This window comes from Camellia sinensis, chromosome 11 (genome assembly GCF_055761805.1).
Source record: "Camellia sinensis isolate YWXY chromosome 11, ASM5576180v1, whole genome shotgun sequence".
NCBI classification, from domain to species: Eukaryota; Viridiplantae; Streptophyta; class Magnoliopsida; order Ericales; family Theaceae; genus Camellia; species Camellia sinensis.
Window position 1 is genome coordinate 21,594,442 of NC_138971.1, and position 72,089 is coordinate 21,666,530.

Below are 72,089 nucleotides of genomic sequence, written 5' to 3' on the forward strand. Positions count from 1 at the left end.
TAAATGATAAGCTACCTCCCCAATTTGCTCTACGATCTCAAAAGGCCCAATAAATCTAGGAGATGATTTTCCACTCTTCCCAAACCTCATCGAACCCTGTCTAGGTGATAATTTAAAGAAGACATGTTCTCCTATCTCAAAAGATAGTGGTCTCCTCCTATGGTCAACATAGCTCTTATGACGACTCTTAGCCGTAACCAGCTTTTTACGGATAAGTGCATATAAATAGGATTTTGAAGAAAATAGAGATAAATGAAATAGGAAAGTGTTAAGAGAAGCTAGATAAGATATACATACATCACTTTGGGCTAACTGTCGATCGTACTCTTGGAATTCCTTATTAGTAAACTCATGCATTCCATCACTATCATCTTCCACATCTGAATCATCATCATAGTTATAGAATACGATTTTAAATCTAGGGTCTTCTTTTTCTTCTTCTACTGATGTACAAAGCGGTGATGGTTGAGGTGGTATGGAAGCGTAACCCTCGCACCTTTGTTTTTTCACCGGTGAATCTCTAATCTCCCATTTGGAATCGTTCCTTTGGATGAAGAGATCGGAAGCCATACCTTCTCGTAGAGAGAGACAATACAACAGAAAACCTAGACAACAGACAAAAGTAACTCAACCTAACCTAACTTAAGAGATAATTATAGCATATTTAGGCCTATTTTCGAAGTCGGTAAAGCGCCATTTTTTTTCCTCCAAAAAATATATTACTATTATAAAAGTGTGAAGAATTTGTCATATTTTCTATTTCTTTTAAATCTCAATTTTATACTCTCAAATCTATTATATTTTTTAAAAGTCATAAAGAGTCTATATAAACCATCTTTCTCTTTATTTTTAGAGTTAAACACTCAAAAACGATATATCTTATTCCTAGAGTCGTATGTAAATATAAACAAACTATCTCCCTTCTTATCAAAAAAAGAAAAAAAAAAAAAACTGTCTCCCTATTTTTTATATTGATAATGATAGAACAACAAACCGATGCCATGTTAAACTCTTCCTTCTTTTTTTTTTTTTTTTTTTTTTGTTGTGTCTTTTGAAATCGGGCTATGGGTTTGTTTCTTTCCAATTGAGCTATGTCAATTGGATCCTCTTTTTTCCAAGTACTAGGCTTGTTCTTGTGAATGATCTTTCCAGATCAATTCTCATGAGAAGTAGAATTATATACCTTTTCTTACTAAAAAATAATTACTCTTTTTATTTTTATTTTCTGTGTCTGCTATATTGATATACATAATATTTACAATTATCTATCATGGATCAAATCACTGTAAATAATTTTGGTTGAATCTTAAAGTTATATGTATTCATTCGAATTTAAACAGGGGAAGCACATAAGTTTTTAAAATAGAGATTTGTACTGCATTTCAAAAGTTCACATGTTATTTTTAGACACTTTCTTTTTGTGTTAAATTATATTTTATAAACTGTAATATTTTATATGGTATTTTAATAACCAAGGTATGATATTAAAATTCTAAATAAGAATTACTTTTCTTAGTTTTATTTTTTAAATATATTTTTCAGTTTATATTTTTTATATTTTCTTAATTTTAGTTATTAAAGATACTAAAATTTCTTCATATTTTATATTTAAATTATTCTCTTGCATAAAAATCTAATAATTTAAATAGAATTTAGAAGTAAAATATTAATAAAAAATTGTATAAATTCAAACATATATTAATTTTTTTATTAAAAAAAGTCTCATTATTATTATTATGATTTTTTTTTTTTTTTTTTTTTTTTTGATGGAGTTGAAGGGTGGGAATGAATGATGTCGTTTATTCAAGTAATACAATTGTGTTGGAACCTCCACATGCGGTCAATTTTGGAATAAAAAAAATATTCTAATTAATTTTCATCTTAATTAATTAGAATCCTTAATTGATCATTTTTTATATAAAATTTTCATTTTAATTAAATTTATATAATAAAATATATCATTAATGAATATTGAAAACAGTAGGAGCAAAAGTTTTTTTTAAATTTATTTATTTTTAGAGTCTCATGGAGGTAATATTTAAAAAATAATAATTTTTATTTGATTTTTCACATACTAAAATCAATTCACGTGTCACGTCCATTGAACGCCCAACCACTAGTATGTAAAAAATTAGAGATGTAATGTGATCTAAAAAAATCAAACAGTAATAAGTTGACTTTTAACTTAGTTGCCAAAAAAGGCCTTAGATTTATTTTGGAAAGTAAGTTATAAGCCAACTTATTGACTTTTTATTTTTTTTTTTGAGTCAAATCACTTCTCTATTTTTTACATTTTTTTAAAAAAAATCAAAAAAAAAAAAATCAAAAAACTAACTTTTAACCTGCTTTTCTCAAATAATCCTTAATTTAAATAAGCTGTTTTAAATTAATTATTTAAAAATTAGGGTCTAAATTTTGATTATTAGATATTAGACTAAAAAAAAAGTTCAACCAAACGTGCCCACAATCACTTTGGTTTCAAATTTTTTTTTTTCCTGTAATTTTTATTTAGTCAAAATGTTTAATATTTTAATAAAAAAATTATTTTTTTTGATACACTTAACATAAATACAATTAAAAGTATAATATTTATAAAAAAAAATTGAAAAAATTCATCAAATACAAAAATAAAAAAATGTAATACATTTTTTTATTCTTATGTATTTATTAAAATTTTTAAATATTTTTTTTATAAATATTTTAATTTTTAATTTTTAGTTACATCTAAGTTATGTGTATTTAGAAAGTAAAAAAAAAAATATTACTTAAAATATTAAAAAAATTTACTAAAAAAAAATGCTCACAATTCTACACAAAGCTTACGTGGCATTGAAATCTCACAGCACTCTCCTTCGCACATCTCTCGCCTGAAAAGCAATTCCGGCCAAAACACAATCTTTTACCCTTCTCTCTCTCTCAATTGATGATTAACATTGACATTCCGGTGAAATTGAATGAAATCTGACAAATAGTAAAGGAAGGAAGGAGAACCAAAAAGATAGGCAAGTTAACAATTTAAGCTATTTTTTTGTTTTTTTTTTTTTTGTTTGATTGGAAAATTTTAGGATTTGAAATTTCCAAATTTTAATTTGGGACTTCACAAATTTAGGTCTCAATATTATTGAAAATCGCCAGACTTAAAAAATTTCTCATTTCAAATCCAACTAAAATTTCATTTGATTTGAGATTTAGCTAAGATTCGTCAAATATTTGATTCGAGATTTGACTAAAATTTCATTTGATAAAATTTCTCATTTGGCTAAGATTTTAATTTTTTTTTGAAATTCATATTTCAACCAACTAAAATTTCTAATTCATTTTGATATTGTCTGATTTCATTATATTCTAAATTTTTAATTTTTAATTATCAACCATCTACTCAAAAAATAAACAATTAAGACATACGAGATAATGGCGGCCCTGTTGTGTGACTGATTTATCTCAAAGTTGTAAAAATACATAATTTATTTATTTTTTTAATTAGCAATTAACTATTTAAAATAAAAAAATAAAAAAAACTTCAAGATAAAATGTGGGTTCGCATTGTGTAACTCACTTTTGAAAAGTTTTAGGTTACATTTGGTTAGGATGAAAACAGTATAAAGTGAATGGAAATGGAAATTGCCTTTTGATTTAGTGTGGATACAGTTGCATGGAAGGCCATGAATGAATGCTCACTTGTCCTTCCTTCATCTTTCTCCTTGTCCGACTCACTTTCATCATTCCAAGTGACTGAGCACTTTTTTCCTATTTGTCTTAGAAGGACACTCGAGAGCAATATAACCAAAACCATGATATTCATAGCACTTAACCTCTTGGGACCTAGTGTTCTTTTTGTCAGATTTTGCAAGATTTGACGTTTTCTTTTTCAAATTTTTTTGAACTATTTAATAAACAATGCCATCATCTCAAATTTAAGATCGTCGTCAACATCATATTTATTTACATCCTCATGAGTACTTTTGAAAGCTAAAGCATCTTTTTTTTTTCTTTGAAAGAATATTTGACTTATAAATTTGTAAATTTCCAACCAACTAATCCAACTTTCCAGTGTCAATGTTTTGAGCTTCTTTTATAGCTTAACTTTTGGTTGAAAGTGATCAGGTAATGATCTCAAAACTTTTGCAACAATCTTAAATTCAGGAATTTTCTTGCCCAAGGTAAAACTAGAATTGACAATATCACTTAGTTTGGCATAAAATTCATCAAAAGACTCATTATCTCTCATAATAAGTGTTTCAAAACTAGAAATGAGTCTTTGAAGTTTAGAACGTTTAACAAAATTTGTGCTTCATCCTATGCTTCTTTAGCAACCTCGCATGTGCAAATCCGACAGAGTTCCTTGGGTGTGACAAAGCTAAAGAGAGCATTGATAGCCTTGATATTCCAGTTTGCACTTGAGTAGTCATTTGTATCCCATTTATCAATTGGTTTAGGAATAGTAACTTCTTCAATAGTGATCATGGGTTCGTTCCAAACATTCATGACAGATTGTCAAACTTTCTCATCGACAGATTTTAAATAAGCTCTCATTCGCGCTTTCCAATAAGAATAGTTTGTTCCATCAAATAAGGGAGGACAATAAGTAAGGTTTTCCCCTTGGTTTAAATCCATAATCAATAATCACGAAGAAAAGATCACACTACTATAGCTTTGTTAAAAACAAAGGACAAGCGTCATACTATGATACCAATTAAAAAAATGTAAGTCCCATGATCTTGTGATTATTGATTTAAGAATTCCAAAACAATCATGATCAACTATTAAAGAGAAGTTAAAGAGCAAACAAAACACAAAGATATTTTACGTAGAAAAACCACAGTTAGAATCCACCAACATGTGATAAAAAACCACGGGCCCTTAGCCACAAGAATAATCCACTATGAAGAAGAGTAGTGTAAAAAATTTCTTACAAAGACCAATCTAGGGACACTAGTTTGCTTGAGACTTACAAGTAGCTCAACCTCTATCCTTTTTCTTGTGGGTATCCACCTTTGCCATTGAATCCACGACAACGGTGTCCAGTCTACGACAAGCATGCTCTAGACTCCTACAGAGCTTACACCTCAAGAATACTCATTAAACTGTTTAGTTGTTTGTTACCGACTTGATGATTTCATGAAAGATATAAAGATATAAATGGATCATCAAGTAAACATAAGACAAGTATACAAATTAAACTCACTACAGCACTCTCTCAGAAAAGTCTCTCAATTTTTAGAATAGAGGAAATAAGTGACAAAACAGAAGAAGCTTGATATATGTAGAAAATCCACCATCGTGGGCATGACCTTCTTATTCACAAGCGTGACTGTGTCTTTCGTGGGCCCGAACCACTCTACTCAAGATGCAGAGAAAAAGTTCTATGACCTCATTTTGCTCGTGACCTACTCGCGACCTGTTTGTGGCTGCCATTCCTAATCGTTGTTAGGGAAAATATGTGATTCCCCACAAGTAAATCAATCAATGGGAATAAAAACTAATGCGAAAAAATTAAATCAAAAGCAACACAAGAATTTTACGTGGTTCCCTCAATGTGAGGTACGTCTACGGGATTGAAATCCGATTCCACTATCAGCCAAAGAGTTTCCAAACGGTTACAAACGAGACACGAATGGTCTCACAAAATCACCTTTAGGTGAATTTCAAATAATCACAAATAAATAAGAGGAAAAGACCTCACCAAATAGATGAACAAAAATCTTCGAAACCAGAGTTGTAGAAGATCCAAAATAACGAATCAAATCAACTTTAAACTCCAAACCAGCCGCTTCAAAGCGGAGTAACAAACCAAGGTACCAATTCTTGTTTGACCAAGTCAAATCCAGAGCCACAAACAACACCAATTGAAACATAGAGTTATACACCAAGCACTGTTGCCGTTTTTCTTCACACCCTCGGGGCAAACACATAATCAATATATATATATTGTGAATCTAGTGTTTCTTATCAAAACCTTAGTCGTATCTAAATTGAATTGGGTCTCCACAAATTAGATATAATATATAAAAATATATTATAACTAATACCAAACCAAATTAAACTCTTTTAATAAATCAATTGGGTCCCACACTCCAACAAGGAGGTATACCCAACAATTCTTCTCCTACCGACTTAGGTGGAGATATCAACCATATCCGCCAAAGTTCGACACTTTAAATGTTTGTCCCTCGACAAAGTCTTTGTCAACATATCCGAAATATTATCATTTGTGTGAACCTTTTCGAGTTGCAACAATTTCGAATCTAACACATCACGAATCCAGTGGTATCTCACATCAATGTGTTTCGATCTCGAATTAAAAGTGAAATTTTTACTCAAATGAATAGCGCTTTGGCTATCACAATAAAGCACATACTTTTCTTGCTTCAAACCCAACTCTTGCAAAAATTTCTTCAACCATAACTCTTCTTTACAAGCTTCCGTAATGGCAATAAATTCAGCTTCGGTAGTCGAGAGAGTAACACATTTTTGTAATTTAGATTGCCATGCCACAGCTCCCCCTGCAAAAGTCATCAAATACCCCGAAGTAGATTTTCTAGAATCAACATCACCAGCCATGTTAGAATCTGTGAACCCATCAAGCATCGGCTTACTATTCCCAAAACATAAACACACCTTCGAATTCCCTCGAAGATATCTTAGAATCCATTTTACCGCTGTCCAATGTTCTTTACCCGAATTAGAGAGAAAACGACTCACCACACCAACGGCGTGAGCAATATCTGGCCTTGTACAAACCATGGCATACATCAAAGAACCAACTGCTGAAGCATAAGGAACTTTCAACATCTCTTCTTTGTCTTTCTCACTTGTAGGACATTGATTCGAACTAAGCTTGAAGTGACCTACAAGTGGACAACCAACCGGCTTTGCTTTATCCATATTGAACCTCTCAAGAACTTTCTCAATGTAGCTTTCTTGAGACAACCAAATCAGCCCCTCTTTGCGATCACGAACAATTTTCATACCAAGTATTTGCTTTGCCGGTCCCAAATCTTTCATAGCAAAAGATTTACTCAACTGTAACTTCAACTTGTTAATCATGGTAGAATCTTGACCCACAATTAACATGTCATCAACATAAAGCAAAAGAATAATAAATTTACCATCAGGGAAATTTTTCACAAACACACAATGGTCCGAAGTGGTTTTAGAAAAACCATTATTCATCATAAAAGAGTCAAATTTTTTGTACCATTGCCGTAGGGCTTGCTTGAGACCATACAAACTTTTCTTCAATTTGCAAACAAATTTCTCTTTCCCTTTCTCCACAAAACCTTCAGGTTACTCTATGTAAATTTCTTTTTCAAGATCACCATGAAGAAATGCGGTCTTCACATCAAGTGGCTCAACTTCAAGGTTCGTACTTCCAGCCATGCCAAGTATAACCCGAATAGAAGACATCTTTACAACCGGTGAGAAAATATCGTCAAAGTCAATACATTTCTTTTGCCCAAAGCCTTTCACAACAAGACGTGACTTGTACCTCAGATTCTTGCCATCATTCTTCGATTTGAAACCCACTTATTTTTCAAAAATTTTCTTCCTTTAGGCAACTTCACTAAATCATAAGTCGGGTTTTCAAGCAAGGAGTTCATCTCCTCGTCCATGGCCTTTTTCCAATCACCTTTCTTTGCATGCTCAATTGCTTCTTGGTAGCTCTCGGGCTCCCCTTGATCGAAAATCAACACAAATTCATTGAGAGGATACTTTCTTGAAGGTTGTCGGTCCCTTGTAGATTTCCTCAACTCAAGTTGTGGTGGTGGTTTTTGAGTTGGATGCTCTTCCTCAATTTCTGGTTCAACTTTATTAGGATTAGCATCATCCTCCACATCTTCAATAGGTGGCTGCATATCTCCTCCATTTTCATCATCAACTGAAGATGAAGGAGCTGGATCCATGTCAATGAGATCACTAGTTTTTGGCTCCGGTTGATCACCTTTGCCAAAGTCTTCAATTGTTTGGTCTTCAAGAAACACAACATCACAACTTCGAATGACTTTTTTGTCGACTGGATCTCACAATCTATACCTGAATTCATCACGCCCATAGCCAAGAAAAATGCATTGTCTTGACTTACTATCAAGCTTGGACCTCTCATCCTTTGGAATGTGAACAAAAGCTCGGCAACCAAACACTCTCAAGTGCTCATAAGACACATCTTTGCCGGTCCAAACTCTTTCTGGAACATCACCATTCAAAGGATAGGGAGGAGACAAATTGATCACATCAGCCGCTGTCTTTACTGCCTACCCCAAAAAGATCTTGGCAATTTAGCTTGTAAAAGCAAATACCTTGTTCTTTCCACAATGGTGCGGTTCATCCTCTCGGCAACGCCATTTTGTTGAGGAGTCTTCTTAACTGTCTTTTGGTGCCAAATACCTTGGCTGTGACAATACTCATCAAATGGCCCAATGTATTCACCACTATTGTCTGATTGGATGCACTTCAATTTCTACTCTGTTTCTCTTTCAACTGTGGCTTGAAAATGCTTAAATACTTCTAGAACTTGATCTTTAGTTTTTAGTAGAAAAACCAAACTTTCCTTGAATAATCATCAATGAAAGTAACAAAATAAAGTGCACCACTATGTGTTCTAACTTTTAAAGGACCACAAACATCCGAATGAATCAACTCCAAAACATTTTCTTTTTTAGAAGCAACATTTTTATGAAAAGAAACTCTATGTTGTTTACCCGCCAAACAATGAACACAAGTTTTAATATGTGTACCTTTCAAACTGGGTAGAAGCTCTTTTTTGAACAAAACTTGTAGCCCTTTTTCACTCATATGGCCAAGCCGCTTGTACCACAATTCTGTAGAAGTATCATCTTCAAGTGCATTGACAACACCTTTACAAATTTTTTCTTGCATCGAATAAAGTGTATGAGTCTTCTTGCACTTAGCCACCACCAAAGAACCCTTTGTGAGCTTTCATATTCCATCACCAAATTTGTTGTTGAAGCCTTCATCATCTAGCTTCCTAGTAGAGATCAAATTGAGGCGAATGTCGGGAACATGCCTCACATCTTTAAGCAACAACTTGCAGCCCAAATTTGTTTCCAAGCAAACATCACCCATGCCGATAATCTTGGACAAACCTTCATTACCCATTCGAACAGAACCATAATCTCCTTTGGTGTAGGTAGTGAAGAAATCAACTCTAGAAGTCACATGAAAAGAAGCACCGTAATCAATCACCCAATTGCTCTCTTGGCTCACAAAATTGATACAATCATCTTCACAAACGACCATGAGATCATCGGTAGTAACTGCCGTTGTGTCTTCTTGTTTCTTATCCACACTTTTGTCATGCATGTTCTCCTTGTTCTTGAGCTTTCGGCATTCTTGCTTCATGTGCCCTTTCTCATGGCAATAATAGCACTCAATGTCTTTCTTTGAAAAAGAATCATCTTTTGATTTGTTATGGCTTTGATCACGACCATGAGGAGTCTTACTCCTCCCCTTTGTTTTGCTTCGGCCTCTCACAACAAATGCTTCCGAATGAGAGGAACCCGCTGATTTTCTATCATAAAGACTCTCTAATTTTTTTCCATAAATCATGTGCTGAAGTTTCAGTAGCAACATGATGAAACACACTGTCATCAATCCATTGACAGATAACACCAACAGCTTTTCGATTAAGCCTATTCCATTCATCATCTTTCATACCCTCGGGTATGCCACTATCACCCTCAATAGGTCCATACAAATCTTTACAAATTAATAGGTCTTCCATTTTAGTTTTCCAAGTTATCCAATTACTTCCATTGAAGCTAGACATACAACCCACATTCCTCTCCATTGATTTACACAAATAAATAAATCCAAATAAACCGTAAGCTCTGATACCAGTTGTTAAGGAAAATATGTGATTCCCCACAAGTAAATCAATCAATGGGAATAAAAACTAATGCGAAAAAATTAAATAAAAAGCAATACAAAAAATTTACGTGGTTCTCTCAATATAAGGTACGTCCACGGGATCGAAATCCGATTTCACTATCAACCAAAGAGTTTCCAAACGGTTACAAACGAGACACGAATGATCTCACAAATCACTCTTAGGTGAATTTCAAATAATCACAAATAAACAAGAGGAAAAGATCTCACCAAATAGATGAACAAAAATCTACAAAACCAGAGTTATAGAAGATTCAAAATAACGAACCAAATCAACTTCAAACTCCAAACCAACCGCTTGAAAGCAGAGTAACAAACCAAGGTACCAATTCTTGTTTGACCAAGTCAAATCCAGAGCCACAAACAGCACCAATTGAAACCTAGAGTTATACACCAAGCACTGTTGCCGTTTTTCTTCACACCCTCGGGGCAAACACATAAACAATATATATATATATATATATATATATATTGTGAATCTTGGGTTTCTTATCAAAATCTTAGTTGTATCTAAATTAAATTTGGTCTCCACAAATTAGATATAATATATAAAAATATATTATAACTAATATCAAATTAAATTAAACTCTTTTAACAAATCAATTGAGTCTCACGCTCCAATAAGGTGGTATACCCAACAATCATCACACGCATGATGTTCCATTCGCGTGCGCAAAGGCAAATGCTGAGTAGATACTGCGAGAATGTTTCATCACGGCCTAATCGCTGCCTAGTCGGGGGCATGATGTTTGTACATGGTGGGCATGATGGTCAAAGTCGTGGGTGCGATGGTGAATGATTGCCCAGCTGATTTTGCAAACTTCTGCTCAGATTTCTTTCATTTCTTCAACCCATGCCCTACAATAATAATCACATGACAATCAGCCACTTCTAGCCTTTTTTCATCCACTTTCCATCAAATCTTGACCCATTCCTTTTAGCCAATTAATCCAAGACAAACAACCTCCTTTTTGCCACAATTTTGCAGCAGACAAATAGCCACATTAACTCTGAAATTTTCTCAGATTTTAGCCTCTTTTTCCACTGTACAAATCTCATCAATTCAGTCAAATCTGTCAAAATAATATCTTCAAGATTTCAACAACCAATTTCTTAAATCAAACAAGAAGGGATCAAGGTTTCAACAACAACCAACTTGAATCAAATAAGAGTTGTTTTGTCAAGAAAGGGATTGCCAAACAAAATCAATCATTAAGATTAAAAATCCTAACATATATATATATATAAACATTTATAATAGGCTCGACATCAAAATTTTAAGTAATATCTTTCTCAATAAATATAATCAAATAACATGTTACAAAACCATTTTCCATCTTATTACACAACTTAGTTTTGAAAATTTTTAAAATTGAAATGTATGTTTTTATAAGTATAATAATAATCCGTTTTAATAAGCGGTATTAAATTAATGAACTTGTTTTTAAGAATGTCATGTTGAAGTAGACAATATTTCTATTCTAGATAATTAATAAACAAGACTGTATGCAAAATAAGAAGCATAAGCAAATTAAAGTGTGATTTATAAAAGGAAAAAAATAAATGACATATAAATAGAAAACAAGAATGGTAGCAAATAAAAACAAATAAAAGAATACAAGTAACTCTAAGCAATATAGAAATATAATAAATAATACAGATAAATATATCAATATTTGATAAAACTCGATTTATAAACTATTTTAAATTTTTGCAATGTAAATAATTTGGATGGTGCGGCCTAATGAAATTTTGAGAGTGCGTAGTACTCTAGTTTAAAATTACCTTACTAATTACTAGAATAATATACATAATTTTTAAAAGATTTGGAGATGCGACCGCACCCCCTTAGATCCATCCTTGGCTATTAGTCAATACTACCACCAAGCAGTTTACTACCCAAGTACAGCTTTTGATTTATCAAGATCTCCTCACTAAAAGGTTGTTAGTGTTTGGAGCACTTGGAGGCTTGTGAAAGGAGTCCTATTACTAGATTGAGATATGTTAATGTGACACCAGGTCCTAGAGGGATTCTGGTGAATCTATTGGAATGGTGCTATTCATTGGATTTTTGATGGGGATGCATTGTATTTCAAAGTTGACCAAGAGTACCTTGGAAACATGCCAATGCCCAGGTTCATGAGGGTGAAGCGTGATATAACAGGGCTGGCTATGGCTCGGAGTCTCATGCCATTTTGCCCATGTTGACATATCTACGGTGCAACGACCCAATTCAATGTCTATGAGATGGCAACAGACTACTGACAAACTGATACAAACCATTGGGTAGAATTTGCCTATGTTTACATGGCCCGAAATATATCATCCCATTCTGCAGCCAATGTCTTGGTGACCCATCATTCCTAATTAGGTGATTTTGTAAACCATGTCACTTACCGGTTGTAACCCTCTCCCAATTGTGAAAATAAATTTGTTCATACACTTTAACCTCACTATTCTATATCTAACGTAACGTGTTGGCCTTCAAGCCCTAGAGTCTGGCATTGTGCTCCCTCTAAGGTCTCAGGTCGGAAACGTTTTGGTGCAAACAATTTCTTGATATTAGTTCATATGGGACTTTACTCTGACTTTAACTGGGTCTCCCGCTAATAAACGATGAGATTGATCTCCGAAATTAATCGGTTTAGTGAGTCGGATGAGGAGTTATAAAAAAATAAAAGATAAAACAAAATAAACAATAATTAATCCCAAGAATTATATGTTATATTTAGTTCTCATAATTTGCTTCCCAACCCATCTTTCTTTAATAATAATAATAATAATAATTTTAAAAATGAAAGTTACAATTTTTTTGTTGTGATTATGCATTAAAGACTCCATTTTAAGTGGTCAGCTAGGGCCGAAGAACTCATAGTCAGTTTTGAATAAAAATGAGAAAATATATATATATATATATATAGGAAGAAGAAAGAAAAAAATTGCATTAAAGTGAGAATAATTCAAAGTATTTGTAATTTCATAGAGTAAATCGAAGCAAGTGAAAACTGTGTTCCATGCCACAGCTTTCACTTGCAACTAACAAATGTTCACTTATAACTTCATGAAAATGCAATTTTCAAAGTATTATTTCTATTTAAATGCATTTTTTAAAGGGAAACTTACGTGTAGGTCCTAATAGGTAGACTTATTGTCTAATAGGTTCTATGATAACTAATAGCGTTTTTCATCAAACACTATTAAAAACGTCACTAATTGTTAATATTTAACGACAGTTAGAAAAAATTGTCACAAAAAAATCACTAATTATAAATTTTAGCCACAGTTTAAAAAAATCGTCACAAAAAAGTCACTAATTTTTAACTTCCAACGACAGTTTAAAAACATTCGTCGCAGAAAAACGTCACTAATTGTAAGTCTTAGCGACAATTTATAAAAACTGTAACCAAAAAGTCACTAATTGTCAATTTTTAACGACATATGCAAAAAATCGTCACAAAAAGTTATTTTTAACAAAGATTTTACTATGACTAATTTTCTATTGGACTTTATGGGAATTAAGTTCAACTATTATGACCTATTAGTAATTTATCTTATTTTTTTTAAAGGAGAAATTGCCAACAAAAATACAATAAAACTCACATACATATAGTGAGATTCATATATCTGACCTCTTAGGCCCCGTTTGTTTTGGGAGATAGAACTGTGAATGGAATTGAGATGGAGGTGGGACTCACTATATGATGTGTTTGTTTTGGGAGATGGCGAGAGAATTCATAATCCCATAGGATTAGAATGGGCCTTGGTGTTGAGATTGAGATGGAGGAGGTGGATGTAGTATTAGGAAATTAGTCCTCCAACTAAGGGTTTTTTTATTTTATTATTTATTTTTATTTTTTTACATGTTGGGCATTTTTTTTAACATTAATGTTTAATGTTTTTCTATTTTTTGTTAAGTAAAAATCATAGTTTTATTTGTTTTAATATTTTATATTTCTTTTATAGGGTAATAATTTAACAATCCTCGCTCTAACAACTATCATCAAAATAAACATAATTTTACTTAATCCCCTCACTACTAATACCGTCACTATCAATCTCTTTTATTCTACCTCTGAAAATAAATGGGGCCTTAAGGATTTGGCCAACACTATATTGAAATTTGAAAATTGAAACTATAGTAAGTCCAGCCCCAAGATTAAAATAAGGACATGATTTTAGCTGGGATTTGAAAAATGAGACTGGCTTATCTTCATTTCCAATTTAGATTGAAGGGGACTATCCAGACTTGTAGGGCTCACTACGGGTCCTATTTTGACAATTTAAATCATTCATTTTATCGGACAATGCATGTATATTATCCATTAAAAAATGAGATTGATCCGATATTCGTAATCCCTTCATTTTATAAAATTTGTATTTAAAAAAAATTAACGGTAAATGTGTTTTAAAAATAGACTATCTATTTTTTTGGTTACAAATTGAATAAAATGAAGGGTTACGAATATCGGATCAACCTGATTTTTTTTATGAATGATATACATGCATGGTTCGATAAAAAAGAACGGTTCAGTTTGTCGAAATGAGGCCATAATGAGTATTTGAATTTTAATAAAAATAAAATTAGTTATTTTTATTTAATTTATTTGACCGTTATTAATATTAATATTGGTTTTAAACATTTCAGTTACAAAGTTATTATTAAGCCATGGTTTGGCTAACAGTTTAGAGCTAAATAATCACAAAAGGACAAAATAAACTATATAAGTTAATAAGACAAAATAGTACTTTTTACCCATAATCATTACACTTTTTTTCTCACAAAAATCAAAAATGCCCCAAAACAAAAATCAAACGAGGCTAAAAAAGTCTCAACTCAAAAAAATTAGCTAAAAAAGTCAATGCCAAACAAACCCTAAGTTTTATTATTATAAGTATGTAATGATTAAATGTTAGTGTTAATTCTTATAAGATTTTCACTTATATATATTGTTATGTTTTCTAAAGATGAAGTGTACATAAGAGACACACAAGAGTATACAAGAGTATAATATATATTGAGATTTTGTTGAAGAGTATAGTTTGATTTATCTTCCGTATTTTTGGGCAACTATGGTTCGTGACTCGTTCATATCCTCCTAGTGGACATGAACATCGGATGAGAAAGGCTGTTAGCGCTTGGGTTGTATCTTGGAGCCGTTGCACTCTGCTTGTACCTTCACGTGGAGAGGAACAACGGCTTTAGGAAAGTGACTACACACCTCTCAATCTCACATGCCCACTCTTTCTTACTCTATATGAATTTACTTACTTTCATATTTTATCGTAAATTTGTTAATCATTTTATTAATTAAATTATGTTAGCGCATAACATTTTTCTAACAATCTAAAGCGGTTATATTCTAAAAAGAAATTTTGTTTAAGATTTTTCAATTTAAAAAAATATATATATGAATATGGTGAAAGAACTAGCTGAATTCCCACTGTGATTAGGGGCTGAAGGATAATAAGTTTAAAATTGCTATTGTTATGAATATGTATGACTTGAGTTTAGAATAAGTTGATTCATTATCTATGTTTATCTATCTTCCTCTCCTGTATATGTTGAGATGTTAATGGGTTTAGTCTTGTCAAAAACAATATCTGTTAAAAGCAATAGTTTTATAAAATGTGTTGAGCTTATTTTAAAGATTAAAATAAAACTCATATTTGTCAAATTAAAATTTATATTATTAATTTGTACCTTGAGGTTTTTAGTACATGGTATTCTTTAGATTAATGGCTTACCTGTGGCTCAATATTGTTTTCTCTTGTCCACTATTATCTGACTATATTAAAAACATTATGTAAAGAAAACAGAGTGAACTGCATAATATAATTATTATCCTATAACAATTCTAATTTGTTGCTAAGTGGTACATGGAATTGTTGCATAGGTAATTTACCATTACTTTGTGTAATTGATAACATGTGGATGTTGAAGATTAGTATTTGGATCTTTAATGTTATTTATAAAGATTTATGAAAATAAATTTGCCAAATTAATTGGTTTTAAATTTTGTTGACTAAACTATTGGAATTTGATAATGTTAGTTCTTGCAAATTAATTTGTGTTCTAAATTTTGTTGTGTAACAGTTAAAATTAAAGTGTGTCATGATGATGGAATTTATGGAAAAAAGTGTTATTATTAAATTTTATAATAATCTAATTTTTTATGATAATGTTTATGTAGAGCCGTTATATCTTGTATATTTTAAAGCTCTTAAATTTTGTAAACTTTTACAGCTCGATAGACATCTAATTGTGAATCTAATTATGAATATTTATACTATGTTTGGTTGGGAGATTTGAGGAGTGATTTGGAAAGGCAAAGGAAAAAATTAGGTGAAATGTGAATAAAATATACCTACTTTCACCTAGTTTCACACACATTTTTCTTTCTTTTTTTTTTTAAATTCCTCTCTAAATCTGCCAACTAAACACATCGTTAAAGTTAGTTTTGAGCATTGTTGTGGGAAATAAGGAAAAACGCTAAAATTCAATTATTAAAATATTAAACCATTCTGTTTAAAAATATTAATAAATAATCATGTCCTAAAACAGAACATATTTTATGTTAAAAGGAAAATAGCTTTTACATTAATATTAGTTTATGTTCTATTACTAGTGTTAACATTTGTTATGTTTTGAATTTTGGTGTCACGGAGTGTTACTATTAGCAACAGATTAAAAAGGGGAAAAAATATTCAATGGTATTTAGTATGATATTTATCTCTTGTCATAACAGTTTACAATGCCTATAACATGTCATTTATTTGTAAATTGCTTGTTTTTTGAACTGTATTTGTAAATTGATTGGTCTCATATGTTTATATTCATTTCCTACATGGAGAGTTACAAAGAGTTTGTATCTATTGCATTAATTGGTCCTGATATATATCATTTGAATATGATGGTTATGGGAGTTTTAAAAGTTTGAAAAATGTGGGATAAATTTAATTATGTTATTTGAGCAAGTTACATAATTATAATTGTTGTCAGAGTCATTGTCTCTTTCCCTATAAATTATTAATTATTATTATTTTTTTTTTTTTTTTTTTTTTTTTTTTTAAAGGATTGGAATGTGGTGAATGAAATTATTTGTATGTTTATAAATTCTTACTTTGAGATTGGTTTATTCTAAGCATTAGTATAATGTTAATCTTGCATCATTATTTAGTATAATTTTATTGATTGATTTCTAAAAGGAAAAAAGAGTTGTTGTTATATAAATTAATAATTTTATTTTAAAACGAGGATTGCAATGTAGGGGGAACAAATTATTTTGAACACTTAGTTTGGACTCGATGTTTGTATTTTTCACTTTGAAATCATTCTCATTAGTTGTGGTAAACTGAATTCATGAGTTACAAATATTTTAGTGTTTTTATATTTCATAAAATTACATGATTTAATATAATGTGTGTGTAACAACCTCGACCTCTGATTAATATTAATCCATGATTTAATACGCCTAATAAGTAATTAAGATGAAATCCTGAGTTAATTACTTGTGCATTGCAATATTTGTGTTTATATTTGTCTAATGTAGGAGTATCTGTTCGTGTTTCTGCTTCGGTTAATGAATTGAAGGCCTTATCGGCATCCGATTACAAAATTGACTTCGGTTATGTGTTATTTGAAATTTTTAGAATTTTATGGTAAGTTTAATTAAAATTCAGTTCGGAACGATTAAATTAGATTAATTTAATGCTCACTTGATTAGCCTTAATTAACTATCATTAGGTAAGCCTATTTAAGGCTTCTTATGTGCTCCCACTCATTCTTTTTTTTCATTCCAACACATTTTGAGCTCACACACACACACACACACACACACAAACGTATAGAGAGAGAGACTAGGGAGAAGTCTTCAAACAAGGAATTTGCTAGAGAATTAAGGAGAATTGAAGAAATTGAGCAAGAACTCACTAGGATTCAAGGAGTTGAGAACCTAAGGTAAGAAATCAAGCCTTTAGTTGTGTAATTAGGGTACTTAACACATGTATTCAAAAGAATTAAGTAAGTTGAGGCAAGAATTAAGCTTAATGAAGTAGAAGAGAAGAGTATACATACATGCATGTGCATTGCGTTGCATTTAGAACATGTTGTCTAAGAATTTGTCCTATGCATGCTCATATTTTGGTTGAAGTTTAAGAATTCACCATGTTTTTTAGTAGAATCTCTCATTTGATCATGTTTTGGAAGCTATGAACTCAAATGAATACATGCATGACATGTTCACAACATATTATTACATTTCAAGTTGAATGTTTCACAATTGACATACTTTTAGGCCTTGATTTCATGAAATGACCTTTAAACCTTCATATTTTACAAGTTTACATATGTTTCCTCAAGTTTTGGGCCCAAAAGGATGTGAATTGTAGCATTAGATTTGAATTTTGAGCTGAGAAGAGCAATCCGGAAATCTCAGATTTTGCTTCTCCCCTCGAGCAACCACTCTGTGACTTGTACTTCTGCTTGAGCGGCCAGAAGTTTGCTTGAGCGTGAAATGCGAGCTCCCAGAAGTTTCATAATTTTGCAGACCGCTCGAGCGACAAGAGTTGCACTCGAGCGAGGACCTAAGTCTCACGCTCGAGCGACCGTCGAGCGTGAAAATCCCACAACCAGTACTTTTTCAAAGTTTGCATGTCGCTCAAGCGAAGGAAGTTGCGCTCAAGTGACCTCTCACATGTTTGCATGTACGCTCAAACGAAGGAAGTTGCGCTCGAGCGGGACCCTTATTTTCAACAAGTTTTGTTAAAGGTTCTAAAGTGCATTTTGGCATCCACATTGCATCCTAGGCACTCCTAAGCCATGATTAAGACTCAATAAGAGGTTAAGACTTAGAAACACACTAAGAATGAAACAAAAGAAGTTAAGTGCCAACTGAGTGTGTGTTTCATTATGTGTTTCTGCTATGTGAATGTAGGTCACGTGCCACAAGTTATCTGAATTGTCTGATCCACAAGTGAAGCCATCTGTGAGTAGTAACTTAATAAAGTTATGTTTAACTTTAATTATTTTTGAATGATATGAATTAAGACCTGTTTTATGCAATGTGATATTCTATACAAGGAATAATTGTCCAAGTTTTTGAAAATTATTCGTGGCATTCTTAGCATAAGGCCCTTGGCCGGGGGTAACAATACCGTGCCTTTCTTTTTACGCAAGGCCCTCGCCTGGGGGTAATAATACCGTGGTCTCATGGCCCTTACCCGGGGGTAACAATACCATGGTTCAAGCAAGTTACAAGTTTTCCCGGTACCGGAGGTTCCTTATGGAACTAACAAGCATGATAACGCTAATGGATATACCGTGTATGATTAAGCATGAATTCTGTTCTTTATATGAAGCTTGAACAAGGACATGAATATAAGTCTGTTTTGATATGAATTTCGATTTCTGAATCTGTGAGGGACATCATTCATTTAAATCATTTACTCTATTATTATTCACTGGGCTTCCGCTCACTATTTATATTATGTATGTAGGTGAGCAGGCGCACGACCAGGCCTAAGTTGCCGCTTGGAGTTTTGGTGTCAACCAACCATCGTGCCTCCTGTGGAGGTTCCCTTTTGAGAGCTCTTCAGGTTTTTGTGCCTTTGGGACTTTTGTACTTTCTAATGTTTATATCTTGTCGGAACATGTTTTGGAAGTTCTGTATATGTAGCTTTGGTGACATAAGACTAATGTAAATATGACATCACTTATATGTATGTTAGTTTGTTTTAAAGATTTCTGTCTCATATACGTTAACACAGCTCTATGGACAATGCATATTTTCTATATTTGCTTTCGCAGCCCCTTATTGTATGTCATTCTGTTAAAAGGCCTCTGGTAATCCAAGGATTACTGGCTGGTTACGAAGCTAAACCTATAGGGGCAGGTTTGGGTCATGATAGTGTGATTGTGTATTCATGGGTTTTAATTCATTATAACATTTAGCCATTTAATATGCCTATTGCTCAAATTAATTGTCTCTACCCTTATTGGTGGAAAATATTTTGGGTTAGAATGTAGTGGTAAAAATTATTTTGTTCAATATCCAAACAATTTCTTTTAATTATGTCTTATTGAATTACATGAAACTTTCATAATGTTAAGAAGTTAATTCTATGTGTGAGAAATGGATTTGAATTATTACACCATTAATCTTGGTTTTATAATTTTTAGTTACAGTTTATTTAAAATAAAAGTGAGCCCACTTTTGCATGCTCATAAAAAGATTTTCATGATGTGTTTGCCAGAATCTTATATATTAGATTGGATGTTCTTGAGTAAAAACAATTCATATAGCATGACTTGATTCTAGCACTGATTTTTTAGGAGACATCATATTAAGGTTGATCTCCTACTCATCCCTAAGATAGTAGTGCTAAATAAGTGACTAGTTAGGAAGGGTTTTACCCTGAATGAATCCAAGGCAGGCAATCTCCTGCAAGGTGCATTCTGTCACTGTAGCTTTAGAGGGTTCTACTAAGTGGGAGTTGTCATGAGGCCGTGACTTGGAGACTTGGGCTAGTCTCTAGTAATCCCATGGGAATTAAGATCTAGTGCATGGCCTTAAGAGCACTAACCTGCAAACTGATGTCCAGCATCAATGCTGTGTGTGACAAATTGAACTCTGGCTCAAAGGGTTTAGTTCAAGATATATTTCACTATGATCCTTCAAAGGAAAATTGTCAACACTAAGTGTGGTTCAAGCCTGGAAGGCTCCCACACTTATTATACAGTATACAGTTGCCCTTATGTGACAACCATCACCTCTGATTAGTGCTAATCTCTGATTAAGCATGATAAGTAATTGATCAGACTGAAATTTTGAACTGATTGCATGAGTATGCTACCTTAATTGCATTTTCTATCTGTTAGCCATTGATTGATCTGTTCACGTTTTAACTTTGAATTGAGAATTGAAAGTCTTATCGACGACCGAATCAGAAATTGATTTGTGTTATATGCTAATTAAGATTTATGTGGTCTTATGGTAGGTTTAATTAAAATTTGATTTGGGACGATTAAATTAGATTAAATAAAGTTAAACTACATTAGTTGCAATATTTACACAATTGCCACTTAGTGGCTTGATTCAAGACCATTCTTTTTCTACTTCACTAATGTTTGATATGCCATCCATTTCATCTTTGAGAGCAAATGTGTGAGAGAGAGAGAATTGGAAGGAAAGAATTGACTCAACAAAGTTTGGCTTGGAACTTAGGAGAAATTGAAGAGAGATTGTGTAATTGAAGCTTCAATACTTGGAATTCAAAACCTAGGTAAGGAATTCATCCTCTCAATTGTGTATTTAAGTTGTTACTTGCATGGCCCATGGTAAATTGGTGATCTAAGTCAAGAATTAAAGTAAAGAGTTGAATTTGAGTGTGAATCCATGCATGCATGTTCATATCCTCGAATTTGAGGTTGTTTTCATAAAAAGCCCACATGTATGTCCATTTTCTAGTTGTAGTTCATGAATTCATCATGATTTTGAGCTCAACATTGCATTTGATCTTGTTTTGAAACACTAGAGTTCATAAGAACTCATACATGTATGATCTTGCAATGTTCTTCGTGCTTACACTTAATTTTTGTGTTCAATTGGCTTACCTTTGGGTTTGATTTTACAAATGATCTTCAAAAACATGTTATACTATGAGTTTCCAAGAGTTTTCCAGAAAATTAGCCCAAGGGGATCGAATTTGAAGCTTTAAAAGTTGAATTTCATGCTTGAGGTTCAATTTGAAAATTCCAGATTTTGGACCCATGCTCGAGCGTAGGACTTCACGCTTAAGCGTACACTCTGAGTCATGCACCTTTGCTCGAGCGTGGAAAGTCACGCTCGTGCGTGAAATGCATATGCCTAGAAGTTCATGTATTTTACAGTCTGCTCGAGCGAGAAAGTTCACGCTCGAGCGAGGACCTGAGTCTCACGCTCGAGCGAGGGTCGAGCGTCCGTCGAGCGTGAATTGCACGCATCCAGTCCTTTTCATGAAGTTTGCAGTCCGCTCGAGTGTAGGAAGTCACGCTCGAGTGGAGCTCCTTTGTTTGCATGTCCGCTCGAGCGTAGAAGCCACGCTCGAGCGTGAACCCCGGTTTCAGCAAATTTTGAAAAGTGTTTTAAAGTGCATCCTTGCATCCTCTTTCCATCCTAGGCATTCCTAGGCCATGTTTAAGGCATCTTAATGAGGATATTGATGTAGAACCACACCGAGTCAAGATAGGGACTAAGTTGTTGATTCCCGAGTGTGTAACTTAGTGTGTGTTCGTTCGTGACTGTGTAGGGTTGGCACCTGAGGACGCCCACTAGCTGCTTATAGCCCAGTGCTCTGTGAGTAACAATGTTGTAAAGATATGTTCAATTATGATTATTTTCTGAATGATCAACTGTTCTGCTTACTGAAACGCTATTGTTTAATGAATGAATGTTGTCCTATTTGTAAACTGTATTCGTAGCGTCCATAGCAATTTACTGTTACCGTATTGTTACTGCTACTGACACAGAGATCTTTGTCGGTTCCCATGTTTGGAACCACTACTGTTACTGTTATGATGGCCATCAACTGACTGTTCGGTCTGTTAAGACCTACTGTACTGTTTTGCTATGGGATGCACCACATATAACTGTTATGGTTTCTAAGTGACTGATATGACTGTTTAATTATTGAAAGGACATTCATTCTTAACCTCTTTATATAACTGTTATTCACTGGGCTTTAGCTCAGTATTTATATATATATATATATGTAGGTGTCCAGGCACCAGACCGAAGCTAAGAGCGTCGGGTTAGCACTTGTTTTGTCAAGCCAACCTTTGTGCCTCGCCTCAAGGTTCCAAGTCCGTTCAAGCTACGGCTGTTTTGGGGTGTTCGGATTCACCCTCCTGTTTCTGTTTTGTAATAGATGTTACAGACTCCTACTGTATAGTTATGGCGTAGGGATTGAATCCCTAACTTGTATGTATGTGTATCTGGTATGTAAATGTGTTTTGGTTACGAATGTGACTTGTTCATAAAAGTCTTTATGCATTCAGACCGTCACAGTTCATTGGACACCTTTTATTTACTGTTTTGGCTTCTGCCAGCCCCTTTACTCTGTATTACTGTCATTACTGTTAGGCAGGCCTTTGGTAATTACGTATTACTGGCCGGTTACGATGCTAAACCCATAGGGGCGGGTCTGGGTCGTGACACCTTATATATGTAAATATATTTATTTTATTTTGAATATAAAGTTTTAAAATTGTGGGGCTGTTATATAAACTTTATGGTATTATTAAAACTTTTATTATTTTTTTTATATCAAAAGTTGGGGAAGTTGGAATTTTAATAAAAATAAAATTAATTATTTCTATTTAATTTATTTGACTGTTATTAATATTAATTTTGGTTTTTAAATATTTCGGTTAAAAAGTTATTATTAAGTTTTATTATTATAATTATGTAATGATTAAATGTAAATTTTAATTCTTATAAGATTTTCACTTACATATATTCTTATGTTTTCTAAAGATTAAGGGTACATAAGAGACCCACAAGGATATATATGAGTATAATATATATTGAGATTTTGTTAAAGAGTATAACTTGATCTATCTTTTATATTTTTGGACAATTATGGTTCGTGACTCGTTCATATCCTCTTAGTAGACGTGAACATCATATGAGGAATGCTGTGAGCGCTTGGGTTGTATCTTAGAGCCGTTACACTTCGGTTGTACCTTCACGTGAGGAGGAACAACGGTTTTAGGGTAGTGACTATACGCCTCTCAATCTCATAGGCCAACTCTTTCTTACTCTATATGAATTTACTTATTTTCATATTTTATTTATCATAAATCTCTTAATCATTTTATTAATCATATTATATTAGTGCATAACATTTTTCTAACAATAAGCCCGGCAAGTTAGGACAATTCTCTCCAGTTCAAATTGAACTGAAGAGAAGCCTTACCTTGAAAGAAATATTCTAGAAAACCATGACACAACTCAATTGTAGCAAAGAATGAAAATTTAAAAATAAAATAAAAAGAAACTAGATCATTCCTACTCTAGTTAACTCAAAACTCAGAAATTAAAAAATGAAAGAAATAAAATCAATACAAGTGATATCTAAAACTGACAGTGGAAATATTAATGTATTGTTTGGTTTTTTTTTTTTTTTTTATCTGAAGAAATTTCCATTGAGGAATAGCCAAATGGCACTTACAGAGTCCAACCACCAAGAGCAAACACTAAATAAAGTAATAATATTACAATAAGAGCAAAGGTACAAAACTATGAAAATTATCCAGACGCACATCAGTGGTTGTGCTCATACTGCGAAGCAAAACCGATCAAATCGACATTAGAGCATGTCTGAAAAAAATCATAGATAACAACAACAGAGTGTATAGGCTACAATTAAGCACCAAAGAACTCCAAAAAACAAATAAAACCAAAAAAAAAAAAACAAAGCAAAACAAGAGCAAGCTTGGCCTCATACCCAAACAAGAGCATGTTTGAAATATTGCTTGGTTTCTATAATCACATTATTGCTAAGAAATTGTTTGATAATTTTATGTGTATCAATGTGTTAGTTTATATCATAAATCAAATATAACAACATGATTAGAAAAATACTCACAAAAACCGTGAATAGTAAAAATTAATATTATGGAAATTCAAAATCTAACAGATGGTGATCGAGTTTTGTGTTTGATACAATATGCTTAAGACAAAATTTCCCTCTCATTGCAATCCTCACGAGTTTGAATAGACATCTATCACCTATGATACAACAATCAAGAATCTCGCAGAAGCAACATTTCAATTTGCGAGTTTGGCAAACCAATGTAGTGCGGTATTCTCTTTGAGAGAAGAACTTAGTGCAAAAAAGAGAAGCCGAGATGATTTTGATGCCAAATGAATGAAATGGAAGGTTGTATTTATAGACGAATCCATGGTTCTTCGAATGGCCATTGTGACTGTTTAAATGCAAGAGACTTCTTCCATGGAAAAGCTACAATAGAATAGTAACAGACATTATTTTTCTCAAAACGTGTTCAAATCTGGATTGCATCCAATTTGGTTTTGACCCAAGTAAACAAAACAATAGCAAATTTATTTTTACTTTAAATAAATCTTGTCTTGCAATCATGTTCAAATGATGTTTTTTAGAATCAATTTCACATTCACCTATTAATTATTTTGTGCAAGCTAATACAATTAATTAAGGAACAATCATTGTCAAACGCAAGAGTATCAATTCAATGTAGTGAGTAGCAACCCACGAGAAGTATATGGTTTAGAAGCTCTTGTCTAACTTTTCTGCAACTAAAATGACCTTCCCCACTACTATGTGCAGGCCTGCTTTTGCGCTCCTATTTTATATATAAGCCCGCTCCTAGGGCCCCCTCTCTGATAAGGTTAGAAAGATCCATTTTATAACCGCTATGTTCCCATTCCATATTTTCAAAGATAGATTCCATTCTCATAATCCCACTATTTCCCATCGTCCGTCAATTAACCCAATACTGAATTTCAAAGAAATGATCAGTTGGCATATGCATGTTGTGTACTAGCACTCTATTCCACGGATCGGTGAAGAGTTTACTAAGCCAAGCAAAGAGCAGAAAACCATATTGCAGAAGGAGCTGCAACATTTTGGGGCACTATCACCAAAGATGATTCCTCATCATTTTCTACCCAGTATACTGTATGCTTGAGTCTCAATTATGATTCCTCTTCATTTTCTACCCATACAATGGAAAGTATACTATATGCCTGAGTCTCAATTAGTTTTACCCAATGATTGTACATCATTTGACATAGAAACAACCATCATGTGGAGTATGAGATCGAACAAAATTTATCCAAGTATCTAACTGAAGAGATGGTGACTTGTAATTCCCATTATGTTCACACATTTTAATTGATATAGAATAATTAGGCCTACCATTTTAGGTGACGTCATTACATATTTTGAGTATGAAATCCACATATTTGGGCCACTCATATTTTATGTATTGTTCACACACTAAAACAATAAGTGAACAAAGTTATTTTCGTAACTTGGGGAGGGTTACAACTAGTAAGTGACATGGTTCGCAAAATCACCTAGTTTGTATGATGGGCCACCAAGACATTGGCTGTGGAATGTGATGATATGCGAGGCATGTAAACACAAAGCAAATTCTACCGAATGGTTTCCACCATTCCAACAGATTCACCAGAATCCCTCTAGGACCTGGTGTCATAGGACTCCTCTCATGAGCCTCCAAATGCTCCAAACACTAAAAACCTTTTCATGATGACATCTTGATGGATCAAAAGGTAAACTTGGGCCCTCAAGGCAAAGCAAGATGGGGATCAGGAAGTGTAGTAAACTGCTTGGTGGTAGGAGTGTTCACGACGGTTCAATTTGCTGTTTAAACCCGCCTGCATATTTGCAATTTGGAAAAAATTAAAACCCCAACCACCCGCAGTTCATATTGCAATTTATGCGTATAAGATTTGCGAATGTGCGCTCTGTTTGCAGATTTGATTTTTCCTTTAAAAATTTATTTTCGAGTTTCTTTTCCACATTTTTTAAATATTCTTTTTGGGCAATTTCTCGGGTCAAATAATCCTATGCCTAGTCCTAGGTGGTGGTGCTATTGACTATTGAAGACAGGAAAGCACTATGCACCTAATAGTTACACTTCCACCAACTCAGCCTAGGGTCTGATTCTCAATCAATGCACTATATCAACAAAATACACAGATGAATTCAATGATTTTGTTAATGTCATTAAGCAGAAACCCCATTTTAAATTCATGTGAGAAACAAAACACCAAACAAGTCATAGACACAATAAATAGACGTCAATCAGTTTGACACCAGCCTTCCATCACATGAAAACAATTTCTAGACACCTCGCACACTTTCCAATTCAACAACATGCATATCCGGCATCTCCAACGTCTAGGGTGCTTTCAAATTACGTTCTTTTACATGTTTAAAGTAAAATATAACTTAGACATGCAATCTGCTTTAGTTGTTATGTCATTCATTTCAATAATAGAACAGATCACACGATGACATTGTTCTATAAATATTAGTTTAGATATCAGTTAAGAATATTAGTCAATATCCACCAAATGCACAAAGATTCTAATATTAGATTCATTTTGTTCATAGTAACACACTTCCAACGGCGCACTGGGCCTCCATGTGCATATTACCTCCATGAAATCTTCAACCACACCTATGAATAACCAAAATATACGATCAGTACTCCAATACAAGCATCTAAAGCAACCACTTGTTCACCAATGTTGATTACAGAAAACACTTTTATGGCTGTTTTGTTTTCTATGTGATCAAAACAAATATGCGAGCACTTGCAACCTCAACTCTTATGTTGTGTTTGGATCATGAATTTGCGTAAGAATTTGGAAAGGATAACAAAAATGTGAGGGAAATGTGAATAAAATATAAGTTAAATTTTTTATTCATTTCCCTCGCATTTTCTTTTTCCTTTCCAAATCCCAACCTAAATCGATGATCCAAACACAGTGTTAGTGTTCAGTTATTGCTTCAACCTACTCTCAAGTTGCAAGTTATTAGTCTTGATTTTATTCAACATATGGTACAACATAGTGCAGTCGTTTGTTTAGACTATGGCCCTATAGGTAACCCATTATACAATTCAGACAATTTTCACATTTAGCATACAAATTGGTGTTGTCTCTTTCAGAATTTATTCATTTGAAGTTGTATCAACTTTTACGCACCCATCTCAACATTTTCAGGTCTGAAACCATGTCAGAGGATGGGTGGCTAAGATAAATCTAGAATATTTTGCATCCATGGAGTATGGGGAAAATAAGGTTACTCCACCGCCATGTGTCTAGGTAGATGGATGGAATGGTTGCCTAGTGGGTTACTTTGTTAATAAGAAGTTATGCTTTTGTTGTTGACTCTATTGCTGAAAAACTATGGGGGAAGAGTGGTTACTTTATTGATAAGAAGTTATCTTTTTGTTGTTAACTCTATTGCCAAAAACTATGGGGGTAGAGTGGACTGATTCATGTTATGTCTAATGAAATTCTTCTTCTTTTGATTCAGTTTTGGAAGGGAAGCCATAGCATTTTGGAGGCAAGCTAATGGTCCTAAAGTGGTGGGACTACAGACTTGACTTGTGGAAGGAAAGTCTAATAAAATTTCCTCGCTGGGCTAAATTCTTTAACGTCGTCTTCTACTATTGGAATGAGCAAGGGTTAAGCCACATTGCAAGCATTATGCAAATTCTAGCCGAATCAAAAAAGAGAATTACTTTTACCAAAATCTGTGTTGAGATTGAAGTGGGTAGCGAACTGGTGGAAAACTTTCACCTCGACAACAGGATTGAGAATTTTGAAGGGGTTTAAGTGTACCAACGGGTGCTCAACCAGTCTTTCGTTTATGCTGTACTCAGGAATGACTGGGGAAAGAAACCAAAAGTAAACTGGAGGCACGTACAGAAGCCACAGGGGAGGCCACAGCCATTGATGATCATAATGCCCAAAATGTGGGCAAAGATGATCTAATTCCAAGAATAAAGAGCAACCATTGGAGCAACATCAAAACTCAACCTAGGATGTGGCCAATTAGTTAAATGGGGAACATTATCATGAGGTAGGTTTTGATCAAGACCAACCTATCTATACCATACAGGTGATACCAGGCGATTCAAACAACTATGAAGTCTAGCAAATACTTTTGACAACCTGGAGATGTAGGAAGCTAATAACAAGACCCCAGGTCTATCTGTTCCAAATAAAAATAAATGAGGAAGGTTTTATCTTCAACTTATAACAATAAGAGTAAGAATGGGAAGGAAAGCCAACAGTAGCATAACATTAGTAGATACATACACCACAAATAAACTTGAATTCCTGGTTGGTATAAATGGAACACCAACTAGAGATACTTATTAACAAGTAATACAAAGAAATGATTTTTAAGAACGAAGTAAACATTACGTTATTAAAACAAGTTACACTCCAGAAATTGTGTAAATGTTCTGCATTGAAGTTATAGTATACAATAGTTCTTCACCACAATATATATAGACACATACATACATACAAGCATGCAAGAAAGACTGAAAATGAAAATTAAAATACTCATAATGAACTCTTTCTAATTGCACTTAAAGCTACTCAGATCTAAAGTTTTATCTTCTGATTACATAATGACTCAGCTTATTTATTTTTGTTTTTAATACTTTCTTCCTTTGGTTTCCTAATATCAGTTCAGGATATTGTTCAACATGCGGTGGTCATCTACTTTTCTTCTTTCTATATGGGACACACGGTCAAGAACAATAAAACTTCAAATACTACACTAGTAGAAATATAAAACATCCCTATTTGCTTGATCAACTATGGATAGATAAAATAAAAATAATTGCCCTGTGAGGCTGGGACTGTTCACTTAACATCTCAAAAAACTGTTGATGTAATCATTTGCAATTTTGTGATTCGGATGCATATCCAAGGAGGTATAGAATTAATGATAATCTGTGTATCCTGCCAAAAATGAAATTAAAAGAAAAATATTAGAAGCTTCAACTAAACTCAGCATTGTTGAAACCAACGAAAAGGAAGACAAAAAACAATTTGAAGTTGCATTGTGTAAATAAAATGCATACATGTTAAGAATCTGAAGCATAAGATCAAAAAGGCAATGCAGGGCATTGCATTAACATGAAACAATGATCCATATTTATCCCCAAAAAAAATAAAAATGATCCATTTGAAACCATAAATAATATGGATGTGCCGAAGAAAAAAGACAAAAAAGTATCATTAGTGCTAGAAAACTATAAATTATTTGTCAACAAAAAAAACAATGTGCTTATAGTAGCACATGAATTAGCCATTCACACACTTAGCTCATTCTCTGTCAAAGATGGGAAAGCTCCTGACCTCAATGGCTATAATTCCATGTTCTTCAAGAAAGCTTTGCCTATCATTTATAAGGATGTGATTTCTTCTATTACATCTTTCTTTTCTTTTTCTCAGTTCTGGTGCTATCTTCAAAGAGGTGAACTCTACTCTCATCACTTGGTTCCTAAGGTCCCTAATCACACCCTCTATAAGTGTATCTTCCCTAATAGATTGATGTTCCTCCTCCCTTCTGTTATTGATCTAGCCCAATCAGACATTGTTCTGGAAAAAGAATTGCGGTCAATATTTGAACTCGATTCATATTCTACACACATATTTCTGTCACAGAATGTATTGATATTGAAACAATCAATTATCACACAAGTCCATTAGCACCACAACCACTAGGCATAATCAGTGGCCAGCACTTTGCCATGAACTAGAAGAGATTACCCGAATATGGTGTATGCAATCATTCAATAAAATGGCCACAGTGAGTCGAAACCTATGATACACGGACTCAGGTGCGGGTGCGTATCTAATGGTTAGACACTTCAAAATTAAAAATTGGGGATACGTGGATATGGATCTAAATTTGGATATGACACTTCAAAATTAAAAATTGAGGATACGTGGATATGGATCTAAATTTGGATATGACACTTCAAAATTAAAAATTGAGGATACGTGGATATGGATCTAAATTTGGATACGGGTACGGAGATACCTTAAATTGTTATTTTTTTAAATATATTTATTATATGAAGATGAATTAAAAAAAAGTTAAAGAATAACAAATTTTGTTAAAAAAATAACAAATAAAATATAAATAATAAATAAAAATTATTTTAGACATAAAATAAATTATATTATATATGATAAAATAAATTATTTTTATTTTAGACATAAAAATTATAATATACAATATTTTTTTGAGGGAATATTATATAATATGAATACTATTATATATTATTATATTAATATCATTTATAAATAGAAAGCAGAGAAAAAGAACGGAAAGGAACAGAAGACGGTCAAAGAAGAAAAAAGAGAGAGAGGAGAAGAAGATAGAAGAGAGAGAGGAGAGAGAGAGAGAGACCAAAGGGGAATCGAAGCCCTAGGGTGGAATCGACTTTGAGATGTTGGTTTTTAGATCTCCTTTGATTCGGTCTAGTTCGCGACTAGGGTTCGCACTTCGATCTTGCTTCGTGACTCGACTTGCTTCGCCAAGGTGAGTTTCAGCCCTCTCTCTCTCTCTCTCTCTCTCTCTCTCTCTCTCTCAACAACCCTTCTTTCTCCTCTCATGTCAGCCGTGCTTGAGAAAACCATGTCGAATCCAACACATATCTCACACCCGTACCTGCACCCCGTACCTGCACCCATGTCGTGTTAACACAGGTACTCTGCCCTAAACCGGCGAGTCCATGTAACATTGGTCGAAACAGCCGAAAAATCCAGTAATGTACCGCTGTTTGTGTTAGCGTTAGCCATTGTCTTTCTCTTCCAAAGCTGAAGAAGTGAGGCTTCTACAAACTCTCACTAAATTCTCTATGCTGTGAATATTTTAGTATGTATATATACATGAACTACCTTTCTATGGTAAAGTGGCTCTCCGCATATCTCAAGAAAAGAAATGTTTTGAATTTAATAATGGAAGTAAATTCACAAAATTTTTTTAAAAAATGGTAATAACATCAATTTGGACCTGGACAATGGAAATGGATAAAAATGTACCAATGGGTGCCCACAGCCAATGATGATCTTAATGCCCAAAATGTGGGCAAAGTGACCTATTTTCCAGAATAAAGAGCAACCGTCGGAGCAAGGACAAAAATTACCCAGGATATGGGCAATTCGTTAAATGGGGAACATTATCATGAGGTAGGCGTTGATCAAGACCGACCTATATGTACCATACAGGTGATACCATCCTTTATGGGGGGCAACTCAAACAGCTATGGAGTTCATCAAATACTTTTGACAACCTGGAGATAGAGGAAGCTAAGAACAGGACCCCAAGCCCATCTAATCCAGATAAAAAATAAAAAGTGGGGAAGGCTTAAAATGAAAGGGGGCTTCCTTAATTTCCCTATACATTAGAAGGAAATCAAGGATCATATTATTCAAGGGAATAAAATGTATCTTTATTTCGGGCTCTTGGGAAATAAAGTCAGAAGTGTTAATAAGGATATGGTCTTCGAATCTATGAATGGAAGCTGGGGAATGTTGTCCAATTACAATGATCCACTTTGTAAAGGATATGGATCCTATGGAATCAAGATATGCTGAATGTAATGTGCATTAGTACAAATGACCGGGCTATTCATGTTAGTGCCAGAAGAAAATGGACTGCGAAGTTTCTGCCATGTATGGTGATAACGCTCCCCAAAACAGACTGGACATTGAAGCTATGGCTGGGCTATTCAACCAGCAGCCATGGTCTGTGGGGCTCTGTTAAATGGACCAGGTACATGCATGACTGCAATGACTGACAAATGGTCAGGTGCTTCGAGAGATTGATAAACCTCTCATCAATGAGGCTTGGACCATGAAATGAGGCAGAATTCCTAACTGCAGGAATATCTGACCACAGCCCTATCTTGGTTAAAGTGCTGTCTGCCCCTATTAAGCAAAATAAGCCCTTCAAATTTTTTTATTGTTGGGCTGACCACCCTGAATTCTTGAATCTTGTTGCCAGGGTTTGGAGAAATCATGTTCAGGGCACTCCCATGTTCTGTCTGCCAGAAGTTGAAAATGCAAAGTTGAGTTGAAGAAGCTGTGCCAATCTAACTATAGTGACATCACAAAAAAGGTGGACTGGAGGAAGTAAGATCTCAATTGGAAGCAGTCAAGAAAAGTCTTGATAGTAACCCTAAAGTCTTGAGTGTCTATTACTGATGCCAAGGAAATGCTAAGATGATCATTACTTATTTTCAGAACTTGCTAGGCCATAAGGGAGGTGGTACTACGGTATGCATAGAAGACATGAACTTGCGCTATAGTGATCAATTAAATGATGCTCAGAAACGAAACAAGGACGTTACTGTTGAAGGGATTAGAGAAACCTTGTTTTCTCAAAGATGGGAAAGCTCCTGGCCTCGATGACCATAAAATGCCATGTTCTTCAAGAAAGCTTGGCCTGTCAATTTAAGGATCTGCTTTCCTCTATTATATCTTTCTTTTCTTTTTCTTAATTCTGGTGCTCTCTTCAAAGAAATGAACTCTACTCTCACCGCTTGGTTCTTGAGGTCCCTACTCTATGAAGCATGGATACTTCGACGAACATGTCGTACTGGTAATGGGTACTGATACTTTGCATTGTATTTCTGCATACGCACAAGGTATACGAAACACGTATGCAAATTTTTTTCTTCTTAATTTTTGGCTTACCCTAGACACCAAGTATACTCCCACGCCATAAGCTGGAATAGTATTTTCTTCTATACAAAGGTAAAGTTAGTCTCATTGGACTTACTTTTTTACGCTTAGCATGATTTTAAAATTAAACATTAGCTTATAAATTATTTAATAAATATAGTAGCACTTAGTTTCAGTTTAGACTTCGCTTTTGGCATTAAAGATGAATTGTAGGGTAGATCTTAACAAACTACACCATTTAACTAATTTTTGCATTAATTCAAATTAAAAATAACTATTTTTTTACGAACGTACCCAGACGTACCCATACCTTACTTTTTTTAATTTTTATCATATAAACATACCCATATTATACATATACCCGTACACATGCTTCATAGTCCCTAATCCTACCCTCTAAAAGTGTATCTTCAAGATCTTGGCTAATAGATTGAAGTCCCATCTCCCTTTGGTTATCGATCCAGCCCAGTCAGCCTTGGTTTTTGGAATTAGAATTGTGGACAATATTCGAGCTCAATTAATATTCTACACACATATTTTCCATCACAGAAATGTAATGAATTGATCAATTACAACATAGTTCCATTAGCACCACAACCAATTGGCATAATCGGTGAACCCCAACGGGTTGGCTTGGTGGCAAGGCCTTGAGTCTTTGAGGCGTGCTCCCTCCAAAGTTCAGGGATCAAAACCCTTTCAGTGCTAACTGAATATGTTGTATGCAATCATTCAATGAAATGGCAACAGTGAGTCAAAACAGCTGACAAATCCAGCAATGTACTACCGTTTGTGTTAGCGTTATGTGTTATCCATTGTCTCTCTCTTCTCTCACTCTAATATATGTTCTCTATGTTGAGAATATTTGTGTATGTATATAAAGAAACTACCTTTCTATGGCAAGGTGGCTCTCTGCATACTCAAAGAAGAAGGGGAAGTTTTAAATTTAATGGAGGCAAATTCACAAAATTTTCCAAAAAATAGCAATGACATCAATTGAGGCCAAGGCTATGAATCTTGTAGACTGTAGTATTGTTTTTACTATTGGTACCATGCATATCGCTACCATTATGTTTTCTTGATTACCATTTTTGGATTTATCACCATAACTTCTAAAATTTATCATGTAAAAACCATATTTATTTATTTATAAATGTGGCATTTTTTTCAATGTAATTTGTATGCTGAAGAACATGTAACATTTTTACCATCTAATCATTCTTATTCTAATCATTATTTTAGAAATTCTCACTATGCTTGGTTACCACTTTTCAAAAACACTTTTCAGAAAATTCTACTTTCTTATTTTCCGTATTTTTTTATTTTTACTGAATTTTTTTAATATTTTGAGCAATTTTTTTTAATTTGTAGACATACCTAACATAAATATACTTAAAAAGTAAAAAAAAAATTGAAAAAAACCTCTTAAAAATTCACTAAATACCAAAAATACAAAAAAAAAAAAATACGAGAATTCAGTACATTTTTTGTATTTTTATGTATTTATTAATTTTTAAAATATTTTTTAACAAATTTTTTACTTTTTAGATACATCTAAGTAAGGTGCATCTAAAAAAGTAAAAAAAATGTTTAAAAATTTAAAAATATTCACTAAAAACAAAAAAAACACGAAAACCAAAAAACTCAGTTTTCAAAAAACTTAATTCAGAAAACTCAAACCAAACACACTACATAATTTTTTTTTAATCTTTTGTATTGTTGAGCATGCATACACCTGCAAGAGATGATCATGCAACAAAATAAAACCTTTTGTTTAACACATTTTAACCGGTACAACACACTTAAATTAAACAAGTCTCGATACTTCCCACTAGTTTTCCCGGTCCTGAAGTTCTTCCTAAGATGTTAAAGCAGCTTCAAACCTAAATGGCATTCATTCTCTATCTATCTACATGTGTCTAAAGTATATTGAGAAGACAAACATAAAAAACCGATGTAACCTTTGACAAAGATGGTGGGGCATGTTACAGCTTGACCTTACAATACAAATTCGCAGTCGTTGGTGATGGATAGCTACTGGCATCACCAACACTTCTCAATTCTTAGGGCTTCTTTGTAAGAACTATGAATATAACATGTATGCCCCAAACGGAACTGGTACAAAATGGCACAGCTGGACTATGCTAAAAATTGCTAAGATAGCTGAAAACAATCCAATAACTTAACCGGCACTGGATCGAAGGTCTTCTATACCATTTTTCTAGTGTAACAATACATTTCGAACAGTATAGGCTGGCACGATACAAGATTCACGACCTTGGTTAAGGGTGATAAATCGCTAACTATAAGGGGGAGTTTTAATAATTGCTTCATAGTTTAAACTTTTAAATAGTCATGTGATAAAAATGGAATTGTTTAACATACTGATTTTTTTGGATAATTTGGGGAAAATAAAATTCTACAAAACTTCAAATTGAGGGGAACACCAAATATTGTTCTCCCTTTAAATATTAGTATAAATAAATTAATAATGCTTCTGATACAAAAGTAAAGCCATTGTCTTTATCAATAAAATTCAAAAAAAAAAATAAAAAATCCCACCATATTTAAAATTAACATACCCTTTATGATCCTAAAGTCATATTATATCATCCTACAGTCAAATAATGCTTAGTCCAAACCTATACATATGGAGAACTAATTCTGGTGGCAAATAGATCATTTGATGATGTTGTCAATTTTCTGTTTCCTATTAACATAAAATAGGAACCATTTTTTTTTATTTTTTTGTAAAAAACATAGAAAGGTGTGCACAAATACTTTGAAAACAAATAAAAACAAAAGCAAAGACACATGCTTGGTGAGTTACTGAAGGTGAAGGCCGCTGGTGGAGGGTGGCCAGAGGTGGTTGCAAAAGTGCCGTTAGAGATCACAGGGGGTTGCCGAAAGGTGGCTAGAGGTCAAAAGGGGAGACGGACAGTGGCCGGGGGTCTCAATGGGAGAATGGCCAGTCCCTAGAAGTGGTGGATAATGGGGGTGGCAAGAGAGAGAGGCTAGGAAGCACGAATATGGATACGGATACATGATACGACAATATGGATACGCTGATATGCCAAAATCTAAAAAAGTAGGATACGGATACAGCGGAGATACGTTCGTAAAACAAAAAAAAAAAACCATTTTTTATAATTTTAAATGTAATATGCATGAATATGAAACCTAAAGCAAATTAATAATTAAAGAGAGGGATTCATATTAAGCTAAAAGTCTTCAAACAATCATAAAACATCCAAAACTAAAAGCAAATGCAAATGCAAATTAAACATTGGCCTCGTTTGGTAGAGCTGTGGGAAAGTGATTATAACTTATAACCTAACAGCTTATAGTTTATAGCTGTGAACATAAGCAGATTTTTGACTTATAAATTAAGCTTCTCCTTCCCCACTCAAAGAATAAGTTAATTTTTGACTTACAAAAATTTATAAGATGTATTGTTAAACTGAATCAAACACATCAAAATAGCTTAAATTAAGCTAAAAGCTGAAATAAGCTGGAAATAAGCCCTACCAAACAGGGCCATTATCTTTACATGCCAACACTAAAAAATGAACGAGCGCAGAGAAAAGAAACGTGAAAGAGAGAGAAGTGAGAGAAACAATAAGGATACATCAATTTGACAAATTCTATTACTTTAACTCTCACTATATTTCTCTTATCAAAGAACTAAACAAAGCATTAGAAGTAAAATGTGTCTTCGAGTATCCGATACTTCAAAATTAAGTATCCGATACTTCAAAATTGAGTATCCAATACTCCAAAATTAATAAAAAATTAATTAAGAAGTACCTGATACGTATCCGCGAGTATCCAAGGAGTATTCAGTGTGTTTGGTTTGAGTTTTTTGAATTAAGTTTTTTGAAAAATGAGTTTTTAGTATATATTTTTAACCATTTTAAACATTTTTTTACTTTTTAAGATGCACCTTACTTAGATGTACCTTAAAAGTAAAAAATTTGTGAAAAAATATTTTAAAAAATTAATAAATACATAATAATACAAAAAAATGTACTGAATTCTCGTTTTTTTTATGTATTTTTTGTGTATTTTTAATATTTAGTGAATTTTTAAAAGGTTTTCTTCACAATTTTTTTACTTTTTAGGTATATTTATTTTAGGTATGTCTAAAAAGTAAAAAAAAAAAAAAATTGCTTAAAATATTCAAAAATTCAGTAAAAACAAAAAAAACACGGAAAACAAGAAAGTAGAATTTTTTGAAAAGTGTATACGTCTCCCTTTTTGAAGTATCTGTGCTTCATAGGAGAGGAGAGAATGAAAACTCATTTTCAAGACAAATGAAAACACCCTTTTTTTTATTACAATTTTTGAAATTTTGAAATCAATTCAATTTTTTTGGAAACGAACACAGTATACCAAATAAATTTCCCATTTCCCATTTTCAAAAAAATGAAAACAAAACCAGTAATTAGAATGTATAGATATAAGAATGTTTCAAGAAATGAAAATCTTGTAAGCTGCAAATTGTTATCTGTCTTCTATAAGTACTTACTAAACATCATCAAATAAGCATAGAAATAATATGCCACTAAAGCAAACAAAACTTGATATGAACACAAAAAATACTTCATATAAAATCAAAAAATAAATGCCAATAGAGAAGGCATAGAAAGCTGCCACACCGATAAGCATCAATACATAGGTACTAAGCATACACTATGTAGTTAATTTACCTTGACTAAGTGCTAATTTTCAGCCTACTAATTAGTACGTCAGTATGGCCAATCCCATCCCAAACACAAGCCTGAAATTCCATAGTACCACCATCAACAGCATCAGCATCCTTAACATCGAAGGTAATATAATACATAAACCCAGCAAATAAACCCCTGTTTGCCTTCACAACCTTCACAAACTCCAGATTCTTAAGCTGCACACATATTTTCCAACATATATTATGAACAACAAAGGCTAATTCTCAAACCAAACAAACAAACAAAACAATGAAAAAAAACTTTAATTGAATAAAGAAATACACCTCTTTGTCATTGTATTGCTTGAGCGCCAATTCCGCAAAAGTTTTGAGATCGTCGGCAATCTCATCGAGGTTAAAAACCGGCGATGTTCCACCACACCCAAACGAGCGTGGGAAGCACATGACATCAAAGCCCTGTATATGTATATGCATATGTATACATGTATTGTAAGCCCACAAATTCTATTACATTACAACAACAATAATATAAAACATATATATATATAGGATTTTGAAGAAAATACAGACAAATGAAAGAGGGAAGTATTAAGAGAAGCTAGATAAGATATACATACATCACTTTGGGTTAACTGTCTATCGTACTCTTGGAATTCCTTATCAGTAAACTCATGCATTCCATCACTATCATCTTCCACATCTGAATCATCATCGTAGTTATAGAATACGATTTTAGATCTAGGGTCTTCTTTTTCTTCTTCTGCTGATGAACAAAGCGCTGATGGTGATGGTGATGGTGATGGTGATGGTGGAGGTGGCGGGGAAGCGTAACCATCGCACCTTTGCTTCTTCGCCGGTGAATCTCTAATCTCCCATTTGGAATCGTTCCATTGGATGCAGAGATCGGAAGCCATACCTTCCCGCAGAGAGAGACAATACAACAATGAAAACCTAGACAGCAGACACAAGTAACGTAACCTAACCTAACCTAAACCTAACCTAAGAGGTAATTATAGCGTATTTACACTGGGAGGTGAAAAGAAAAGAAAAAAGAAAAGAAAAGAAAAGAAAGGATAGGATTAGTTAGGTTATAAAAGAAAATAAAAAAAATAAAATGGTTGTAATTTTTTTTTTTTTTTTGGATACAGAAGGAATAAAGAAAACAAATGGTTGTAATTTCTTTTTTTTTTTTGGTTAGATTTTATTAAGAGAAAAAAAAAATATTTTATGTTATATTATTAAAATAATTTTTTTATATTTTCAATCATTTTATTTCTTTTATTTTTATAGGAACAAAATTGGTATTATGAAAATAATGATTTCTTTTCTCTTCCAATCTCTTCACTTTAGGAAAGATTGAAAATAAACTTATAAGAGAAATGAGTTTATCTCAATTTCTCTCAATTTCTTCCTGTTTCTCTCCACTTAAGTTATCTAAATAAGTAACAGAAATACATATCTTTCTATTTATTTTCTTTTCTCTCAAAATCACTCAATCCAAACATAGTGTTAGGCTATTTTAGAAGTCGGTAAAACGCTATTTGTTTTTCAAAAAATATATTATTATTTTATTATAAAAGTATGAAAGATTTGTCATATTTTCTATTTCTTTTAAATTTCAATTTTATATTCTCAAATCTAGGGTAAACTACAAATATATTCATTGAAGTTTGTTTAAAGTACAGATTGTTCCTTATAATTTGAAAAATTGCAAATATTTCTTGTTAAAATTTTTTATTTAACATAATTAACTAAAAAAAAAGAAATTCATAATTGTTCTTCTATACAATAATAAAATTACCTAAATTATTAATTGAAACATATTTATAACATCATTAAAAACTGTTAATTGACTTGATAATTTATTAATAAAATAGGCGATTTGTTATGAAATTAGTAACCTCGTGGGGTGAAATGTAATTTCCAGAACTATAGGGGTGATTTGTATTTTAATCAAATCTTAAGGGTGTATTTGTAATTTACCCCTCAAATCTATTATTTTTTTTAAAGTTATAAAGAGTCTATATAAACTTTCTTTTTCTTTATTTTTAGAGGTAAACACTTAAAAACTACGACCTTGTTTAGTTTGCTTTTGATAGAGTAATTTTGGAGAAATTTTTTTAAAATTTTATTTGGTTTAGTGATCTTAGAAAATAATTTACAAAATCACTTTCTCTCTCCTACACGTCAATCAATCTTTTTTTCTCTCCCCTCTCTCATTCTCAATCACTTTTTTTCTCACGCAATCTACTCAATTACAACAAAATATCAAATCATCCCAAACTCTAATACTCCAAAACTATTTCCAAAATATACAACCAAACAAACCCAAAAAAAAAAAAAATTTAACTCTCTTCCAATTTTTTTTTTTGAAAATTTATCTCCCAAAACCAAACCAAACACACCCGATATATCTCATTTCGAGAGTCCTATATAAATATAAACAAACTGTCTCCCTTCTTATCAAAAAAAAAAAAAAAAAAAAAGGTCCCTATTTTTTATATTGATGATTTTTTATATTGATGATGATTGAACAACAAACCAATGCCATGCTCTGCTATTCTCTTTTCGTGTGTTTTGTAATTGAGCAAGACATTTACTCATCTATGATGAACTATGGGTTTGTTTCTTTCCAACTGAGTTATGTCAATAGGATCCTCTTTTTTTCGAGTACTAGGCTTGTTCTTGTGAAGGCATTCTGCTTTGGATGTTTCAAGATCAATTCTCATGAGAAGTAGATTTATATACCTTCTCTTACTAAAAAATAATTATTTTTTTTATTTTCTGTGTCTGCTTCTATATTGATAGACATAATATTTATAATTGTCTATCATGGATCAAATCACTGTGAATAATTTTGGTTGAATCTTAAAGTTATATGCTTTCATTCGAGTTTAAACAGAGGAAAGGACATAAATTTTTTAAATAGAGATTTGTGCTGCATCTCAAAAGTTCACATGTTATTTTCATACACTTTTGTTTTGTGTTAAATTATACTTTGTAACGCCTCGAAATAATTAACAATAAAACTATTCACAATATTAATAAATGGCAATACATTTCTGAATATGATATCTTTACATTCACATGACTCAATTGTACAAAAGATGACACATGCAACTATACATTCATAACCCCTAACCTTGAATCTATAGCATTTGCCATAAACAAGAGATATGCAATAAAGATTAAACAGATATCTTTATACCCTAACGACTACAACTTTCCAAGGCGGTACTTGGTTACAAAAAAAGTGGGTCTAAACTCAATACAGTTAAAGCCCTAGGCTTGTACAAAAGCAAATATAACAAATAACAAAAAAGAAGCATTCAGCTCGAAGTTCTTCCCAAGTTATGTTCTTGGCGGAGGCATATAGAGTGAGCTAAAACCTAATAGAGATACTCTAGCACAGTGTATTAATCTTAAGAAAGCTATAAGGTGAATATATGTGTAATACTTGTGCCAAAATATTTTATATCTCTTTCCAAAAACATACAATGCCAAGTTATATCACAATTCATGAAAACATTTCCTTTACAACAGAAAACAAGGTAGTGATTACAAGCTCTGTAAATCTCTAGGTACGTGTCTGCAAGTAGGCTATACAAGCATTACCAATGCCATTTTTACCGGTACTAGCTGGAAGGCTCGGCACTTGTAACATCTCAAAATAAATACAACAACCCATCTATAGTATCAATAAGTGACAATAATGATAAAGTAATTATCTTCCATTAAGTCTAATTGAGATTACAAAAGGGTAACATATACGGGCAATCTCATGGATTTGGTGTATAGGCCATAGATTTCAATCCATTTGAGTTGATAGCCCTTTTCCTTTATTTATTTATTTATTTTTTGTAGCTTTCATATATATTCATGACGTTGTAATCATCCACCTTTTCATTAGCACTCTGCAATCTCCCTCATTTCTTTATTTCTTTTGATTAAGAGTTGTATCAAACAAAAGATTGCCACTCAAGGCATAAAAAATGGACCCCTCATGCTAAATGGCTTAATCTCTTCAGAAGTTCATTACCAGGGCATTACATTTCTCTTATGCTAAGCATGATCTTTTTTTTGACACTTCCCTTTATCGTTGGTGCATTACTTCTAAGGGACTAATTTTCTAGTTAGACTCTTGGAAATCATAAAGGAAAGAGTCAATATATTTCATTATCGGGTTTGGATTTGAAGTCATTATTGTTTATTTTGGGTTTGACTTCGAATTCATTATCACTTGTAAATGAGTTTGATTCTTACTTTGTAATTTTCCCCATAGAAAAGGGCTTGAAAGCTCATTTCTCGGGTCAAGTCATGCTTGTTATTCTTTATTGTTATGGACTTAGTAGACATAATCATCGCATTTGGACAAAAAGGAAGAAAATATAAGAAAATTGATAGGTAAAGTAAAAAGGCTAATAAAATTGGAGTAAAAAAGAGGTAAAAAGATAATAAAATTTGGTTAGGTTTAGTCAGGCATTATACTGAACCTATTGCTTCTAGAATCATCGCATACTTTTTAGTAATGTTAGATGATTTATGAAGCGAGTCTACCCCTTCCCTTGAGGTAACTCCATGATAGGGAGGAGGTATTGTTTGTCTTTCATTATGTCTATTAAGCTTTTTTCCTATCGCTTCTAAGATGATCATGCAACAAATTTGCAATGATTGATGATTTGAGAATCGAATCTACTTCTCCCTTGATTATCTTCATGATAGGGAGAGACAAAGAGGATAACATCTCCTGCAAACACTCTACCTTGCTCTGTTTCAGCTCTGTTGCAACAGGGCATTCCCCAAAAACAGTGGCCAGCTGGCCATTACTCTATACGACCGACCATCTCATCAGGCCGGCCGACCATCCATTTTGTATGGCAGTGGTAATTTTGCAGCAGAACAGAACTGATCTTGAGGCCAAAACAGAACAATTTTTTTATTGTAAGCAGGGCATATTCTGGCAATAAATAGAGAGGTTTCTGAAGGGTGTTCTCAGTTGTGCATATGCGGTTCCTCGCCTCCCGTTCAAGTCCATTAGCTTAGTAGCTTTTAGATTCATATGTTGTAATTAATTAATCGCTTGCATTTGAATTTGTAATAATTAATTAGTTTGGTTCATTAATTTGGATTTGTAATAATTAGTTGATTAGGACGTTCATTCAGACCCTCTTGTGTGAGGGCAAACTTGTAATATTTGTATGTCTTCCAACTCTCATTTCTTTCTCTCTTTTATTTACTTGCTTATCGTGGTTGCATGTAGTATCATGTTTTCATTTCATATCATTACCATGACTTGCATTCATTTTTGCATACATTAGGGTTGGGCTCATCATACTTGATAACATCAATTATTTCTTGCTTGAACACATGTGCCACCGCGTACCTTGAATTGATTCATATGTCATGTTAAGAAGCCAAATCTAATAATTGCATTGTGTATGTGTTGCATTAGTCATGTACATAGTTAGGGTCATGCATTATTTTTAACTAACTTCTTCTTGGCTTGCCTCGGAGTACTAGGTGAGAATTTTTTTTGCTTTAGCATATTACATGTGCATTTATGTTTCCATGTCAAGCATACTACCATGAGGCTACGTGCTTATTTGAAATACTTCTTTGAATGCTTGTGGATGAAGGCCATTTCGCTTAAGTTGAAACGACTTTGATAAATGTACATATGGGCTCACTTTTTGTTCAAGTAGCACATATTCAAAACTCTTTTCAAAATAAACCTGAAATCAAAGCATTCCAAAGTGAGCAACGTGGTCTATACTTGTATGCCTCACATAGTAAGTTAGCATAATAAAATCAGAACATGAGCATATACTGTCCATAAAATTCACATCATGATTAGTAGAGGCCAATCTTTGATCGGGTGAGTGGGGTGCTCATTGCATGACCTTCCTCTCTCATACCTAAGTTCTCGAGCCGGGACACTTTGGTTATGACGAACTAGTGGCCTTTGGCACTAGTCACAGGTTTCCTAAATTTTTCAAAAATATTTAGGTGGCGACTCTGAAATTTGGTAATGCAGTCCATTTTTGGCATCTCTAATTATAAATGGATTTTTTGAAGATTTGTTGGATTTAGACTCTCATTTGTGTTTCTCTGTTTCACATTGCACTTGTGAAACCAGATTTAGAACCACGGGAGTCTGAACTGTAGGGCTATCATATCCGAAAAAACTAAACCCCCCTGTGGAGAACGAAAAACTAGCTACAGTTTCTCGTGACTCTGTTGGGGAATTTAGAGAATTTGACTTGAACTTCATAATGTGACATTTTATTTACAGATATATGTTCATTGCATTGCATTTGCATGGTGGTCTTAAGTCACTGTGTTTACTATCTGATATCCTGGATGATTTACCGAAGGCATGCCAAAAGGCTAGTCGGATGTAGGCAATGTTACGTTGGGAACACAACCCTTGGATATGGGTTATCGCTGTACCGCTTGATTCTGCTTTCACTTTTCGGTGTTAGGTGTGAGAGGTATATTATGTAACGTTTTTGAGGTACCCTTTTGTCTAATTGGCCTAGTGCATATAGCAAAGCTCTGGTGACTATTCTAACATAGGACATGATGGTCGTCCATATGCAGGATTTTGTGAAACTACTTGCTTGAAGTAATGAAACCCTAGATCATGCCAAATCTAGGACAGGGTAACCCTACTGTTTTGGCTCTCTTTACCTGGTATGTTCTTTATAGTGAAATTGTACAGGGGTGCGTCATATCAATGGTACAGATGATATTAGTTTGTGGGGCAGAATTCAGTGGGGAGTACAGTTCTACAGCTATGATCACATATGTTTTGATGAAATCTTGGCTATGGTGCTATCCGATTTCTGATTGTTGTTTTTTCTTTATTTCTTTTGCTAGGTAGTCTAAAACCATAGCTTCAGAAAATTCTAATATCCCCCAAGTACTCTGGACCCGTGTCGGAAGACTTTGTAAGGTCGGAGATCTTATTCAGGGACAGCTAGTGTTTGCCTCACTGTTACTAGTTGCAAGACGAAGAAAGGTCAGATAGGGTTCGCCAGTTCAGTTATTTCAGCAATCACCCCTCAGCTCACCTACACTCAGTTTACCTTAAACATAGTCACCTACTCCTAGAATGGCTCAGTATCCATTATCAGATCTTCAGGAATTACTAATTTGCTTTCAATAATCAGTCGACTTGCTCCGGCACGACATGGCCCGTCAAGATGAGGTCACGAATAGGTTATAACAACAACAACAGCAGTTAGTTGCGGCTTCTGCTTTGCATACACCTAACGTGGCTATCCATATACCCGGTACCACTGCCAATACTGATACCATTTAGGATCCACAAATTTTTCCTGTCCAGGTAGATCCAATCCCAGTACAGATGTCTAGAGCTCTAGTTTACCAAACTGAGGCACCTTTTGAATTCGAGGATTACCCGACCATGCTCAAAGTCAACCAACTTGAAAAACTGTTCAAGAAGGCGCAGGGGGTTAACTCTATTCTGGATATAGAGGATGGGTATACTGAATCCACCATTACTTTACCAGAGTGGTTCAAAATTCCGCACATTGACTTCTTCGATGGCTCTAGAGATCTAATGGTACATCTATGTTTGTTTTCTGATATCCTGCAACCAATGGGTTTGACCAGACTTTAGAAGTTGTTACTCTTCAGTCGAACCATGTCAGATATAGTTGCCATCTGGTATGCCAAATTGGAGGACTCTGTGAAACAGAGCTGGGAGGAGTTGGCCTAGTCTTTCGTTGCCTAATACTCCTATAACACGTAAATCGAGGTCATAACTCGTGATCTTGAGGCAACGCGCCAGGAATCGAAAGAGGGTTTCTCAGAGTTTGTAACTAGATGGAGGCCCAAGGCATCGATGATGACCATCTGACCCTTAAAAAAGGACCAAATCCGAATGGTTGTCAGGAATCTTCACGGCAAGCTGCTGTAGAAAATGATCGTTCTCCCCTTATTCACATTCAAGGAACTTTAGGAAATAGGAGTTCAGATTGAAGACGCGATGAAGCAGGGTATCATCGTAGATGACAAGGAGACGGCCAAGAGGTATTTTATTCGCAGTTCCAATGCTACCGGGGGTAGCACAACTGCGAGGCCTTTAGAGGTGAGTGTTGTCACCACTACCAAAACTGCTGACCCCTTTGCCAATATAAGCTCATGAACTTCCAATCCTACTCGATCTCCAAGTAGGACTTTCAACCAGCTTTACATGACTCTATCTTGAGCCATGCATGTGTTAATAAAAAATGGGCATCTGAAACCCTTGGACCCTCGACCACTTCCAGACCTTCTTCTCCCCAAACACGATCCCACTAAGTACTGTGCCTTCCATCAATAACATGGCCACATAATAGATAGGTCCTTCCGCCTACGTCATGAGATCCAAGATCTCATCGATAACAAAGTTATAGCTCCACCACAAAAGCCAAACACCATAACCAACCCATTACCCAACCATAACCACGTACCACCCCTACCACGTACTAACTACATCCATACACTGCCCCTTTCCTATGACCCAAGCGTCTATATCACCCTCTCCCATCTACCAAAGCCAGTGTTGTTCATCTCTAATGGCACAAACTCGTGCATGATGAACACATCCAACCCACAATCTGAACCTCATAAATCTGTGGTGACAATGCTTGAAGAAGATGAGGTTTTAACCTTGGAAGGAAGCGTCAATCTGTCACTGGAAATTCCTGGGGAGTTATTTGAGAAGGAATATGACCCGGGCCAATACATCGTTCCTGTTGCTCAACCCAGGCTTAAGGTAGTACTGCCGACCTCAGTTGACGTTAATGTGGTAAGGGAAGACAGCCTAAGCCAAGGGTTGGACGATCTTGCAGATCTCGAGGAAGATTTGGATAACCTCTAATTCTTCAACGAACAGGACCTGACAATGTACAGATTGGTTCGTTTGATTTGAGCCTATCAATTGATAATCAGGGATGGCTGAGTGATGAATCTGACAAAGAAGAGGAAACCAGAGTTAAATCTGAGGGAAAGAAAGTCGTGGTATCTGTGGTAGCTGAGGAAGCCAAAGACAAAGCAAAAGTGCCAGAGAACACTGGTATAGAAAAACAAACCCCAGAACCGGGTTTTGATATAATTGAAAGTACTAAACTAGAAGCAGTACTGAGGCAGTTTGAACAGAATTGGATTAAAGAGAATTAGAAGGTTGCAACACCTTGCCACCATGAAGGGGATAATTGTCCTGTGGGAGTGATTCGAGTGGAGCTAGACAACTGTCTGTCGGCAATGAAAGGTGAAGGTGAATGGTGGGAAGACAGTGATCTGCATCTTGCCTACACAAATGAAGACTGGGGACACCATATCCTGGATAGTATTTGGTATGCAGAAGAAATAGACCACCTGACCAAGAGTGGACGGTATTTTAAACCTTCACATTTGGATCAGGCTGAACGCTCAGGAAAAGACAGGGAGATTGAGAAGGAGAAGGAGAAGAAGTTGGAGAAAGAGTTAGTTTTGAAACAATTAAAAAAGATCCAGGCTGACATTTCTATTTGGGGACTTCTTATGGCTTTGCGAGTACACTGACATGCGGTTTTGTCAGCGATGAATAAAGCCAAGTTATCTATCAATATTACACCAGAGTACTCGTCAGCCTGATCTTCCCAGGTAGCACTAAGCCTATGCTCACATTTTCTGATAAGGAGCTGCCATTGAAAGGATCGACTCACAACAAGCCACTGTACATATCTATTAAGTGTAGAGGAAATGGGTTCCAGTGGTTCTAGTAGACATTGGTTCTGCTATCAATGTTTGTCCTTCTCATGAACAATATAAAGGCATGTATGTATGTTAGTGCTTAGGCATGAAGCCAGTAGATTTTATTCCCAGAACTCAGTAAAGGAATAAAGGGTTCCAGTGGTTCCAGTAGATTTTATTAGTGCTTAGGCATAAAGGCATGTAAAATCTACTGACATTGGTTCTATAGAGGAAATGGGTTCCAGTGGTTTTGATAAAGGCATGTATGTTAGTGCTTAGCCCATTTATTTCATGAACAAATTGCGGCATATTCCCAGGAAGGGGCTCAAAAGGAGCGGGAAAAAAGGTGTTGCAGTGCTAACTGATATGCCACACAATCCACATGCTTTTGGATTTGGCTATGTACCCACCAAAGAAGACTGGAGAAAAAAAGGAGAAGAAATGATAGAAAAGGCCATGGCCAAGAGAGTCGGGGAACACTACGAGCTGGTTCATAGGCTAATCCAGGGGACGTTGAATGGGCGCTTCATCAGAGAAGATGAGGATTTCCCATTTCTGTAGCTTTCCTGAGCCTTGGGTGGATTCCTCAACAAAAAATCGTTTCCTCGGATTCGAAATCTTATTCGACCACCAACTTCAAGACAGTGACGAAGGGGGGATTGATCCAAGTATCAATGCTGGCCAGAGTAAAGATGACGAATTCAGACAGCAGTGAGGCTGGAGTAGGGACATCATTGGCTAATCTCTTGACAGATCTTGAGAACAGTACGGAGAACTTGGAGGATACCTTTACTGTTTCTATGATCAGAGAGGAGCCGGTTGTGGACTCCACCAGTTGCATTTTGGATGCGTCGAGGGTGTTTACTGGGCAATTGAAAAAGGGCTTTATTGCAAGTTTTGAATCGGATGATGAGCCTGAGTCTGATTCTATCGAGTCTGTTGAGTCGGAGTTAGATTTGAGTCAGTCTAAGGAGTTTGAGTCTGGCACTTCTAGGGGTGGTAACCCGGGTGCCAAAGTCCTGTCGAGGTCTTTTATTAGTTTTTCTTTTGAGTCAACTGTAATAGAGGACCCAGACTTTATCAATGAGAATGCAGTGGACTTTACCTACTTATTTGTGCCTTTAGTTTGTTGCACTGATATTGATTTTCAAAATTTTGGCTTAAACGAAGAGGAACAAATTTCTCGGGCTTTGAAAAACTTGATTGACCAAGAGGAGGAGAGGCGTGATAAGCCTTGCACATATGAGATCATTGCAATTAACGTGGGTACTGAGAAAGATCCACGCTTAGTCCAGATCGGATCCATGTTGTCTTCGAAGGAATGCGAGCATTTAATTGCTTTATTAAAAGATTTCATGTAATAACCCGACCCTCGTACATATTTCCTGATACACTTTCGGTCCCTTATTCCGTACATCTGAATACTTATTGTAAAATTTTATGTGAAAGTAAGTTTAATGAAGTGAAGCGTATGCTTATGGATGTGTATCTGTTTAATATGAGGAATATCTGTTCCAATTCTAGTGTTTGAATCAGAAATTGAAGGTCTTAGAAGCTTAATTATCTGAAATTGGTTTTATATTTGAGATCAGCATAATTGTTAGGTCATAGTATGATTTTCTATGAAATTTCAATTAGGAATGATTAAATTGATTAAATTGTGTCTTTATTTACTTTAATGTATATCAATGCCTCTTATATTTTTTGACTTGGGGGAAACCTATCACTCAAAAATATAAAATATCTCTTGGTGAGGGTTAGTAAGAAGAAAAAGAGTTTGAGAGGAGGAGAAGGAAGTTCTTCAAGGAAGGAATTGGGGAAAGTTCAAGGGTTGTAGAGAATTAGACTCAAGGTATGTTTACTTATTTCTAATTGGCCCCTCTCTTTGAATAAATGAGGAATTCTCCTATGTTGTTGTGTTAAATGATTAAAGTATTTGGTATTGTGTTGGATTATCTAGTGAGAATTTTACCTTATTTCCTTAATCATCACCTTGAAACCATCTATATGGATATGTGGTTGTATATATATGTGTGTGTGGGGGGGTGTATGGACAAGGAAGTTGGAGGTATTGTGGAATTGGGTTGTATTCATAAGTTTGGAAGATCAAGATCCAAGTTATGTTGAAATTTAGAGATGCTTTAATGTCTATGTATATGATCTTTGAACCATATTCTAACATTTAAAGAACCTATTTTGAGCCTTAAAAGAGTGTACCAAAAATTGAGTTTTGATGGAATTTCGAACTACAATCTGCCCAGATCGCCGCACGTGCGGGGATCACTGCCGCACGTGCGGGAAGCCTTGCTGCACGTGCGGGGCTCACAGCTGCACGTGCGGCCCATGCTGAAAAAAATGGCTTGCTCCATTTTACGTGCTCGATCCTCTGATATTTTTAGAATTTGTATTTGATACCTTTTTGATGTATGTAAATTCATTTGAAGTGAGATGAGTCCGAAAACGATGCAACGAGGAAAGGAACTAATGTGTGAGCTATGTATGTGTATAGGGCATACCTCGGGAAGGTCAAGCACTCCATTGTTGCACTGTGAGTAGTAGTACTATGGCCATACATTTAATCATCGTTACTGATCTTTATTGTTAACATTCCGTTTCTTGTAAGTGATTATACTAATGTTATGTTGGTTGGAAGATTTTGTGTATGTTAGTATGACTTGGAAACTACTCTACATTCCGGTTACGAGTAAGGGCTATCATTAATTTGCTAGAATCTGTAAATTATCTCATGGAACTATTGAGGTCGAGTCCATTAGGATAAAAAGCAACCCATGTTGTGGAAAAGAAGTTGTGTGTGTTAAGGGAATGATTTTACTGTACTTCCGTAATCGGGAGTTAATACAATGGAATTGGTTAACAGGAAGGAATGGTAAAGGTGAACCACCCTTTTTGGGAACATGACGGTTTGGACATTCCATAATGAACTATCAAAATTGGATGATCAAATAGGACTGTGGATAGTCCTAAACTGGTACGTTTTGTTTACCGTTAATAGGTGCTATTAACGTCTTGTTATCTGGAAGTTCATTTTATTGATTCATGATGAACAAATGGAACAATGAGGCATGTGTCTTCTATCAATAAGTATTACTACGATTCCGATACACGTAAGACGATTATTTTAGCTTGGAATAACCTATGAAGAGATTTGTGTACACTATTAGGTGATAGTATTTTTATGAACCTTCTGGTATGGAACAAAGTGCTGTACGGAACTAAGTGCTGCAATGCGAGTCACCTCTAGAATCCGTACGAGCCACCTCTTGAGTCCATACATATGTGAACTGGGCTTAAAGCCGATGTGAAAGTTATGAGGCCTATGGCCGTTCTGTGAAAGACATAATTTGTGAAATTATGAAAGATATAATTTGTGAAGATATGAAAGGTGTAACTTGTGAATTTATGAACCTATGAGGCCGAGGGCCATTTTGTGAAATATGAACCCATGAGGCCGAGGGCCAACTTGTGAATTATGAAATTATGAGGCCGAGGGCCAACTCGTGAATTATGAAATTATGAGGCCGAGGGCCAACTTGTGAAGTATGAGGCCGAGAGCCAATTTGTGAAGTTGTGCATCTAAATTAAGCTAAGGGCTAATTTGTGAATATGTGAACCCATCAGGCCAAGGGCCAAACTGTAAAGTTATGAACCGACAAGGCCGTCCTGAAATGTGTATAGAATCAGACTAACAACAGGATTTTTGCATTTACTTATGTAATTAATGAATATGTACATTGTAAGTAAGTTAAGTTAAACTTTAAATTGTTTATGTACTACTGTTCACTGAGCTTGACTAACTTTGTGTTATGTCTGTTTCTATAGGGATTCCACCTGGAGGTCAGTTTTGATCCATGGCATCCGTGCCTCTTTTGTCAACCTCAGAGTGTCCAGGCACTTAAGTGAAGGCAGCTCATTTTGCTAAGCTTTTAATTTTGCACCCTGATTGTCTGCTTAAGGTTGATGTATATGTAATTCCTTTGCCTGTCCATGTTGTTTTGCGCCCAATTTTAAGGGCTGGGTCTGTATATATATATATGTATATGTACATAGCTAATTCTCTTATGCACGTCACTGTATGTTTATTTGCCTTATGTTCTGTATGTGATCCTGGCATGATAGTGGTCGCTCAATGGATGTAGTTCTTTTATTTATGTTAATTTATATTGGTAAATGCTTCCGTTCAGGCCCCATATGATATGTACACCAGGTTATGCGTTCGTTTCTGTGTAGGTCATGCCCAAACTTTTAGGGGCAAGTTTGGGGTGTGACATTTCAAAGATGTTTTTGTGTGATCCTACGAAGACATGCTTGGAATTGATCCTAAAATTATATAGTACCTAATCCCTCTTGACCCCAAGGCCTGGCCAGTCAAGCAGAAACTCCGCAGAATCCGTCCAGATTGGGCACTAAAAATTAAAGAGGAAGTCACCAAGCAGATCGATGCAGGATTCTTAACGGCATCTAAATATCCGACTTGGTTGGCCAACATTGTTTCGGTTCTGAAGAAGGATGGTAGAATCAGAGTTTGCGTTGACTTTAGGGATTTGAACAAGGCTAGTCCTACAGACGACTTTCCATTGCCACACATTGATGAGTTGGTTGACTTCACCGCCAGTCATGCCTTACTATCGTTCATGGATGGGTTTTCAGGGTACAACCAAATCTTGATGGCGCTTGAGGACATAGGGAAGACTGCGTTCACTACTCCATGGGGTACCTACTGCTACAGGGTTATGCCATTCGGGTTGAAGAACGCCGGGGCTATATATCAGAGGGTTGCAACCATAATCTTGCACGACATGATCCATAAGGAAGTTGAAGTGTATGTGGATGATATGATTGTAAAATCCAAAGAGCGAGAGGCCATTACATCGAGCTGGAAAAATTCTTTGAATGGATCAGGGAGTATAGGCTAAGGTTGAATCCACAGAAATGCACTTTTAGGGTGATTGCAGAGAAAATACTGGGTTTTCTAATTACGTAGAGGGGAATTGAAGTAGATCCCTCTAAAACCAAAGTCATCTTAGAAATGCCACCATCGTGGACCGAAAAGAAGGTGCGCGACTTTTTGGAAAAAGTGCAATTCATAAGATGATTTATCTCTAAATTAACCTTGACTTGTAAACCACTATTCCGTCTCTTGAAAAAGGGGAAGAAGTTCCGCTGGGATGATCGATGTTAGTTCAGTTTCGAGCAAGTCAAGCAGTATCTTCAGAATCTGCTTGTATTATCACCACCAGAATTGGGGAAGCCATTAATCATGTATATGTCTATGATAGAGTTAACTATGGGGTGCATATTAGCACAAGAATCAAAAGCTAAGGTGGAAAAGGCCATTTACTACCTGAGTAAAAAGATATTGGATTACGAGAATCGTTACACTTCTCTAGAGAAGGCTTGCTTAGCTTTGGTTTGGGCCACTAGGAAGTTAAGACACTATCTATTAGCTCATTCCCTACTTTTGGTTTCGAAATTGGATCCCATCAAATATCTCTTTGAGAAACCGATGCTTACGAGTAGGCTAGCTTGTTGGTTGCTTCTTCTATTCAAGTTTGACCTCAAGTACGTCACTCGCAAGTTGGTCAAAGGAAGAACAATAGCGGAATTTCTGGTAGACCACCTAGTGGAAGGAGATGAAGCAGTAGAGTACCTATTCCTAGATAAGGAGATCCTACAGGTCGAAGAGGAGACGTGAAAAATGTACTTCGATGGAGCAGCTAACCAATCTGATTATGGAGTAGGCGCGTTGCTTATAGCGCCCAATGATTCTCATATACCCTTAGCTTTCAAACTCCGGTTAAAAGTATCCAACAACGAAGCAGAGTACGAGGCATGTATCATTGGATTAGAAGCTACCCTAAAACTAGGGCCAATAAGGTTGGACATCATCGGAGACTCAAACTTGGTTGTTTCTCAAGCCAATGGAGACTGGAAGGTCAAAGAAGAGAAAATGAAAGTTTATCACCAGACCCTGGACATTCTGATTCCAAGGTTTCAAAAACTGACATTTACGCACTTATTAAGAGAGAACAATCAGTTTGCTGATACATTAGCAACTCTATCCTCTATGATGGACACACCGCCCGAGGTTAAGATGAATTCGATTATCACTGAACAGAAGTATGCGCCTGCTTACGAGACAATAGCCACAATAGACAAAGTTCAGGACATGTACCCACAAGGGGCAAATGCCAAGGAGAAATGGGGAATACAACATCTGGCTATTTCAGTTCATCATATACGAATGTAAGTTGTACAAGAGAGGTCACCTGGGAATGCACAAGCTTTGTGTCGAAGAGGAGGAGTCAAAACATCTCATAGAGGCCATCCACAGAGGAGAGTGTGGAGCACACATGAATGGTGTAATGTTGGCCACGAAGATCCTCAGGCAAGGCTATTATTGGTTAATCATGGAGGATGATTGTATCAACTTTGTTTGGTGATGCCACAAATGTCAAATCCATGCTAACTACATGAATACCCCGCTGTCAAAACTCTACAACATGAATTCACCATGGCTTTTCTTAGTCTGAGGAATCGACGTCATCAGAGCGGTCTCACCAAAGGGCTCGAATGGACATGAGTTCATTTTAGTGGCGATTGACTATTTTACCAAATGTGTGGAGGCTCAGTTGTATTCTGTGTTAAAAGCATCACATGTGGCCAAGTTCATCAGGAATAACATCATCTGCAGATGTGGGGTGCTAAATGAGATTATATCGGACAATGGCTCACACTTCAAGAAAGAGGTGGTGGATTTGCTGGAGAAATACAACGTGGCTTTTTGTAAGTCATCAACATATAGACCACAGACCAATGAAGCTGTTGAGACCGCAAACAAGAATATCAAGAACATTCTGTGAAAGACGGTGGAAACCTTCAAGGACTGGGCTGATAAATTGACTTTTGCACTCTGGGATTATAGAACGTCAATTCGAACATCTACAGGGGTAACCCCCTACTCTCTGGTATATGGGATGGAAGCTGTTTTATCGATCGAGATCGAGGTACCGTCGCTGAGAATTATGGCCGAACAGAGGCATATTGGCAGCAGAACATATTCAAAGAATTGATGTTGTTCGACGAAAGAAGGTTGAAGGTATTGTATCACATCTAGGGATATTAGTGCAGAATTGCCAGGGCCTTCAACAAGAAAGTCAAATCTAAAAACCTTAAAGAATGAGATATGGTGCTTAAAGACAACTAAGCTCCCATCCATGACCCTAGGGGCAAGTTCTGACCTAATTGGACCGGTCCTTACATCATCAAATCTATCTAGTCGGGAGGAGCAATCATCCTTATGGATCTACATGGTTTGGATTTCTCGCAACCGATCAATATGGACAAGTTGAAGAAATACTATCCTTGAGAGGCTCGCTAGGCCAAAAACCCATAAGGGCGACCTTGGCAAAAGTTAGAGCATGAAAAATTGGAAATAAAGAAAAATAGAGCTCGCAAGGTTGAAAACCCGAAAGGGCGACTTTGGCAAAAGTTAGAGCGCAAAAGGAGAAAGTTAATACTCGAGTGAACTGTAACAGTGAACTATGTAAGGCCTGATTCCCATCTTTGGAATACGTAGGCAACTTCATCTCGAAGTTCGGCTCTAAACATTTTTAACTCAACTGTCCTATCCATTGTTGCTCGGTCTATCTCACCATCGGTTGACTTGAGTTGTTTTACCTCTATTTGGTAGAAGGGTCCAGTTGTAAGATGAAGTAAGGGGTAGAACCATAGTGAAGGCGAATGCAGTTGTGGGCAGTTATGATCTTTTTGATTCAGGGTTTACGTCTTGAGGATTGATTCCGTGTATGTCAGGTAGTGATCGTTTGCGAAAATTGTTTTGAAAGGTTTTAATGAAGTTGATTTTCTTAAAATTTTACTTTTTGCAACATAAACCTATCTTTGGACCAAGAAGGAAATTTTTCAGTGTTTACAACTTTAATTTCATGATTTCAACACAAGTACACCCTTTAATTCTTAGGTTAAATCAAAGTTTCTTTTACATCATAAAACTTGAAAAGAAAAGTCAAAGCAATAAACTAGGGGCACAGATAAGTCAAGTAGTGGTCCTCTGCCTCTTGCCCGCGCTCTCGAAAGTCTCTGCAGCCAAGGATGGCCCGACTTGTGCCTCATCCTCAAGCCAAGCCAAGCCAAGCATGAACTAGAAATGGAGCAGGGAATTCCATCCCCTCATCTGGACGGGTCTAATCATGACCAAATTGGCGTCTGAACCAGAATGGGAAGTAAAAGACAGTGTGTGAGGGCGATCAACTGTACACTCGGCTAGAGAGACATGTTGTGGCTCATCTCGGTCAAGTTAAGCCAAGGGCAATGCCAAGCGATGTCAGTTGTGGATTTGCTGCATATCCAATCGCACCACAATCCCTCTATGGAAAAGTACACTAGTCGCAGGTGAAAGAAGTAAGATCTGGCCAAATACTCTAGGTAAGGGTCCACGACCTTTAGCTTATCCATCAAACACAACTGGGAAGAGAAAAAAAGAAGAGAGATTCAAGAAAGAAAGATATGCGTTGAGAGAAAAAGTAAGGAAAGGGCTGTAGACACCCCATTTTTGACCGTCCTCAAGACTTGGACGTCACCGTTGGAACACTCAGTGATCATCCGTGCTTGTGTTCGCCCCGAGTTCCCAGAGGTTTTGGCTGCGCGCCTCGCCTCAGGATCTCTCGACTCGACTGTTTCGTGTTTGGTTTTGGCACCAAACACTTGTGTTTCTGCCTTGAAGGGCGGGGAATGGCTTGTTGGCCATCCCCATATTCCACCAGCCTTCCCCTAGCATCACTGGCTGTTTATGGGTGCCACCGGCCATGGTTTCTTAAAACCAATGGCCGGTCGGCACTATATTGGGCCGGCCGGCACTTTATTCTGCCGGCGACCTCTTTTGCTGGCCGGTGCAACTTCTTTGCACCCTTGAGGCATGGTGCATGCTAGCTGTGCCAGCTGGAATGCACCATCACTCCTCCCCGTGCAGTTCTTGGCTGGTGTGAACCTTTGAACCCCCTTTCCTTCTAGAAGCTTGAACCCTTTGGCCAAGCTTCTTGGGGAAGCTTGGCCAGCTGTATTAGCTTCTCCAAGAAGCCAAGAACCCTTTTGCACCCTTTGCCCCTTTCATCTAGCTTCTTGGAGAAGCCTAGAACCTTGGCCTTTGCCTATATAAGCACTCATCCTCTCCCTTTGTTGGGGGTTAGAGCTTTTGAATAAAAAAACCAGAGCTTATATATCTATATATCTGATATATCATCCTCTCTCTCTATATCTCCCTCTCTCTCATCCTTAGGGTGTGTTTGGAAGCCTAAAAGTGCATTTTGACCTTACTTTTGCACTAACACACACCATTACACCTTGCTCCGAGATTGAGAGGCATTAAGGGTTGTTTGTTGAGGTTTTGGACTGATTTTGATCAGTAGGGAGTGGCTGGATCATCTGTTCTTCAAGGTTTCTTCAAGGGTGAGACATTTGCTTTAGTTTCCCCAATCTTGCACTAGTTTTCTACCTGTCTTGCATGCTGATTTAGGCTTTGTGTATAACATGAAAAAGTCTTGTTTTTTTGTTCTTAACATCTTTCATTAAGGGTGTTTTGGCATTGGGGGTCGAACTCCTCCCCTTAGGCCTCTTTTGGCCTATTTTGGTGCCCTTTTCTTTAAGTTTTGTTTACTTTGTTGTGTTGGTCTTCTCACCACTGAAATCCAGTGGATTTTCAGTGGTGATGGAGTGATTTTGAAGTCTTGTGTAGGGGAGGGACACCCCTCTCCCCTTTGTCCTTCTTTTACCTTTGTTTTGGCTTAAAAGGGCAACATGCATGCTTGGTTGTTTTTGGTCCCATCTCAGAGGTTTTTGGGTGCCTATTAGTCATATTATATCTCTATCTTTGGTCGGATTCGTAGACCTTAGCATGCATCTTGTACTTGCTTTATAATTCCTTATCTTGCCTAGAAATGTGCCATGTGTTTAGTCTAGTATATCTTCATGATTTGGCTTAGCTTATTGAAGCTTTTGGTCGTGATTTTTCATGCTTTAGGTCTGTTGGCCACTGTTTTTGTCATGTTCATCGTGTTTTGCATAGCTCCTTTGCATCCTAGAACTTTGGCCTTGAGCAAATGAGTCATTAGCATGCTTTGGTTAGGTTGCTTAAATGATTTGGAGTCACCTCTCATGCTATTTTAGTCCCTATATCATGCTTGTATGACAGCATTTATCATCTTTTTATGCTTTGAGGTGTTGTAGTCTTGTGCCTTGAAATGGGCATTGTGTATGCTTGTATGTTTAAGTCACTTGGGCTGCCATATCAGTGGGTTTTGAGGGCCCTTTTGCATACTAGAACTCTGTTTTGCATTGAAAAATTCATGCCATGTTTGCTTGGGATAGGTATTGAGTGATGCTTCCTTTTGGTGGCCTTGAATGCCCTTGTTTCGGACTCATTCCTTGGCATGTTTTAACCATGATCTATGCATGCTTTAGTCTTGTTTTGGAGTCCCTTGGGACTATTTTAGTTCATTTTGGTCCTTTAAGGTTTGGTTGACATAGCTTTGGTTTGACCCCCTTTATTGGCTTCAAGTGTTGGTCATTGTTGCATGCCTTACTTGCATGTTTTGTTTGATTTGGCATTATCCTCTATTCATTTTCAGAACTTAGCATGTTGGTTTAATGCCCATTTACATTGCCTTTAAGTATGCTTAGAGTTGCCCCCTTTCATGCTTAGGTGATGAACCTTGACGTGTGCACACTTGCATGCATCATTTGTGCTCTTGTACATCATTTTGGCCTCTGTTTATGGCAAGGTTGAGGTCTGCCATTTATGGTTTAAGTCCACCATTGCATGCTTATCATATGCTTGTTGCTTATTTGGCTCATTACATGTTGTCCCATGCTAGCCTTAGGGCATATTTGCCCACGTTTGCATTACATTTGCATCTCATATGATTAGCACTTTGCATACTTAACATGATAGGTTGCATCACGTTTGACATGTTTTACATCTTAGCCTCATGTTGCATAACTTGAATCACAAGTGCGTACATGCATTACATTGTTTGGTTTGGGGTGTCAAACCAAACTTGAGGGACGAGGGGTGTTTGTACTTCGAGTGACAAAACACACCTCAACCCTCGGTCACCGAGGCCCTTGACTTTGACATGATAGGGTCTTGGTCCTCATTTGTGTGTTGCATGCATTTTACATTAAATGGCAAGTTTGGTCCCTTAGGCTATCATGCCCAATTGATGGCCCAAGGATCAAGGACCATGCTCCCCTGAGTTCAATACTTGATAGGGAACATGACCATGCTTACATGTGCTTGAAATTCTATGCCATGCACTGTCTGTCCTTGTTGCTGTCAAAAACCAGCTTCTGCAGGAAGTTTCTGCCGACCGGCACTGAAAAATGCCGACCGGCAAAGGATATGAGGCCAATGGACTTGAAAGCAGCCGATGGAAATTTCCCATGGCCGGTGGTCATTTCACTTAGCCGGTGGTGTTATGCAGTTCTCATTAAAGATACCCTGAGACTTTGGCAATTTTCAGAGGAGCAGGGCAGCATTAACAGAGGCAGCAGTGGCATGGTATGGGTTTCCGGGCAAAATGGACCGAGCATGCATCATTTGTGTATTCCGAGGCACGGCTGCGGCCACCTTCTGTTTGCATTTATTTTGTTAATTAATTAAGGGTCTGTAATAATTAATTAGCTAGGATAGTTGATTTGTTATTCGGACTGTATTATTCTTTCGGTCCCTCCGAGCAAGGGCAAATTTGTAATAAGTGTGGGTGCGTGTGTGCATGTCTTCCAACCCCACGTCTTTCTTCCCTTTTATTTACCCGCTTATGATGGTAGATTAGGGCATATTTAAATTAGCATACCTTATGCTATGCATGCGTGCATTCATACATTTGTCTTGCATGCACCAGGCTCGGTACATCATGCTAACTGCACTCGTATTTCAATTCCAAGTTGAGTATTTGTTAGTTGCAGCATTTCACATGCCATGTTTAGGATAGCCGAGCCTGTTTAGATTGCATCTTTGCATGTGTTGCATTAGCCATTTCAAATATGAACTAGGATCATGCATGTGATTACTAACTGGTTTCTATTTTGGCTTGGAGTACTAGGTGAGCTTATATGCTTTAGCATGCCGCATGCGTGTGAGTGTTGCCATAATTGCATGATTACCATGAGGCTAGCTGCTTATGTGATATAACTGCTTGAATGCCTGTGGATGAAGGTCGAATTGCTTAAATTGGGATAATTCATTAAAACTGCGAGTTTTAAGCCCACTCGATAGGGGCAAAACCATTTTTCCTAAAAGTCCACTTGAGGGTGGCAAAACCTGCATTTTAGCCCACTTGCGAGTAGCAAACCATTTTCAAAACGAACATGTAATGTTTTGTTCCAATTTAGGCGATTTGGTCTATACTTGTTTGCTGCGCGCATAACATAGTAATTCTAGGCTAATAAATGGAATAAGAACACATAACGTTTTCAAAACTGGATATCACGGTTAGTAGAGGCCGATCTTTGATCGGGCGAGAGGGGGTGCTCATAGCTGACCTTCCCCAATCGTACTCAAGTTCCCGAGCCGAGGCAACTTTGGTGATGACGGACACGTTGCCTTTGGCACCGAGTCAGGGTTTCCTAAATTCCCCCATAAAAAATATTTAGGTGGTGACTCTGTATCTGGCAAAGCAGTCCATATTTGGCACTTCTTTTCTAAAAATCTGTTTCTCAAAACGATTTGCCGGATTTGGACTCTTTGGTTCAGATTAAGAACCGTGACACAAATCGAGTCCGAACTGTAGCAAGGGCCCCACGCGGGCGCATCTACAAGGGCTTTTGAGAGAAAAATAGAGAGTGTGCCAAAGTGATGAGAGAAGTCATAAATGAGAAAGGATGGCAAATAGTACCTAAAGAAGCAGTGGACTCCCCACAAACCAAGAAGTCTCTCGCCGATGGAAAGCATCCAAACCTATTATGGTTTCGGCCAGTGCCAAGCCTATACAGCTTTGACCCTCCTTGAGGTGCTAGGCCACTTCAATCAGTCGGATGTTGACTCCATTGCCACTAAGGGCAAGAAGATACTGGGCGAGCATGCATATGTAGAGAGCATGTTGGCGGTAACCTCGCCAAAGAAGGTCGCGTCTATCTCCGATGTCGGCAAAACGGTGAATCAGGCGAAGAATGTTCAACTCTCCACCATGGGCCAAAGATTTAGCCTCGTTGAAAGAGAGGCCACATATCTGTTCAAGAGCTCGTGCATGGCCAAAAAGTGGTTAAAGGCATAACTTTTTTGTTGCCTCGGGACTCCATTAACGTTTGAAACTCTTCGAGAGTGGGACATATCTCTTGTGATCCAAAGTGAAACACATGAGTAACCAAGTCCCAACAGTGGGCAGTAGCATGGAGGAACGGAAAACAAAGCGGTGTGTGGTTCAAAGAAAAAAGGGCATTTATGTAGAAACCGTTGAAATTTACCTTTTCTGTGCTGTCCAAAGTGGCCGTCCAATCTTTGAGCTTCTCAACAAGGAAAATCTCCATTTTCAGAGAAAACTAGAAAAGATGATGTTTTATCGAAGAAATAGCAAGAGAATACCTTTATAAAAGATAAGGCTGTGTGAGTGGCTGACAGCTGTTGCCAGCTTTCTAGCTGCAAGTCTTGGCCAGTCGACCACTTTTCTAGCCAACTGTCCATTGTCTTGGCTGGCCGGCCAAGCATGCAAACCAAACAGTTTTGGTAGTAGTGTTATGTTTGCTGTCTTTGTTTTTAAGTCTTGTTTGAGTCTTTTGTTTCTAGTAAGTGTAAATAGGTGTGCCTAGTTTTTTTTTTTTTTTTTTAACTTTGTTTTTCCTTTGTTGAGTTGTATTTTATATTTTGGTTAGTTATGGGTTCAATATCCGATTAAGAACTCGTTAGAATACAAGCAGTTTCAATTTCAAATACAATCATTTTTATGCAAGTGTTGTGCCATGCTCAAGATGCTACGTAAAGCAAAAATTCTTTCTTTTATAAAACTGCAGGGTTTGACCCCGATCATGGTTTTTACAAAAGAGAAAATACAAAGTTTTCAAAACAGAAAAGTAAAGACCTATCAGAAGCTATACAAAGTTTTGAACTACCAAAACAAAAGAAAAGAGTAAAAAGAGTGCAAAAATCATTGTTAGTCGCATTAGGTGCGTCGAGAGGCCCTCTTCATCCTCTTCCGAGGAGGGGACTCAGGATCGCTGTCACTGTCAACATTACTGTCATTAGAGGAATGTGACTCAGAACCAGCCTCATTCTCTCTGCTCTCAGACCCGGAGCAATTGCTCATCATCTACTGAAAGTCGGCTCTGAAGATGAAGAAGTCTCCTGTGCTTGAGACTCTTCACTCTGATTCTGGGCACATCTACCTCTGCCCTGACCCCTACCCTCGCCCCTACTGCGTACAGGAGCCTGTTTGCCTATTCTTCCCGCAACTAGAGGAGGTGCCATTGGTGCCACCTGTGCTGCAGGTACAGGCAGAGACTGAAAGTAAGAAATAGAGTATCAGTACAATTTATTGTAGGATCAGTATGAGTATGTCAAGAAAAAAATCAGAATAATTAGATGAATGAGAAAAGTAGGGTACCTGATGGCCGTGGTAGGCGAGTAAGGCATCCCTCCTTCTTACTATCTGGACCAAGGAGTCAACAAACTGAAGGAGGTCATCCACGTACTCCACTAGCACCTACAAGTGAGTTTGAACATCAGTATACAGAAAAGGGAATATGAAACACAAACTGCAAGACAAAGTGCATATCTGCTGTATGTCGGGGTCCCTCACGTACTCATGCTCCTCCGGGTACTCAACCGGAGTCTGGTGAGCTGTTTCACTAGGCCGCCAGTATGTGATCATGGTCGGGATCACAGGCAAACCAGCAACATATACAGCAGGGGTAGCCTCTCCAATATCAAGCTCGGCCACGCAAGCGGTACCTCCAACAGTAGAAACTTCTGCAACACCTTCCGCATGAGCTCTGGTCAGAACCAGCATGAGGTGGCTTTGGATGAAATCGGTGTAGTCCCTAACCTTACGGAAGATATCGGCGTCCTACCCCACCATGAATTGTACAATAGCCTCGACTGGTAGGCTATCAGTAACCCTCATGGATATAGGGGGAGGAGCAGGAACAACAGGGTCTGGTAGGCCCAAGGTCTGGCATACAAACCTCTTTTCCAAGTACCCGGTTCGGCAGAAAGGACCCTCCAACAAGATACGTAACCTGAAGGTATCCCAAGACCTAGCATACTCGTTCCTCATCCCCGTCGACATGGCCGGTCATGGCTACTAGGTAACCTGCAAATAGAGAATTTACAGTTGTTAGTTGTTATCAGTCATCTTAGTTGTTAGAGTATGGAATGAAAACAATAGAAATGGAATGGAATGGGCATGAGTTTTAGATTACATCGTACACCATCACTATATCAAAGAAATGACAGTAGTAAGTGAAGATAGTGACGCTGCGGCGCTGGGGATAACACCTGTTGTCATATCGCCTAGAGTAAGGTACAGCTGCGTCCATTTCATCTCTCGGAACATGAGCGAGCGTGGGGAAGTAAGTGTATACCCAGAGTTGTAGGAAGAGAACAGTTTGTGAGTCAACAGGTTACAAACACAAAAGGAAGAACTCACAATGCAGGAAAAGACAAAGAAAATAAAACTCACAACTCAATTATTTACAGGACACGACTCAAAACAAAATCAACATCCTTGAGACAAAAGGGGTTTTCACTCTCCAAGTCTGTCTGCAGATTTCAAAAATAACTTCAAGTAGCCCACAGGAGGGCCCAAACCTGCCTTCCATTCAGCAATACTAACATCCACACCCAGTAGGACTGATTTCAGACTTTCAAACTGAGTGTCACAGATTGAGTCTCACAATTACCCGGGTAGTCCCCACATATCTTCTTGACCGTGCTGGCTAGGGTCAAGGTTGGTTGTTGGCAAGTTATGGATGGGATTTATGCTATAGAATGACAATCTAGTGCAGTCAGGGAGAGGTTTATTGGCAACTTTGGGACTTTCAGGTAGGGTGATGACCTTTTTATCAATCAAGTCTTGAATTTCGTGGGGAAGTACAGAAAGCGCAGTATGTACCTCCCAAGCTCTCCAATAGCCTCCTACATTGTTTCCTTTCTTCCGGGAACCACACCTCATATAGCCATATAGAGTGGCAAGGCCAGCATTACCCCAGTCATAGAAACGCACCCGTTGCAACACCACCAAGGCACTAAGCAGATATAGACCCGCGGTGTTCCATCGATTCGCAAACAAGATGGTACCGATGAGATAGATCAAGAAGCTTCGGGTGTACTACTTGATCTACTCCTGAGTCTCTGGCTAACTCCCATGGAAGTGGTCATAGAACCAGTTATATCTTACCATGGCTGGTCTGTCCAATGGAGGGTGTGTTCCAAGCAAATGGACCTAGGTGACCTCCCACTGGCCGATGTCAATATCGAAGGGGATCGGATCACCCCCTACTTACATCCCTGTAATCAAAGAGAAGTCATATGGGGTCATCATCATCTCCCTTGTAGAGGAGAAGTGGAAGGAGTTGGTAGTGTCTTACTACCTCTCTACTAGAGTGCCAAACAAGGGCCGACTCACCTATAACCGTGAGAGCCTTCAGCAAAATAGGCCGAGGTCCACCTCATCAACTAACTCTCGGACTTATGCAAGGAGCTCCTAGTACCAGTCCCTCGCCGTCATTGTCCCATAGCCTCTTTAGGCAAGAGCATCACCTTGTGTTGAAAAAGGAATTTGTTAAAATGCATGACAAATGAAAGATTATAATGAATGTCAAAGCAAGAAATGTGCATAAAAATGAGCAAAGGTTCTTACCTCAAAGACGTCGTGGGAGAGGTGTGATACAAGCTCCCTCAAGAAAAAATCCTCGGGCGCACCCCGAGCAAAGTCCTCAAACCCCAACATGCCGCTAGGAGCCATCGTATATGTATGCGGGTAGTAGATAGCTGCATCGAAAGGCCTCACCCTCAGTGGCGGTAGCTCAGGCTCAGGCTCTGAAGGGTAGATCTCCTCTACTGCAATGTCAGTGGCAATGTCATGTGTCGTCCCGTTCTCTTCCTCAATCATCGGCTCCTCCACACCCACAACAGGTGAAAGCACTACCAATACCGCCAAGAGCCATCGTATGTGTATGCGGGTGGTAGATGGCTGGATTGAAAGGCCTCACCCTCAGTGGCGGTAGCTCGCGCTCAAGCTCTGGAGGGTAGATCTCCTTTGCAGCAATGTCAGTGGCAATGTCTTTTGCCATCCCGTCCTCCTCCTCAATCATTAGCTCCCTCCGTGAGGTGTTTTCAAAACTATCGCTTTCTATTTGTCTTTTCAATTATGTTGCATGGAACATGCATCGCATTGTATTTCGCATCAACTACAACAATTATATCGCAATTATGTTGGATCCATGGACATCATGCTTTTCATGTTAATGTATCCACTCTTATCACACGAGTGTGATTTGGCTTGTATCCCTTATCCTTTTTGCACGAAGCGTAGTTTGGCCTTTACCCTCCACCATTTTTGCACGAAGCGTAGTTTAGCATGTATCTTTTACCCTTTCTATGTGAAACGAAGTTAGGCTTGCATTTCTCATACCCACTCTATGTGAAACATGGTTTGGCTCCCATCTTTTACCCGGTTAAAACCTTCACTCTCTTCGTATGAAATACGGTGAGATACGCCTATTGGTTACACCACCATTCCCTCCTTTCGTGTGAAATGTGTTAGGATGTTGTTTTCACCTAGTTAAAACTTTCCCTCTCTCCGTATGAAATACGGTGAGATATGCCTGTTGGTTATACCACCCTTCTCTCATTTCACGTGAAACACGTTAGGATATTGTTTTACCTAGCTAAAACCTTCCATCTCTCTATATGAAATACAATGAGATACGTCTGTTGGTTACACTATCCTTCCCTCATTTTGTGTGAAATGCATTAGGATGTTATTTTACTTGGTTAAAACCTTCCCTTTCTTTGTCTGAAATATGGTGAGATAGGCCTGTTGGTTATACTACCCTTGTACCATTTTCACGTGAAATGCATTAGGTTGTTCTTTTACCTGGTTGAAACCTTCATTCTCTCCGTATGAAATACGGTTAGATATGCTTGTTGGTTGCACCGTCTTTTCTTCTTTCACGGGAAACGTGTTTGGAATTGCTGTTTGCTTACTCCCTTCCGTTTGAAACACGACTGGACTCATTTTGATTTAAGCTTAAGGTTTGTTTCATTCATATGCTATCATCTTGCTATATTTATTACTCATTGCATTGTCTTGCATGATCATGGATTTTCAAAATAACCGGCTTCACGAAGCATATAAGTCCAGCTTTCAAGTGTAGTCTTGTGCATATCATTTGCATTTTGCCCTTGAACTATACTGGTTTGATTCCTTGCAAAGGGATACGTAGGCAACTCTCATGTTTAACCAATTGCATTTACATTTTGTTTGTTTGCCCAAGTCTTACGGCATTGTCAAATGGGTCATCTTCGGGCTTTGACATTTACTTACGTTATGAAATGACTTTGAGCTTTGTTAAAGAAAGGTAACTGTAGGCACCCCATTTTGACCACCCTTAAGACTTGGGCACCTCATGCTAAACACTCGATGATGAAATGTTACGCTGTGCAATCGTTCAAGTCTTCAGCAAAATGATTCGGTTTCAAACTTTAAAACCTAAACCTTGCACCCCCTTTGCACCACAACCTTATTTTTTCTAGCCTAACCACTCAAAGAAGAGTTGGCCAACAAGTGGCCGACAGGCCATTTTTAGGTGGCCAGTCGTGCCTCTTCATAGCCGGTCGACCCTGTTTGCCGACAACAGATATTTTATAGTAGCCAGCTGTCCCTATGTGCTTGCTTTGCACCAATTGTCTCTTCATAGATATTTCCGACGTGAGATATTGTTTTTCTATAAATACAAGATCTCCCCGTCATGGTTTGGGGTTAGAAAATTTTGCCAAGAGCCATAACTTGTCCAAAACACTTCCCTCCTCTCTTGCATTATACATACACCTTCTAAGCTAAAACTTGAGGCTTTGCCGAGGTTCTTGAAGATAATTTAAGATCCTAGAGAGTGTTAAGCTTGTGCTTTGTCAATTAAGAAGAACACCCTCTCTTTAAATAGGTTATCTTTGAACTCTTTAACCATATTTTCTCCCTCTATTTCTTGTATTTTCATACTAATTTCGGAGCTGTTTTTAAGCTTAAAATATGATTTAAAGTCACAAAAAGATGAGGGGTTAGACACCCTTCCTTAGGCCTTGTTCCATAGTTTGTTGCTTTGGCTTTTTCCACTTTGTTTCTTTTGGTCTTGGCCACTATTTTTTTGGAGTTTAGGGGCTGTTTAATGTGTTTATTTAATTTATTCTTTGAATATTACACTTATGTTGTTGTGAGTCCTCATGGATTTGGTGTATAGGCCATAGATTTCAATCCATTTGAGTTGATAGCCCTTTTCCTTTATTTTGTTTATAGCTTTCATATATATTCATGTCATTGTAATCATCCACCTTTTCATTAGCACTCTACAATCTCCCTCCTTTCGTTATTTCTTTTGATTAAGAGTTGTATCAAACAAAAATTGCCGCTCAAGACATAAGAAAAAGACCCCTTATGCTAAATGGCTTAATCTTTTCGGAGGTTCATTACCAGGGCATTACATCTCTCTTATGCTAAGCATGATCTTTTGTTTGACACTTCCCTTTATTGCTGGAGCATTACTTCTAAGGGGCTAATTTTCTAGTTATACCCTTGGAAATCATAAAAGAAATAGTCATTATAGTTCATTATCGGGTTTGGATTTGGAGTCATTATCGCTGATTTCAAGTTTGACTCCGAATTCATTATCACTTGTAAATGAATTTGATTCTTCCTTTATAATTTCCCCCCGTAGAAAAGAGCTTGAAAAGCTCATTTCTCGGGTCAAGTCATGCTTGTTATTCTTTATTGCTTTGGATTTAGTGGACGTAATCATCACCTTTGGACAAAAAGGAAGAAAAGATAAGAAAATGGAAATGTAAAGTAAAAAGGCTAATAAAATTGGAGTAAAAAAAAGTTAAAAAGATAATAAAATTTGGTTAGGTTTAGTTGGACGTTATACTAAACCTACTGCTTCAAGAAACATCACATACTTTTTAGTGATGTTTGATTATTCATGAGGTGAGTCTAACCCCTCCCATGAGGTAACTCCATGATAGGGAGGAGGTATTGTTTGTCTTTCGCTGCGTCAATTAAGCTCTTTTCCTATTGTTTCTAAGATCATCATGCAACAAATTTGCAATGATTGCTGATTTGAGAATCAAATCTACTCCTCCCTTGATCATCTTCATGAAAAGGAAGGGCAGAGAGGATACACATCTCTTGGAAACACTCTGCCTTGCTCTGCTTCAGCTCTGTTGCAGCAGGGTATTCCCAAGAAACAGTGGCTAGCTAGCCATTGCTCTGCCGACCATCTCATTAGGCCGGCCGGTCACACATTTTGTACGGCAGTGATAATTTTATAGCAAAACAGAACAGATCCTGAGGCCAAAATAGAACAATTTTTAAACTGTAAATAGGGCAGATTCTGGCGGCAAACAGAGAGGTTTCCGGAGGGTGTTCTCGGTTGTGCACATGTGGTTCGTCACCTCTCGTTTAAGTCCATTAGCTTAGTAGCTTTTAGATTCATATGTTGTAATTAATTAGTCGCTTTCATTTGAATTTGTAATAATTAATTAGTTTGGTTCATTAATTTGGATTTGTAATAATTAGTTGATTAGGACGTTCATTCAGACCCTCTTGTACGAGGGCAAACTTGTAATATTTGTATGTCTTCCATCCCCCATTTCTTTCTCTCTTTTATTTACTTGCTTATCGTGGTTGCAGGTAGTATCATGTTTTCATGTCATATCATTACCATGACTTGCATTCATTTTTGCATATGTTAGGGTTTGGCTCATTGTACTTGATAACATCGATTATTTCTTGCTTGAATACATGTGCTACCACATACCTTGAATTGATTCATATGTCATGTTAAGAAGCCAAATTCGATAGTTGCATTATGTATGTGTTGCATTAGTCATGTATATAGTTAGGGTCATGCATTATTTTTAACTAGCTTTTTCTTGGCTTGCCTCGGAGTACTGGGTGAGCATTTTTTTTGCTTTAGCATATTACATGTGTGCTTATGTTGCCATGTCAAGCATACTGCCATGAGGCTAAGTGCTTATTTGAAATACCTCTTTGAATGCTTGTGGATGAAGGCCATTTCGCTTAAGTTGGAACGACTTTGATAAATGTACACATGAGCTCACTTTTTGTTCAAGTAGCACATATTCAAAACCCTTTTCAAAACAAACATGAAATCAAAGCATTCCAAAGTGAACAATGTGGTCTATACTTGTGTGCCTCACATAGTAAGTTAGCATAATAAAATCAAAACATGAGCATATACTGTCCATAAAATTCACATCATGATTAGTAGAGGCCAATCTTTGATCGGGTGAGTGGGGTGCTCAATTCATGGCCTTCCCCTCTCATACCTAAGTTTCTGAGCCGAGACACTTTGGTTATGATGGCATGTGGCCTTTGACACGAGTCACGGGTTTCCTAAATTTCCAAAAAATATTTAGGTGGCGACTTTGAAATCTTGCAATGTAGTCCATTTTTGGCATCTCTGATGGTAAATGGATTTTCTAAGATTTGCTGGATTTGGACTCTCATTTGTTTTTTTCTGTTTCGTATTGCACTTGTGAACCCAGATTTAGAACCACGAGAGTCAGATCTATAGGGCTATCGTACCCGAGGAGACTAAACCCCTCCAAAGAGCACAAAAAACCCACTACATCTATCGGCTCTATTCCTCATGAAATAAAAACAATCGCCACTCAAGGTACATACAGTAACCCTCTAATGGTAACAATCTATGACAACCCAATACGATGACAACTAGTCCATACCTGATATAGCATCAAAACCTGACATGTCAATCAATACAAATGCAAAAGGAAGCCAGCGATCGACAACCTTTATCTCACAACCTCGACACCTCTATTCCAAATCAATCTCACCACCAACAGGTGACTCTACACTGAGTGGGGATGCTAACCGAGCCAATTCTAATCCCAATGCCAATTCAAATGAAGACAAAATAAAAGAATGAGATGCACCCATATCAATCAACATATTGGCAATAGAATTGCATAACAAGAAAGTACCTCTCACTACCGAAGGCGCTGGTACCAAGTCTAGTATGGTAATAGCATACACACGCCCTGTAGGTCTCTGCTCTACTTGCTTACCCCTCGGAGCATAAGTTTGATGCACTAACTAAGCCGAATAGGCTCCTTGATTGGCCCTCGAGGCCTGTACTGACTAGGTTCTGATAACTTTGTGTTTATTTCGAACTAGACACACCAACTGTGCTACCCAAGTGAGGGTAAAACCTTTCATGTGTCCTGATTGCCCACATTGATAATAGGTAGGCGGCTTCCCTCTCCCTTGACTCTGGCTTTGAGAATGAGTTGTTGACGGAGCAGACTATTGCCTTCCTCCTCTCTGCGAGTAAATTGGAGATTTGTGACCTAACTAGCCACAATTGTAACAAGAGAAGCCTCTCGGATTACCTCTCCCTGAACCCAAACTCGACATAGAAAATGTGGATCTAAACTATGCTTCCTGGGACTACTGTGGAGTAAAACCCCTCTACCTCTTATTGTCCCACGTTTCTCCCTGAACCTCCTGACTCCTCTTGGATTCTCTCATCTGCTCCTTCTTCATCTGGATCACGGTCTCCAGATGAGCCGCCGCCTCTACAAGGGGTCCGTAATCCCTAATCATCGATGCGGCCACCTTGAAAAGGAGTTTGGTCCTCAACCTCTTCTCAAACTCCAAAAAATGGCATTCCTCCGTCGCCATAAGTTCCAGTGCAAACCTTGAGTGGATAATGAAAGCTGCCTTAAACTTGGCTACCGGTAAACTAAGCTGCTTGATCTTCAAGAATTACTGTCTTAACTTCTCCCTAACAGTGGGAGGTAAGAACTTGTCCTGGAAGGCGTTGACAAAAGCCTCTCAAGTCCCTCCAATACGTTCCCGCATGAACTTCCTCCACTGACCCGTACCTCTCTTCAGCTTGAAGGATGCCAGGGTTACTCTCAACCCATCGTTCTCGATGCCAAGCATCTTGAACGTATTCACCATCTGCTCGAGCCATTCATTTGCTTTCAAGGACTCTTTCGGATCCCTTATAAACTTATTCGGATTAGATCGGAAGAACTACCTCTTTAAGAATGACAGCCCTGTCTCAGCAACATGGGCTTGGACTTGATTCTCAGCCTTGAGAATGTCCATGGATTCCTGTCAGGCTCTGGCCATTTCTCGGGCCAAAGCGCCCATGGCCTGCTGACCAACTGGTTCGGCCACATTAGCCTGACCAACCCTTTCCTCCTCTGCCGGAATATCATCCTGTGGGGAGGTGGTTTGGAAATACCCTTCCAATCCTGGGAGACGTTAGAGGTCCTCAGATAGTCACCTGAAAGGAAATAAACACTCCGACGTGGGTGCCGGAATTAGCACTCCGACGGACAAGTCAGTCTCAAGCTCTAGGTTAGTTGTATTCTAAGTTAAACAATGAGATTCTTACCCTTCTTTCTATCCTTTTCTTTATCTGTAGTTTCTGTATTTATACTCGTTTACTGGGCCTCGGGGCCAGGGCCTACTCGTTACTCATTGTCCTCTCTCATATTCGGCTCTATGGATTTAAGCTTATCCGGCCTATCTATTGTATTCGGCCTCCTGAGCGCGCCGGATAACGCCAAATAGTGTCTGTTCTGCAGAGTACGCTCTTCCCGGCATTGCCAATTATTCGGCTCCCACAATTGCCCCCCAAACTCGCCATTGACAGTAGTTAACTGGCGCATTTGGTTTTGATTCTGAAAAGCCAAGACATAAGTTAGGCGGCTCTGCCTATCCCAATATGTCAGAGCGCGCACGTCTTTTTGGTCATCATTATGCTTTCCCGCCTCATTCATGCACCTTTTGCATTTAATACGATTTGAAACTTCAGTCCTTTCGATTGCATGCTTTTCTCGAATACCTGGGCCTCCTGGATTCCCAGACGGTATCGCTCTTCTGGCGCTTTTCTCTGCAACTTTCGTCCGTCTATCCTCGTCATCTTCACCTCTCGTAAGTTTTCTTTCTTTTTTTTGCGATCCTATTTTCCGTGCTTACTTTAGCTTTGGTATATCCTCGGATCTTTGCTAAGATGGCTAAGCACCTGAAAGACCTCCTTTCCGAAGGTCGTATCTCGGGATTTCGACGACATTTTTCTATTCCTGATGATGTTCATCTATCTCTAGTGACGGACCATACTCTGGATATGGAGAGACAGGATCGCAACACAATCGTCTTGCCTCTCCTATCCATTGCGGAGGG

The 72,089-nt window shown here is 36.7% G+C and overlaps 1 protein-coding gene across 2 annotated transcripts; it reads right to left on the reverse strand.

Annotated features, from left to right (window-relative positions):
* Nucleotides 1-26,969: 26,969 nt before the first annotated feature.
* LOC114312778 (uncharacterized) lies at nt 26,970-38,943 on the reverse strand. Of its 2 annotated transcripts, none has more exons than XM_082893660.1 (4): nt 38,484-38,884; nt 38,191-38,322; nt 37,886-38,082; nt 26,970-27,133 (listed from the first exon to the last, which is right to left on the reverse strand). In XM_082893660.1, the coding sequence occupies exons 1-3, from the start codon at nt 38,778-38,780 to the stop codon at nt 37,891-37,893; spliced, it is 621 nt and encodes a 206-aa protein (XP_082749786.1). In that variant the 5' UTR covers nt 38,781-38,884; the 3' UTR covers nt 26,970-27,133; nt 37,886-37,890. The 2 variants fall into 2 exon arrangements, with proteins under 2 accessions (XP_082749786.1, XP_082749785.1); XM_082893659.1 differs by lacking the exon at nt 26,970-27,133 and adding an exon at nt 28,921-29,441 and having other exon boundaries at nt 38,484-38,943.
* Between the last annotated feature and the right edge of the window lie 33,146 nt (nt 38,944-72,089).

Coding starts and splice junctions, on each gene's coding strand:
- LOC114312778 (XM_082893660.1), bottom strand. CDS start 38,780: ATGGCTTCCGATCTCTGCATCCAATGGAACGATTCCAAATGGGAGATT. Junction 38,323..38,483: donor GACAGTTAACCCAAAGTGAT/GTATGTATATCT, acceptor ATACATATACAG/GGCTTTGATGTCATGTGCTT. Junction 38,083..38,190: donor AGCAATACAATGACAAAGAG/GTGTATTTCTTT, acceptor ATATGTGTGCAG/CTTAAGAATCTGGAGTTTGT.